The 71350-nt window shown below is 42.0% G+C and overlaps 2 protein-coding genes across 18 annotated transcripts in view; both read left to right on the forward strand.

Moving 5' to 3' along the window:
• The window catches only part of NCMAP (non-compact myelin associated protein), a 17577-nt gene extending 10830 nt beyond the window's left edge, over positions 1 to 6747 (forward strand). For both annotated transcript variants that reach the window (XM_055332128.1, XM_055332129.1), the window contains 2 exons: positions 1241 to 1325; positions 4011 to 6747. In XM_055332128.1, the coding sequence (XP_055188103.1) occupies positions 1241 to 1325; positions 4011 to 4155 (230 nt within the window). In that variant the 3' untranslated portion in view covers positions 4156 to 6747. The remainder of the gene's footprint in view (positions 1 to 1240; positions 1326 to 4010) is intronic.
• A 21607-nt stretch (positions 6748 to 28354) lies between these two features.
• Positions 28355 to 59445, forward strand: SRRM1 (serine and arginine repetitive matrix 1). 16 transcript variants are annotated; one of them, XM_055331665.1, is made up of 18 exons: positions 28355 to 28604; positions 31791 to 31880; positions 32140 to 32262; positions 34369 to 34539; positions 35232 to 35347; positions 36591 to 36794; positions 37605 to 37799; positions 38457 to 38576; positions 40438 to 40712; positions 45673 to 45753; positions 46261 to 46347; positions 48027 to 48171; positions 48553 to 48594; positions 52117 to 52227; positions 54160 to 54624; positions 55197 to 55392; positions 57683 to 57892; positions 58414 to 59444. In XM_055331665.1, exons 3-18 carry the CDS (start codon positions 32146 to 32148, stop codon positions 58516 to 58518), a joined length of 2640 nt encoding a protein of 879 aa, XP_055187640.1. In that variant the 5' UTR covers positions 28355 to 28604; positions 31791 to 31880; positions 32140 to 32145; the 3' UTR covers positions 58519 to 59444. The 16 variants fall into 16 exon arrangements, with proteins under 16 accessions (XP_055187640.1, XP_055187638.1, XP_055187639.1 ...); XM_055331663.1 differs by lacking the exon at positions 28355 to 28604 and adding an exon at positions 28993 to 29091 and having other exon boundaries at positions 36681 to 36794; positions 46264 to 46347; positions 58414 to 59445; XM_055331664.1 differs by lacking the exon at positions 28355 to 28604 and adding an exon at positions 28993 to 29091 and having other exon boundaries at positions 36681 to 36794; positions 40438 to 40706; positions 58414 to 59445.
• The last annotated feature ends 11905 nt before the right edge of the window (positions 59446 to 71350 follow it).

The raw sequence follows: 71350 nt of genomic DNA on the forward strand, positions 1-71350 counted from the left end.
CGTCATTCAAAATTATGATATTTCATGAGATAGGCATACCATACCTTATTGAACCATTCCCATATTTAGAATAAATACCGTTGTAATTAACATCTCCCTTCATACAGCTTTTTCTGTATTTAGGATTATTCCTTAGGATAAACTCCCCAGAATCAAACAGATTAAAGTATAACCCCCTCTTTATAAATTTTTTTTGTGTTTTCAATATCAATTCCAACAAGGATGTTGATCTTGGACATGGAATTAGAGGTGTGAAAATCTAAGATATTAAGCTGCAAGGACATTCATTATACCTTGTTTTTCATAGTATAAAATTGGAGACAACATAAATATCTTCAATACAGAATGGGTCAACAAATTATGGCACATGCAAACAATGGAGAACTGGGTAGCCATCAACAGTCGTGAAAAACAATGTAGTTACATGGAAAGACGATGAGGAGATGGTTGTAAAACTGTGAATGGAACATGGTTCCGTTTTTATCAAGTGCATATTTTTCCACTTTTAAGACTATTTCTTGGGCAGCCCTGGTGGCTCAGTGGTTTAATGCCAGGGCGTGATCCTGTAGTCCTGGGATTGAGTCTCACGTCGGGCTCCCCGCATGGAGCCTACTTCTCCCTCTGCCTGTGTCTCTGCCTCTCTGTGTTTCTCTCATGAATAAATAAATAAAATCTTAAAAAAAAAAAAGACTATTTCTTTAAGGTGGATTTCAGACATAGGATTAATAAATTATCCAAGAGTTTTGGTGGCTAGGTATTTAATGTGCATATGTGCATATACATAATGACGTTGGTGAATGTATATATGTGTAGATGATCAATGGTTCCTGGGGCAATGAGTTCCCTTTCTTGGCTTGTATTTATATTTTCAAAATGAGTTACAAAATCACATATTACTTTTATATGATGAAAAAGAAGGAAGGGTGTTTTGCTTGCCTGTTTCACAAAGGAAGTTAGATTCTGTTCTAGGAGTGATAATAACAGGATGGCCTGAGACAGAACTTTGGCAGGTTATGTGCTGAGGACGCTGCCCTCCATGTCCCCCTGGAGGTAGGGGTGCACTGCTGCTCTAGAAATGTCTCTGTCCCGGGGTCAGCAGTCAGGGTACTAGGATATCCCATAGTCTCCCCGCCTATCTAATGAGGATGCAAGGTGCCGGGTGTAAGTCCCCCTCCCAGTCTCTGAATGCTTTCCTTTGTTTCAGTTTGCACATTTGCCATTTCCACCCCTCTCCTCGTAGGTTCCGGAGCCATCGTTGCTGCCATTGTGGTAGTTGTCATCATCATCTTCGCCGTGGTTCTGATCCTGCTAAAGATGTACAACAGGTATAGGATGCCCTGGGCTCTGATGATCTTGTGCCTTCGGTGATGTCAGAATGAATGGGAACTAACATTTATAGGTGCCAGCAGTGTGCTGCAGAGTACCCATGAGTCCATCATCAAATGCACTAACCTTCTGTGGGTCCTTTTTTGACCTCTGTTCTCCTGTAGAAACTTTATAGTAACCAAATATTTTTATACCTGGAGAAATATTTTTAAATATAATAATCATCATCACAATGCTAATGCCCCTGAGCACTGTGGTAAGCCCTTGTAGGTAAATTATGGTAATAGAGGAATGTTCCAATCCTTTTCTCTCCAGGAACCCTGTGCTAGGGTGTGTTGAGTGGATCACATGAGTATTTGAGGAGACAAATACTGGAATGCCTGTCACCCCAGCTATTATTTGCTGGGGACCAAATAAGAGAAAATAATATCATTTGATTGCATAAAGAATAAATGTGTTATCACCTCACGTGTTAGCATCTCTAAGTCACAACTTTGCTAGAAGGTTATTCTTCTCAGGCAAGAAATCAAAATAAAGAGATTAGGAACACAACCACATCACAGCAGACTTGGAAGACATTTAAAAAAAAAGAGTAGAAGTGTGTTTATTGGTGAGGAAAGCCATTTACAATGTATCGGCAAAGTTTACAAAAATAATATGTACATTATGATTATACATGTGGGTTACACACATAATCAATGAAGATTAAAATATTTTTTAAATATTTTATTTATTCATTAGAGATACAGAGAGAGAGAGAGAGAGAGACAGAGAGACAGAGAGAGTCAGAGACATAGGCAGAGGGAGAAGCAGGCCCCCCTCAGGGAGCCTGACGTGGGACTCAATCCCTGAACTCCAGAATCACGCCCTGAGATGAAAGCAGAGCTTAACTGCTGAGCCACCCAGGCATCTTTTTTAAAATATTTTTTTAAGATTTTATTTATTTAAATCAAGGAAGATTCAAATGATACACAGCAAGATGTTAACAACCAGTGTGTCTGCATGATGGGATTGCTAATTGGTTAGTTGGTTTTGGCAGAGGGAGGGAGTATACTTCTTTATTTCTGAGATGCAAACAGGCATTGTTTTTATAATAATCATGTTTTATATTATGTGTTACATGTATATAATATACATATAAAGATCTCTATGTGCCACGCATAATTCTAAGTTCCTTATGTGTGTATCAACTCATGTAATCCTCACGACAACCCCACCAGGTGGGTATTTTTATATCCCCCAACTTTATAGCTGTGAAACGGGTACCAGGAAATGAGCCAACAAGCCCAAGGTCACTCAGCCCTCAGTGGCAGAGTTGGGATTCAAACCCAGTACATGCAGTTTCCAAGAAAATAGTCCCACCACTATATGTAATAATAATAGCATAAGTTATTTTTAAAATGTTGAGGATATTACAATTTGGATCTGCCCCAGACCAGGAAGTGGGATCCAAATGCAACTTCTGCCCTTCATTCCTGCCTGTTATTGTGGGAGCTCTGAGCCCCTTCCCTAGGGTGTAATTTGGGTGGAGACTCTACCCACCCCACTCTGTTTACAATGATGCCTGGGCTGCAACTTAGAGACCAGAGCTTAGTCTTTGGCCTCTCAAAGGCAGGCAAGTCATTTAACCTCTCTGTGCCTCGATTTGGTCATCTTTAAAATGATCTCTTCAACTGGGACCAGTTACATGGAGAATGTAACCAAGTGTGGGACAGTGATGGTTGCATGGAGAATGCCCTTGTTTTGAGGAGTACTTAGGGGTGAAGTGGCATGATGTCTGCAGCTAACTCAAGTGGTTCAGGATTTAGAAAAACACCCTGTGTAATTGTGTGTGCGTGTGTGTGCATGTGTGTTAATGAAGAGAGAGAGAGAGAAGGCAAATGTGGCAAACTGCTGGCAATCAGTGAATTGTTCTGGGAACGATACTCAGGTAATAGTTGTACTATTTGTGCAACTTTTCTGAGCATTTGAAATTTTTAAAAGTATTAGATCAACAAGATGAGATTTCATGTAGACATTAGAATTAATGATTATTGTCAGTCACTGAATTTTCTGGCATATGATATGAAAGATTGGATGTACATTTTAAGTCCATTCTCTTCTCAACTATGCAAAAAGTTCTTAAATATTTCTAGCAATAAACTTGGCAACATGATGAAACTGCAAAATTTAACTCACACTACCACTTTGAACTGAAAAAAAATCATAGTATCTTCATTTGTCTTTAATGTAGTCACCTCTCTGGGTCAGCCCTGGTGGCACAGCAGTTTGGCGCCGCCTGCAGCCTGGGGCGCGATCCTGGAGACTCAGGATCGAGTCCCACATCGGGCTCCCTGCACGGAGCCTGCTTCTCCCTCTGCCTGTGTCTCTGCCTCTCTGTGTGTGTGTCTATGAATAAATAAATAAAAATCTTTAATAAAAAAAAATGTAGTCACCTATCTGAGTCACTTCACCCATTCATTAATGGGAAAAAAATACAACTAAATATCTCATCTGGGTTACACAAAAAATGGAAGGGTCCGACTAGCTGATTTCTAAGGTTCCCCACCCCCAGTTGTAAAATTCTGTGATTGGCAATCAAGCAGCGTGATTTAATGATGATCTATGTTAATCTCGTTGCCAGAGCCAAAATCATAGGTTAGACAAGGTGGAAGACTCAAGCATGCATGCGTATCTCATTCCAGGAAAATGAGGACGAGGCGGGAGCTGGAGCCCAAGGGGCCCAAGCCAGCCTCGCCTTCTGCCTTGGGCCCAAACAACAACAACAGCAGCCAGCACCCTGCAACTGTGACCTTCAGCCCCGTTGACGTCCACGTGGAGACTCGGTGACTGCCCGCGCATGCTGGTGCTATCTTGGCCACCGTCCAAAGAGCCTTCTTCAGTCAAGATCCAGAAGCACATTTCTCCTCTGGCAGCTTCACTATGAGTTCCTTCCAGGATTGGGTCAACGGGAACATCTCTTATGCAATTCCTGATGCTTCAGGCAACCCCCAACCCTGTCTTGCCCTGCCCCACCCTAGCTATATCCATGTCCCTGGTGCCACCCTTCCAAAAGGCTGTGGAAGATTCTGTTGTGATCTGATGAGGTAGAGCTATGTTAGGAATCCACTGAAGCGGGTGTGGCTCTCTCCCCCAAGCACAACTGCTAGACAGACAGACAGCCCAGGAGTCTTCTGGTCAGGAGTCAGGGGTCAGCACATGCTCCCAAGAGTTATCACAACAGGGTCTGCCACTGGGGTCCTATCAGAATAAGTGCTATAGCCATATCTTTGCAGAGCCAAGTGCTCAATCCCATTAATCAGGCACAGGGGAAATAACTTGGGCTAACTAACCAAAAAACCAACTTGTTAATGTAGGACTTGTTCTGGTACTAGATGACCGCTAGCTAGCTTATGACGACAACCAGTCAGCAGATTTTGGTTGGGGGAGAAACAATTCTCCTCAAAAGTTTTCTATTTCATTAGCAAAGAGAGGTGAAGGAATAGGATGACCTTGAGGAATGATGGCCTCTGGGGTCAAAGCTTATTGCAGTGTCCGTGGTCCTTGAATGAGTCTGGAGCTAGTCAGAGCCCCTCCTCTCCCTTTGGGGCGGGATTAAGCCTGACTCAGTCTCATTTCTTGGCTTCCCTCTGGTTTCTGAGCAATCCTCTCTCTCCAGGTAACATTTCCCTCCAAGGACCAGTATTAGAGACTGATCAGATGACAATCCTGTTTATGTCACCTGGGTCCTTCCTGATAACCTCACAGAGATTCAGGGCACATTCAAAGTATGACATTTGCAAACCATTTCTCTCTTTGACTCCTTAGCCTGGAGAACAATCTACTGAGAGGGGAGCCATTTTGAAATTAAGACTTGCCTTCCAAGCCCTACCTCCTGGTTGTGTGGTCTTGGCAGAGTGATGCGAGCGCTCCATATTGGGTTGGCTAACCACGAAGTGGGGATGATGACCTCTGCCTCACAAGCTTACTTTAACTAGTCAAGGACTTAGTAGAGCAGCTCGGGGAGTGCCTGGCACTCAGCAGATGCTTAATAAATGAGAGCCAGCATTATTGTTACAGTATTTCTTCAATGGCAAGACATATTTATTCACATTTTAAAGATTCTGAAATCAGGATATGTCTTCAAATTGATGGGTCCATTAATGTAGTATTTTTTTTCTCTCTCAAAAAGCTGTTTTTAATCAGTTGCACACCTTACAATTAAAGGCATCTTGGAAACAAGGTCATAAATCTTTACTCTGTTGCAGAAAGTGACACACTCCGACATTTAACCTCAAATTCTAAGAGTCTCTTCCTCTTGGAATCAGAAATCTCTTCTGAGGGGAAACTGAGGGTCAGGAAGGTAAGAAGACTGACCCAGGGTCACAGAGTCATGTCATCCCACTATAAAAATGCTCGCTTGGATACGTCTGGAAAAATACTGGCAAATACTTCCTACCCCAAACATCTTTTCTCCCTACTGTGTTTAAATATCTACCAAGTATCAGGTGCTTGGCAAGATGCTTTCATGCAAATTATCTCATAGGATTTATTTTTCCAATAACCCTGGAAGGAATTATGTTTTCTGTTTGCAGCTGCAAGTTGCAGATTCAGAGAGAAAAGGACTTGTCCACAGCCACACAGCTAGTTAACTTGCAAAGACGAGACTCAAACCCACGGCTCTTTGAACCCAAAGTCCCTCTCTCTGTTGTACCACATTCTTCTTTAACATCCTGGCTCAGAGAACATGAGTTTCTTTTGTGGGCCGAACATGTGTCTGAGCAAAGGCCCCTGTATCTCAGCAGAGGTCAGGAGTCTAGCTTCCAAATTGACAGTATGGGGCAAAGCCACTTTGGTAGCCTCCTCTGGGCTCCCATGACTGGAGCCAAAGGCCCCCTCTCTGAGCCCATCAAAGCTCTAAGGATTCCTCTTTCATTTCCCATAAGTCTAATCCCCAGGGAGCAAAGGGTGAAATGGCATCCAACCAGGAAAAGCTATTTCCTGAAGGACTCAAATCCCAAATAGATATGTTTCCAAAAAATTGTTCTGCTTTAAAAAAAGAAAAAAAAATTTTTTTGGAATGTTCCAGCCCTAAAACCAAACTCTTCTGCCCATACTGGAATCTTCCTGGAATTATTAGAGGAATTATTCTCTGTTATATGTTCTTTTGCTAAATGAAAGCTTGGAAGTGGAGGAGGGGAGAGAGAGAGAGGTGAGGGGAGGCCAAGAAAGGGGTTCTAGTGTTTTATTTTTAACTAATGAAGATAACTCAGTAAACATCCTTTGAGGGCACCTATGTGCTAGGTGAGGTGCTACTAAACACACTGTCACTGTCCCCACTCTCAAGGAGGCTGCAGCTGGTCTCCTGGGACAGGGGCCTTGCAACACGGGAATATTTCATTTCTGACAGGTGCCTTTCCTAACTGAGCAGATGCTGCCTTAATCGGCCACTGAATCAACAAAAGATACTAAATGTCTAAAGAAAATGTCTAAAAAATAAAGAGACTTAAATCAAGCATCCGTTGAGTTGACTTCAATTAAATTTAGAGTTAACAAATACCTTTTCTAAGAACTGCCTTCCCCTAACAATGTAAATAGGGTCCTGCGGGGAAAGCCTCGGCTGTTGCAGACACTGTGCTCTCATTTCTAAAGGGCGGTGGGAAAGGTGGGCTGCTGACAATGGGCCTTACCATGAGTTGGAAAACTTGGTAGCTTGATTAACTCTTACAAAAGGAATCCCATTTCAGAGCCTGCTGTTAAACACCAGGAATGCTGATATGTCGAGATTTGGGGGCCCCACGGAGTGATGTAGACGTTAGAATGCAACCCAAGTCACCAATAACGACATTTACCATTAATTGCTTCTGATGGGTTCTGATGTGTTCCAGGTATGTGATGGGCCTTTTATACGCACCAGCTCCTCTAACCATTACAGCTCCCATGTGTAGGAGCCATCACTATTTCTATTTTGGGGATGAGGAAATAGGCACACCGGAGTAACATGTCCTTCTTTTGGTGGCCCTTCTTGTGTTTGGGGAGTCGGCCTCTTTGAGAAGCAAGACCATCTCCTGCTATAAAAGCTGAAAAGGACAGACACTCATTTTCCTGGAGTCTCTTGCTGCTAGGGTGAGGGCATAGGACCCACGCCCTGCCAATCAGGCACCTCTGCTATGGACTTTGAATCCAGAAGTTGGTAACATCAAAGGAAAGGAAAGGTGCAAATATGCTCTGGTGGCAGGTATGTTGGCTTGCTGCATTTCAAGAGGCAGCAACATTAGGAGTTCTAGCAGCATGGCAGGCCCGTTCTTGAGTCCAGCCCTGTATCGGTGGAGTTGGCTATGTGAGCTTATTTTAATAGCAACAGCCATGGCATCTAGCCAAACTGGTTCTTTAGTTTGATCTGGTCCCCCAGTGAGGAAGTATTTTAAAAGGACCTAGAAGGGGGATGCCTGGGAGGTTGAGCGTCTGCCTTTGGCTCAGGGCATGATCCCAGAGTCCTGGGATTGAGTCCCACATAGGGCTTCATGCATTGGAGCCTGCTTCTCCCTGGGCCTGTGTCTCTGCCTCTGTGTGTGTGTGTCTCTCATGAATAAATAAATGAAGTCTTTAAAAAAATAAATAAATAAAAGGACCTGAAAAAATGGATTAGGATTTTTTTAAGTAAAGCTTTTTACTGAAGTACAACACACACATGTACACACACACACGTGTGTGTGACTCGAAACATGTTCACAAAAACTGAGCTCACTTGTGTAACCAGCATGAAGATGAAGAAACAGAGCATTTCCAGCATCCCAAGAGCTCCTTTCCTCCCCCTACCCCACTTACCTCCCACAAAAAGTAACCAGTGTCCTGACTTCTTCATCCCTAGAACAATTTTGTCTATAAGTAGAATTGTGGTGTAAACTCTTTAGTTTCTGGCTTCTCCTGCCCAACACAGTGTTTATAATATCTGTCCACATTCAGTTGAAGGTCGTTCGTGCTCATTGTGGTCATCTTTGATACGTGATGTGTTTTTATCCACTCTACTGTTTGATGTACATAGAAGTGGTTTGCAGTTTGGGTCTGTAACAAGTAGGACTGCTAAGAACAGTTTGGTGGTCATATACATATTTCTGTGGGGAATATTTCCAGTTGAGTAACACACAGGGTGTAGGCATATTTAGCCTTCGTTGACAGTGCTGAACAGAGCTGCACCAACTAACATCCCCACCAGGAGAGTGGGGGAGTTCCACTTGCTCCACATCCTTCACGGACACTAGGATATTTTCAGAATCTTGAATTTCAGTCATGCTGATGGACTCACAGTGGTTTCTCATGATGGTTTTAATTGAATTCCTTGATGATTAGTGGAACTGGTCTCCTATTTCATGTTTTGTTTTTGTTTTTTTGGGTTTTGCTTTGTTTTTAAAGATTTTATTTATTTGAGAGAGAGAGCCAGAGCAGGGAGAGCAGCAGAGGGAGAGGGAGAAGCAGGGTCCCCGCTGAGCAGGGAGACCAATGGGGGGGTTTGAGCTCAGGACCCCAAGATCACGATCTGAGCTGAAGGCAGATGCTTAACCCACTGAGCCACCGAGGTGCTCCCATTTTTTAATGTTTCTTAGCCCTTTAGATTCATCTTTTGTAAAGCTACTTTTCCATTTGTCCCTTTTTTGATTTTGGTTGTCTTCCTTTTTCATTATTGACTTGTAGGAGTTTTATATACATTCTGGATATAAGTCCTCTGTTATCCTGTGGCTTACCTTTATTTTAATAACAGCTTTATTGAGTTATAATTTACATGCCATCAACTTTACCCTTTAAAACATGCAAGTCAGGGCGTCTGGATGGCTACTTGGTTAAGCATCTGCCTCTGCCTCAGGTCATGATCCTAGGGTCCTGGGATCAAGCCCCACATCGGGCTCCCCACTCAATGGGAAGTCTGCTGGTCTCTCTGCCTCTGCCCCTCACCTTGCTCATCCTTCCTCTCTCTCAAATAAATTAAATAAACTATTTAAAAATATATACAAGTCAGTGGTTGTTAGTCTATTCATGGCGCTGTGCATCCATCACCACTAATCAAATTCCAGAACATCACCCCCAAAAGAAGCTCCATATCCATTAGCAGATAATTCCCATAGCCCTCTCTCCCCAGACCCTGACAACCATTAATTCACATTTTCTATGAATTTTCCTATTCTGGACATTTCATATTAATGCGGTCAGACAATATGTAGCCTTTTATTTTTTTAAAAGATTTTATTTATTTATGAGAGAGAGAGAGAGAGAAATTGAAGGCAGAGACACGGGCAGAGGGAGAAGCAGGCTCCATGCAGGGAGCCTGACGCAGGACTCGATCCCAGGTCTCCAGGATCATGCCCTGGGACCAAGGCAGCGCTAAACCACTGAGCCACCTGGGCTGCCCAATATGTAGCCTTTTATGACTGGTGCCTTTCACTTAGCGTAATGTTTTCAAGGTTCATCTATGTCATAGCATGAAGTAGTACTCCCTTCCTTCTTGTGGATGGATATCATGCCATTATATGGCTATACCACAGTTTGTTTATCCAGTTTCCAGCTGATAGATATTTGGATTGTTCCTACTCTTTTTGCTATTATGAATAATGCTGCAGTAAATATTCATGTACAAGTTTGGTGTAGACATACATTTAAATGTCTTGGGCGTGTACCTTAGTAGGGGAATCACTGCATTGTATGATTAATCTGTCCAATTTTTAAAAATATTTCATTTATTCAGGAGAGACACAGAAAAAGGCAGGGACCCAGGCAGAGGGAGAAGCAGGCTCCCTGTGGGGAGCCCGATGCGGGACTTGATCCCAGGATTCCAGGATCATGCCCTAAGCTGATCATGCTGAGCCACCCAGGTGTCCCTCTCTTTTTTTCTTGACCAACTCAGTTAAAGTTTTGTTAATTTTATTAATTGTTATAAAAAACAATTTTTGGTTTCATTGATTTTCTCTATCATTTCTCTATTGTCTCTGCTTTTCTAAGTCTCTTGATGGTGTGTTTTAATGAAAATAACTTTTTAACCCAAATGGTAATTTACCAATGTTCTCCTTTTTTTTTTTTTATATATTTTTTTTTTTATTTTATTTACGATAGTCACAGAGAGAGAGAGAGAGGCAGAGACACAGGCAGAGGGAGAAGCAGGCTCCATGCACCGGGAGCCCGATGTGGGATTCGATCCCGGGTCTCCAGGATCGCGCCCTGGGCCAAAGGCAGGCGCCAAACCGCTGCGCCACCCAGGGATCCCAATGTTCTCCTTTTTTATGAGTTTTTTTTTAAAGGTTTTATTTATTTATTCATGAGATACAAAGAGAGAGGGAGAGAGAGACAGGCAGAGGGAGAAGCAGGCTCCATTCAGGGAACCCGACGTGGGACTTGATCCCAGGTCTCCAGGATCATGCCCCGGGCTGAAGGCAGGTGCTAAACCGCTGAGCCACCCAGGGATCCCCAATGTTCTCCTTTTTAATTAGTGCTTTTTGTATCCTGTTTAAGGAATCTTTGCCTACCTGAAGATTTTGAAGATTTTTCTCATATGTTTTCTTCCAAAAGTCTTATTATTTTACTTTCCATATTTAAATATACAATCCATCTGAAGTTCATTTTGGTGTGTGTGTGTGTGTGTGAGGTAGGGTCAAGATTCTTTTCTCTTATAGACATCCTATTGACTCAGGAACGTTTCTTCTGAAAAGACTATTCTTTCCTGCAGTGTCAACTTTCTTATGAATCGAGGGAGTGAATATGTGTGGTTTGGGTAGAAATTTCATAGACCAAGAAAGGTGGCAAAGACAGGTCAGGTGGCAGAAAGAAAAGCAAGAAAAAAACTTCAGAGTCAAGGCAGATTGTTCAGCTCATTTTCTCTCTCTTGCTTGCTTATGTTCATGAGCACGTACCAGGCCCTGGAGATACAGTGGCAAGCAAGATGGATATGGTGCCCGACCTCACAGAGCTTACTGTGTAGCAGGGAAGACAAACAATTAAGCAAATTTAGAGCAATTTTGTGATAGGAGGAACTTCAGGTTTTTTTTTTTTTTTTTTAATAAGCCTCTTGCTGGAGTGCCTAGTTCAGCCCAGAGGTTGGTAAGTTGGGGAGAAATCTGCCCGGAAGAAACAACAACTAATAGTGAAAGACTGAATTGGAGTAAGTCAGGGGACGAGTAGAAGGATAGCAAAAGAGATCAAGATGAGCATCCTGCTGGAGAGAGAAGTTTTAGTTTAGCTCACGTCCAAGGGAGCAGTGGGAGATGGAGAGGAGAGGAGAGGGAAGAGAAGAGAGGCTCCAGTATGAAGGATCTTCAGTGCTTGGTTATTTTAAAGGGAGTAGGGAGCCACTGAAGGTGCTTGAGCATAGAAGGGACAGGGTCAGATCTGTGCTTTCAGGAGATTAATCCTGCTGCAGTGTGCAGAGTGGCGTGGCGTGGCGTGGGAGAGACTGGAGGCTGGGAGAACAATTTAGAGTCCATTGCAAGAAGTAACAGGAGCATCTGTGTATCTGTTAGTTTTTAAATGCCTTTTCTAAATAGCCCTCTAATTGTAAAGTTTTGTTCTTTTCCCTTTTTTAAGTAGCTCTTTGTGGGTGTGCAGTAACCCAACAAAAATGTCTCCAGGAATTGCCTCAAGCCCACTGGATGGGAGCACACAGCAGGCTCATTGTGTCAGCTCTGTAGCCTTTTGTCCCGCAACACCCATTCCCTGCACAGAACATTTCCTGGCAAAGGAGCAAACTGCCGCAGTTCAGCAGATACTACTGTCCCGGACTCTGACGGTCAGCCCACGTTCAGGAGAGGCAGGTAGAAACCGGACTGGCCTTCAGGTGTCCGGTGAAGTGAAACCCTCTGTCTGATTACAGCCCGGGCGTTAGCAGAGAGGGTCCCTCCCCTGCTCAACACCTCCTCTTGAATGAATTATACCGGGGCCCCTGTATAAATGCTTTAAAAATGCTGTGATGCCTTAATTGATCTCAAAGAAATGTAACAACCAATTTATTCATTCTTTTCAGCTTTTCAGCTCTTGCCTGGGGAGGCACATGGGAGTAAAAGAGATGAAAAAATGTTCACGTGTGAGCATTCACAACCTGGTGGGGTTTTTGTTTGTTTGTTTGTTGTTTGTTAATGATTTTATTTTTAAGTCATCTCTACAACCCAGCATGGGGCTCTAACTCGCAGCCCTGAGATGGAGAGTGGCAGGCTCCACGGACTGAGACTGTTGGGTGCCTCCAAGTGTTTGTGACCTTGAATCGAGCAGTTTGCTCTGCAAGGTGAAGATCAGAGGGGAGAAGAGGATGATGTTTGTTTTGTTTTGTTCTGTTTGTCTGCTTCTCCCCTCTGCTGGCCCCCTGCAGAAATCCTTCTACCATTATCTTCAATTCATAACATGCTGTCGTCTTTCACCACATTAGACCCCACTCTTTCTCATCTTTTCCACTTTACTCTAAATCCCCACTGCTACTTTTCTTCTCTGCCATAGACACCTCTCTTAATTTACTGAATTTGTCTCTTATTAAAGTCAAGCAAAGGTAAGCTTTCTGTTGACTACATACCACATAGGCCCCTTCGGGCACTGTGCCATCTCTCTGTTTTCCTCAACAGCAAAATTCGTCCAAAGTGCTGTCTCAGGAACAGCCTTGGGAACAATGCGGCTGGGGATAGAATGGAATAGAGGAGCAGCCCATAGACATGGACAGACGGCATGAGTGGAGAGAAGCAGATCCCACACTGGTATAGGGCTAAGTGTTGAATGGAGTCACTGTCTCTGTCCCTCTGGTCAGCTTCATGGCCAGAGGCCTAGGGGGTCCCCACTGGGTGGCTGTGGGACTGCTGACCTGGGTGGCCTTGGGGCTGCTGGTGACCTGCACAAACACTTCCATGGCCACCATTAGAGGCACTCATGAATGGATTTCCACTAAGGGCACAGCAACCCCCATGGCCATGGTCACACTCATAAGAGCATCCAGCATGGACAAACCCAGAGTTGCAACTGTAGACATTCACCTGAGGATTTGTACCATGGCCACTCTCATCACAGCGCTATCACAGAGGACGTGAACATGACCATAAGCACAGCCATAGAGGCCAAGGGGAGTCTGCGGCTCTAGGCATCAAGCAGGACCTGGACACTGGCTCTCTGGACCTGTGCACTGGGGCCACAGCGCTCATGTCTAAAGCTCAGTTTGTCATCCTCTTCCTTGCCCCCGAAGAGCCCAAGCGCCTGGCACCACACTTTCCTCCAGATCTACTTCAGTTTTGCTTAGTGTGGATTCCTGAGAGATGCCTTCTTGCACCTGGTCCCTCCTGCCCTGGAACTCTGTTCTCACCTCATTGTCTCTGGGGCACCGTGTTAGGGCCCCATTCTGTCTGTGGGACTGTGGGTACTCAGAAGAACTGTCACCTCTCTTGTGGTAGAGAAATTTGTGAGATACATAACAGGAGGGTATGCACACACTCAGGGTTGCACTTGGAAGTCATGGGTGGGAAGACAGGAGCATCTTTTAAAGGAGAAGTGGAGCTCAGAGGAAAAAGCAAGAAGTGGTATCTGAGGGAGGTGGAGGAGGACAGGAGGCATCATCCCCACAGTCACTTCTGGAGGTGCTGGGGCTGCTGGGGCAAGTCGTCATGAAGGTGCTGATTGCCACTCAAGTAGTCCCCGCCCCAAACCTCCTGCCTCTGACTCCTGCAGGTCAGGGGTGTGTGGAGGTTGTAGAGGGACATCTGCCTAAAGAAGGAGTTGTAGACTAGGGAAGTGATGACTTTGGCATGAGGACCACTAACATTTGGCAGTCTTACAGGGGCTGTACAGGTGAGAATGAGGGGTCAGAGGGACAATGTGGTTGTATTTGGGGGGCAAGGGACCATGAAGAGGCTGAGAAAGAGAAAGATAATGGAAGCCTACCCTGTGTCCTCACCTCACCTATTCTCAGAGGACTGAGCTGCCTACACTGGCTTCTCCAGGTCTGCCCTGCCCGCCGCCCCCCCATCCCACCTGTTGGTGGCGGCTTCAGGGAAGACCAGAGCCCGGGATAGAGGAGGAGAAGGAGGAGGGAGGATAAACATCAATTAAACACCAGCCATATGTCCTGATTTGGGAGTGATTAGGAGGAGGGTGAGTTGCTAATCTCACAGCCTGATTGTGTTGTTGTTGTTCCTATGTTTTGTACCTCTATTTGAATCAAGGGAGTGGTGAGTGGAAATAAAATACAGATCTTCTGCTCACAAAAATTTAAACAAAACACAAAAGGGTTGTCTCTACTTGCTCTCCCACTTCTCTTCCTGGTCTCTCTAGAGCCTTCTCCAGTGAGGCCTTCAACTCCATCACTGCATGAAATTATCCTTTCCAGATCAACTCAGTCCTCCTTGCATACCTCAGCTGCTTACAGCAGCAGGACCAGGCATGGCCTATCACCTTTTCCTGCTGGAAATTCTTTCTTCTTCTTTCTTTCTTTCTTTCTTTCTTTCTTCTTTCTTTCTTTCTTTCTTTCTTTCTTTCCTTTCTTCTTTCTCTTTCCTTCTTCTTTTTTTTTTTTAAAGATTCTATTTATTTATGAGAGAGAGAGAAAGAGAGGCAGAGACACAGGCAGAGGGAGAAGAAGGCTCCATGCAGGGAGCTTGATGTGGGACTCGATCCCAAGGCTCCAGGATCACACCTTGAGTTGAACGCAGACGCTCAACCACTGATCCACCCAGGGGTCCCTGGAAATACTTTCTTACCTGGTTCTCCTCTGACCTCAGTGACCATTCCTCCTAGGTCTCCTGTGCTGGCTCCTCATCACCTTCCCTACTTGGTCTCAGACTTCATCTAATTCCATGATTCGAGTACTATCCAGATGCTACAACTCCCAAGTGAGTATCACTGGATCTCTCCCCGAATTTTAGACGTAAATGGCCAACAGACCGCTTGATAGTTCCACTTGGGTGTCTAACAGGCATCTCAAACAGCTCTCTTGCTTTTTCCACCAAAAGCTTCTCCTCCCCAGTCTCTCCCACCCAGTGAAAAGCAACTCCCTTCTCCTAGTGGTTCAGGCCCAAACCCTTAGCCATCCTGGATTCTTCTATTTCCCTCACACCCACCCATTTATTAATTGTCTGCTCTATTTTTAAGTTGTGTCTCTTTTCCCACTTTGCAACTTGTCTTTTTCCTCTCTCTGTGGTATCTTTTGATGAACAGGCTATAGCCAGATTTATCAATTTCTTTCTTTTATGGTTAGCACTTTTAAAAATATGTTGTTTAAGGAAGTATTCCCTGTCCCTAGTTCTTAAAGATATTCTCCTGAAGCTTTTCTTTGTTTTTGTTTTTTCTTTTAGCCTTTGACATTTTTTTCCACAATGTGACTCTACATCACCATCATCTCTGTCCTGGATCCCTGTAACAGCCTCTTCTCTGCTCCCCCAGCTTCTAGTCTTGTCTCTGCCACAGTAACCACAGTGATCTTTTAAAAATAAGCCGAACATTTCACTCCCCTTGCTAAAATGCCTGTAATGGATTCTCATTTCATTCCAAGCAAAATCTTGGCCACCATAACCTCTCTCACTTCCTGCGGCTACCTCTCTCACTCCACTCTAGCCACACACTGATCTTCCTAATGTTTCTAAAACATGCCAAACACACGCCCACCTCAGGACCTTTGCACCTACTGTTTTCTTTGCCTGGAATTCTCCTCCTCCACAAAGCCATTGTCTTGCTCCTCCTCTTACAGTAGGCTCAAAGATCACCTTATGAGAGAGACCATGTTTTAGGGAACCATGCAATTATGACCATGGCCACCCTTTGTAAAACAGCACATTTCGCTCATCAACCATCTCCATCTTGCGTTCCTCATTTATGTTTCTTAATTATCTGCCTTCTTCTAATAGCATATAAGTTCCATAAAAAACAGAATTCTGGTTTGTTTGCTGCTGTATTCCCAATGTCAAGAGCAGTACCTCTCATAATAAATAATGAAAAAGTACTTAATGAATACATGATTGAATGAATGAATGGGTCTTGAAAAATACATTATCTTTTAAGAATACATGTTTTAAATTTATACAAGTTTTACATAAATGTGATATATTCTGTTTCTTATTTTTATCATTAAGTGTGTTTTTTGAAGATCTAACTGTATTGCTGAATATAAATCAGTTTATTATTTTTGACCACTGCACAGTGTCCATCATGTGCCATATTTTTCTCACCCATCTCCTTAATGGTGGATACACAGTTTGCTTCCAGCTCCAACTACATACACAAAAGGAAAGAAACTCTAAAATATATATCCTTACTGATCTGTATGTGAGGTCTTTTTTGATATTTGGGCGGAGGTGAGGAAGGTTTATATGCCCTGGGGTAGAATTGCTCAATCATAGGGCATAGATATAGTTAATTTGACAAAGTACAGCCAAAAGGCCTTCCAGGGAAGAAGCACACATAATTTATACCTACGTCAGCAATTAGTGGAAAATCCTGTTTCCTCCATCCCCTTACTGGCCCTTTGAATTACTCTGAGTTTCTAATTTTTGGCAATATTATGGATATTAAGTATTATCTATTGTTGCTTGAGTTTGGAGCTCTCTGATTGCCAAGAAGGAACACTTAGAGTTTTAGTACTAGAACCTGTAATATTATAGGGGTTTGGGGGGACAGTAGTAGATAGCAATTTTTTGGACACTAATACAATTTATTAAGTCATTTTCTCACCTTTACCCTCCATGCTTCATTGCTTTCTTCTGGATTCAGTTCTCTTCTTTAGGAGTGATTTCAAAGAAGGTCTTTATGTGGCAATATTTCTGAGGTCTTGAATAAATATTTACTTCTCTCTAGTATTTAAAGGGCAATATAACTAGAGATTAAATTCTAGTTTCAAAGTTCTTTTCCTCCAACACTTTCGATTGTCTTTTTGCATACCAGCCATTAAATTCTTTTGTCTACAATCTAACCATATTGCCAGGAGTTTTTCTTTCTCCCTATACTGTGTTATATTTGTAAAACACCAAATAAAATATGTAACATTTTAAAAAATAGCTCTGAACATACTCCACTCAAGAGTTGGAGCATTACCAATCCTGTTTAATAATTTACCTCTGGGCTCTTTCATTATCTCAACCTCTATCCTTTTTTTTTTTTTCTCAACCTCTATCCTGATCCCCAAGGGGAACCACTTTCCTGAATGTTCCTTACCTTAAAAATAATAGTCATAAGTGCATGGTTCCCTAAAATAATACATGGTTGAATTTTGCTAGGGTTTTTTTTTCCTTTTTTTTTTTTTTTTTATAAATGAGCTCATACTGTGCATAGCCTTCTGCAACTTGGGTATTTTTTCACTCAGTTTTAAGTTTTTTCTATTTAGTGACATGCAGCTATATTCGATTCTTTTCCTTTAAAATTCCATGTTTAATTTTTTGAAAATATTTTATTTATTTATTTATTTATTTATTTATTTATTTGAGAGAGAGAACACAAAGGAGCAGGGAAGGAGCAGAGGAAGAGAAACAAGCAGACTCCATATTGAGCATGAAGTCCCACATGGAGCCAGTTCCATGCCCCCGAAATCATGCCCCAAGCTGAAATCAGGAGTCAGATGCTCAACCAACTGAGCCACCCAGGGGCCCCTAAAAATTCCATTTTAAAAACATATTGTAATCTATCCATGATCCTGGGGATAGACATTTAGGTTATGTCCAGTTTTTGCCAGTAGGAAGAATATTGTTATGAATATTTCATACATGGCTCTTGGCACACACATACCTTGTTTGGAGTGGAACTGCTGGATCATAAGGTTTACATCTTTAATTTTATTTGATAATGACAAATCATTTTTCCAGAGTGTTGGTACCAATTTATACTCTCCTGTCAGTAGAATATGAGATTCCTAGTTCATCTACACCTTCAGAAACACTTCGAATTACCAGACTTCCTACTTTGCAATAGTCTAGTAGATATAAATTGGTATCTTGTGATCTTAATTTGCATTTCCCAGATCACTGAAGAAGTTGACAGGTTCTTGTATGGAATGCTGGTTTAAGACTTTGCCAGTCTTTCCATTGGGTTGTCCATTTTTTTATTACTTGTATGCGATAGTTTGTGTTTTTTAAAAGATTTTATTTATTTATTCATGAGAAACACAGAGAGAGAGACACAGGCAGAGGGAGAAGCAGGCTCCCTACGGGGAGCCCAATGTCGGACTGAATTCCAGGACCCCAGGATCACGACCTGAGCCAAGGGCAGACACTCAACCACTGAGCCACCCAGGTGTCCCACGATACTTTTGAAAGAATACATGCCAGATATGAATCTGTTCTCAGTTATAGTAACATTGTCACAAATATCTTCTCCCATTTTGTAACTTGTCTCTTTTACTCTCTCTGTGGTATCTTTTTATTAGCAAACATTTTTAATTTAACTTTTTTTCTTTTATGGTTGGCACTTTCTTTATATCCTAAGGAGGTCTTCCTTATCCTTAGGTCTTGAAGATGTTGTCTTGAAGCTTTCTTTCTTTCTCTATTTTTTTTCTTTCTTTTTTGAAGTTTTGCCTCTCACTTTAAGTGTTTCATCATTGGAAATTGACTTTTGTGTGTAGAGTAATGTATGGATCCAATTTCATTTTTTCCCACATGCATAACCAATTTCTCTGTGTCACTCCCCAGTATCTGCAATGCCACCTCTGTTTTATACCAAGCTTTTGTATACATGTGGGTCTTTTTCTATGTGTGGTACTTCTTTGGTGAGTTTGTCAAGCTCTGCACAGACATTACATTTTCTTAACTAATACAGTAGGGCAAGGCCTCCTATCCTAAATTTTTCCTCAGCAGTGTCTTGGCTATTCTTAGACATTTGTCTTCATAAAAATTATGGCATCAGCCTGCAAGTGCCTCAAAATTCTGTTTCGAGATTTTTGAAATTCAATGGAAGATAAAAATAAATCTTGCCATTTGCAACAACCTGCAGCCTGCCCATTGTTGTTGTTGTCTTTACCATCCAACAAAACTTTTATTGGGGCAGCCCTGGTAGCTCAGCGGTTTAGTGCTGCCTTCAGCCCAGGGCGTGATCCTGGAGACCTGGGGTCAAGTCCCACGTCGGGGTTCCTGCATGGAGCCTGCTTCTCCCTCTGCCTGTGTCTCTGCCTCTGTGTGTGTGTGTGTGTCTCTCATGAATAAATAAATAAAATCTTAAAAAAAAAACATTTGAACATTATTAACATTTGAACAACTGTTGAGAAAACCAGCAATTCTGTTATCACTGAAACTGATAATTTTTAAATTTAAATTGGGGGAAATGGCTAGAGTTCAGAGCAATGCCATCATTGGGCACTAGAGAGTATAATGGAAGTGAAAAAAGTAGAGAAAGACAAATACCACATGATTTCACTCATTGGTCGAATTTAAGAAACATAACAAATGGACAAAGAAAAAAGATAATCAGAAAAACAGACTCTTTTTAAAGATCTTATTTATTTGAGGGGGTCTGGGGAAGGGGCAAAGGGCGAGGAAGAGAGAATCTCAAGCCATCTCCTTGCTGAGCACGGAGCTAAGGACTCCAACCCAGGACCTCAAGATCATGACCCTAGCCAAAATCAAAAGTCAGATGCTCAACCAACTGAGCAACCCAGTTGCCCCTGAAAAATAGACTCCTAACTATAGAGAACATACTGGTGGCTACCAGAAGGGAGGCAGGTGGGGAATGGGGGAAACAACTGAAGGGGATGAAGAACACTTACCATGATGAGGGGAAATGTATAGAAATGTCAAATGACTATATAGTACAGCTGAAAATAATATAAGACTGTATGTTGGGACACCTGGGTGGCTCAGCAGTTGAGTGTCTGCCTTTGGCTTAGGGAGTGATCCCAGAGTCTCAAGATTGAGTCCCACATCAGGCTCCCTGCATGGAGCTTGCTTCTCCCTCTGCTTATGTCTCTGCCTCTCTCTGTGTGTCTCTCATGAATAAATAAATAAAATTTAAAAAAAACTCACACCGTATGTTAACATATACACTGGAATTTAAAAAAAATTCAGTTTGGAGAAGATTGATGTGTCTACAAGGGTACAATTCCACTTACACTGCTACTGTCATCCTTTGTGCCATGATTAGCACATATTTTACATCTATATATGTTAAAAAGATCACAAGTTACATTGTCTTTTTTTTTTTTTTTGGTTTGAAGTTGATTGACATCGGGGCACCTGGTGGCTCAGTTGGTTGAGCCTTTGACTCTTGATTTTGGCTCTGGTGTCATGACCTCAGAGTCCTGAGATAAGCCCCACATTATTACTGTCATCAGGCTCCCTGCTCATCAGAGAGTCTGCTTCTCCCTCTGCCCCCTTCCCCTGCTTGTGCTCTCTCTCTCTCTCGAATAAATAAGTAAATCTTAAAAAAAAAAGTCAAATGACATTTAAAGAATTTAAGAACAAAAAGTTGGCTTTTAAAATATTTATCACTTATTCACCATTCCCAGTGTTCTTTTTGTCCTATAAATCTAAATTTCTAAATGCTATCATTTCCTTTCAGCCTACAGAACTTCCTTTAGAATTCCTTGGGATGAGGGTCTGCTGGTGACAAATCACAATTCATATACTCACACACCATACAACTGGCCTAAAGATCTTTGTCTATTGCTCATGGGCTACTGGACAACAAACATCAGTAATTCCATGGGGGCCAAAAGGAAGGTGTGTGGTCCAAATTTATATTTGCTGACTGGTTCCCATCTGGTCTCTAGCCAGCTAGACAATGTCTCTAGCTTTACAAGACAATGTCATAAGGACCTTGCCCAGCTAGGGAATTTGGGTGTGGAAGATAAAGACAAAAAACTATTTAAAAAAAAAAAGGTTATTTAGAGTAACAAGAGTTGTTATTCATTTTAAATGAAGTCAAGAATTATTTCAATCACTAATCACTATTATGGCCACTATTGTCAGAATGGTCCCGGGCCTGAGGTGAAGAAAACTCACCCAAGCCCCTCTGGCTTTTCCTTTCTTTCACCTGGGTTTAGGCACAGACTGGGAGGCATTTGCTGACCAGATTAAGGAAGGCTTATTTGCTCATTCACCAATAGGATAAGATATGTCTACATTCCCTCCTCTAGCTATTTGCTTAACACCTACACAAACGTCAAGCCATTTATGATGTTGTGGTTTCAACCTTCCGCAGATAGACCAAACCCTACAAGTGAGTTCTGCTGTATGCTGGCTGTGTGGTTTTAGGAAATGAACTTCTCCTTCCTGGGCCTCATTTGGTTATTTCTAAAATTGGGATAATAATTATGTATTAATTTTTAAGGGCTGCTGTATAGATTACCACAGATGGGGTGATTTAAATGACATAAATTTGTTTTCCCACAATTCTGGAGGCTAGAAGTACAAGACCAAGGTGTTAGCAGGGTGGGTTTATCCTGAAGCCTCTCTCCTTGACTTGTAGATGGCCATCTTCTCCCTGCATCTTTACATGGTCTTCCTTCTGCGTGTGCATCTGGATCTTCCTAGCTTCTCATAAGGACACAGGCATATTGGATTAAGATCCACCTAATGACCTCACTTTAACTTATTTACCTTTCTAAAGACTCTATCTCTCCAAATACAGTCACATTATGATGTACCGGGGGTGAGGACTTCCACATGTGAACGGGAGAGGAGAGGACACAAGTCAGTCCGTAACATCCTACTAGGTATTATTGTGAGGACTGAATTCTCTAACGTGTTTAAAGCACTAACACAAAGATTGACATAGTATATTCCCTGATGTAAATATTACTATGAGGTCCTACCTAAAAAGATACTGTCACTTGAACACAAGAGAACATAGAGCAGGAAAAGATAATTTTCCCATTTATGGTTCCTTGTTCCCCATGTGATGGGCATTTGTGTTGTTCTTCCAGCTTTTCTTTTAAAAATATACCAACACAATGCCTGACTGTAACATCTGTGGGGGAACTTTCTATAGGATAAAAAGCAAAGCAGGCAGCTATATTTTTCTGTTGCGACATTTGCCTGTTGCTTTTAGCTTCTGGCTACATTATAAACTCCCTGAGGACTGTCTTAAGCATCCCTGGTATTCCTTACTACATCTAAGAACCCCAAGGTGCACATAGTCAGGGCTCAGTAAAAATCCCACCAATCAAACCACAGTACAGTGTCTTTGTCATTGTTTGCTTCCCTCTGAGAGGATAGACTGCCATCTAGTGAATCTGGCTATTAGACTGGGAAAGAGAGATTCAGAAAATCTCAGACTGCTGTTCTGTCTTACATATTTGATATTTATGCATGCAAAAAAAAACTACAACTAGAAATCTGCTTATCGTTTGACAGCTTGATATATTAATGGTAAATTCAACTAAGCTTTTATTTTCTTTTATTGCCAAGAGATTTCTGCCCTTCATATAGTCAACCTCATAGTGAATCTGATTAGTGACAGTAAAATAAATATGGAGAAGGCCATGAGAAACTCAGGAATCATAAAGTGTCTATTTAGTATTAAAAACGTGCAGTATAGTGAATGCAGGAACACTGTAGTGCCAAGAAGCTATTATTCCTGCACTATAATGCCAGACTTAATTTGACTACTAAAAATTTGACTGCTAATTTTTTTAAAATATTATTTATTTATTTGAGAGAGAGAGAGCAGGAACAGCGGGGAGAGGCAGAGGGAGAGACAGAAGCAGTCTCCACCAAACAGGGAACCAGACACAGGGTTCAGATCCCAGGACCCTGAGATTATGACCTGAGCCGAAGGCAGCCGCTTAACAGACTGAGCCACCCAGGTACCCCGACTACCAAAATTTTTAATAATAAAGTTGTAGTTAAACTTGTTAAAATTTCATACTTTTTTGTTTTTAGAGATTTTATTCATCTATTTGAGAGAGAGTGCATGTGCACACACATACACACAAAAGCCTTGGGATGGTGGGGAGTGGGAAGGAGGAGCAGAGGGAGAGGGAGAAGCAGACCCCTCACTGAGCAGGGAACCTGATACAGGCTTGATCTAAGGCCCCGCGACCATGACCTGAGTAGAAAGCAGATGCTCAACCAACTGAGCCACTCAGGTACCCCCAAATTTCATACTTTCTTGATAAAAGTTTATTCTTGTATCCAAAAGTATATTCTATGATGGAAGACTTTAGCTTTGGCAGAACATTGTTTTTAACACGCAGCTATTGTGCATTTGGCAAAAGTGTGTGTTTGTTGCCCATATACTTGGAACTTCTCATTTGCCAAACAGGTTTGGGTGCTGATAATGAAGAGAGGAGACAGTTCCTGCTTTCAAAGAGTTTTTTGTGTGCTGGGGCAGGAGGGGGTACACAGGAGTGGAGATGAGCATGTACATGATTAGAATATAGTAGAGGGATCCCTGGGTGGCGCAGCGGTTTGGCACCTGCCTTTGGCCCAGGGTGCGATCCTGGAGACCCGAGATCGAATCCCACGTCGGGCTCCCGGTGCATGGAGCCTGCTTCTCCCTCTGCCTATGTCTCTGCCTCTCTCTCTCTCTCTGTGTGACTATCATAAATAAATAAAAAAAATTTTTTTAAAAAAGAACTGTTTAGAATATAGTAGAAAATATGTTAATAAGTAGAATATGAAGAACCTGTTTGCAAAGATCTGGGCCTAGGGGTTTGGGGGCTGAGCAATCCCCTAAAAGATATTCAGATGGTAAGTACTAAGTTCCACTCACTAGAAATGCTTCCTGGAAGAGGTAACACCTAAACTAAATCCTAGCAGAAGAACCAGAGCTAGTTAAAAGGAGAAAGTAGAAAAACAAGGTGGGGAGGGCAAAGCAAAGCCTGGAAAGGAGGGAACAGTAGTTCTAGATCAAAGGGACAGAATATGTACAAAGGTTCTGAGGGGAGAGAAAGAATATACAGTCCCTCCTAAATCTGAAAGTATACAAACTCTTATGCTTATGTATTTTTTCTTTGTTTTAAATTTTATTTAAGTAATCTGTACACTCAACGTGGGGCCCAAATTTACAATCCCGAGATTAAGAGTCGCATATTCTTCTGACTGAGCCATCCAGGTGCCCCTACATTTTCAACTTTCCAACACTTGCATTGGTAGCCAGCCTCCAAGATGGCCCCTAATGGTTCACACCCTTGCGCTGTCCCCTCCATCACTGAATATAGGTAACCTGTGTAATCAAAGGGATAATGTGGAAACTATGGTGTATGACTTCTGAAGTTAGGTCATAAAAGACACCATGGCTTATGTCTTGCTCTCTTTTGGATCATTTGCTCTGAGGGGAGCCAGCTGCCATGCCATGAAGATATCCAAACAGCCAAAGGAGGAGGTCAATGTGGCAAAGACCTGAAGCCTCATGCCAACAGCCATGTGAGTGGAACTTCTTGGAAACACATCTTCCAGGCCCAACTGACTGTAATATAGGCCAATATCCTGACTACATTTTCTTGAAAGACCCTGAGCCAGAACCATTCAAAGAAGCTTCTCCAGATTCCTGATCCACAGAAACAGTGCATGATAGATAACAAACATTTATTCTTTCAAGTTACTAAAAATTTGGGGGGTTATTCAACAATAAATAATGAATACGCTCCCTGACGTGCTCAAAGACACCTTCCAAAGCAAAATGCATCAGCTTTTATCCATCCTACATTTTCATTTTGATTATGGGATTATTTTAGTCCATAGCTTGTCTGGTAAATTTGTGCTGGGATTTTGAGATATTTTTTGAAGATGGTTATTCCATTTTACCTAGGAAACACAAAAGCAGAGCTGAAAGAAAGAAAAGACAGGGATGGAAGCGTGGATGAAAACACAAGCTGAAAGAGGTGAGAAATTACAAAAAGTGCACATGCCTAAGGGACAGTTATGTTCAGTCATCGTGGCTCTAAAGGACAAAGGGTAGTGGCAGCAGATAGAACAGGTCCATTATCCACAGCAATCAACAAACAGTGGAGGAAAGCATTTGATGAAATAGAGAATCTTTGAATCTGTGCCCAGAAGATTGACAAGGTTGGCTGCCCCTTAGCTTTTTGAGGCTCAGGGCTTATTTGGGGACTTAAAGACCGACTTAGCAAAGAGCCATCAGTGGCTCACTGGGATGGCATCTTGGGTTTAAGAGCCATTTTGATCTCCACAACATCAAAGTGAGCAGGAGATGGCATCTGCAAATACCTTCACTGCCAAGGACTTCACTGCAGGGAGTAGGCTTATCCTTCTCCCCTGTAGGGAGTTTTATCTCCCTTGGCAGAGTTTTCAATGTGGACACTTCCTGATAGAATAAATGTTTATACTACTACAAAGACTCCTCATTAGTAGAAATGGCCTTTGGTGACTGATCCAGTCTTATCCACATTCATTCAACAAATATTTATTGAGCTCCAAGAATGTGCTAGATACTGTTCTAGACACTAATGAACAAGAAACTAATAAACTTTATTTTTTTAATTGGGGGCATGTAAACAGTAAGCATGTAAACAAAATAGTTAACAATGGGGGGCATGTAAACCGTAAGCATGTAAACAAAATAGTTAACAATGTCAACTACTATTAGGCACTATGAAGAAGAAAATAAAGCAAGGTATGATAGAGTGAATGGGGAGAGGGTTCTGCTATTTTCGGAAGGCTGGTCATAAAAGGCTTGTTTGAGGAAGCGATATTTGAGTCACTTAGTAACTTTAGGTTTACCAACACACAGACAAGAAACTGATTTTTGACACCTGTTTATTACTAGACCGTATCTGTAGTTCATTGTAGCTGCAGCTTAGAAGGGAAGGATGTGCAAATGGAGAGGGGTCCTTGTGATGAGTCTGAAAAAGGGAACAGTAAATGAATCATAAGGGGTCTTATAAGCTACAGTAACTAGCTTAGACTTTATCTAGAGGATTGGGGAGCCACGGAAAGGTTTAATTTGGGGAGTGAAAGGATTAAGATTATCATCTTAGAAAATCACTCTTGAGGGGCACCCTGAGTGGCTCAATCAGTTAAGCGTCTGACTTCAGCTCAGGCCATGATCTTAGGGTCCTGGGATGGAGCCCTAAGTCCAATTCCATGCTCAGCAGGGAGTCTGCTTCTCTTTCTCCCTCTGCTTCTTCCCCTGCTTGTGCTCTCTCTCGTTCAAACAAATCAAACCTTAAAAAAAGAAAGGAAGAAAGAAAGAAAGAAGAAAGAAAGAAAGAAAGAAAGAAAGAAAGAAAGAAAGAAAGAAAGAAAAAGGAAGGAAGGAAAGGAAAGGAAGGAAGGAAGGAAGGAAGGAAATCACTTTCAATATAGGGTAGAGACATCAACCCTGAAGGGAGGGGAAATGGTTAATAGGTTGTTGCTGCGATGACCCAGAGAGTAATCCAAATTAAAAAGAGGCAATCGGGCTAGAAGGAAGGCAACAGAAATGAAAAGGCAAGATCTAGTTACAGTAGAGTATGAAAAAGAGAATGATGATGGGGAGAAAGGTAGACTCATTCACTGAGAATGGGAAAACAAAGTTGAGGCAAGTAAAAGAAGATGACTTCAGTTTGGGACATGTTGAGTGTGAGGTGTTTACAGGACATCCCAAGTTCAATGTAATAAGAAGTTGCATATATAGGTGGGGCAAAAGTACGTATGAGATAAATTGATTTAGCAGATGAAATGGTCATTGAAGCCAAGGGAGGACAGGTAAGTCATCTTTGTTGAGTGAAAAGTAAAAAGGGTCAATGGCGGAACCGCAAGGAAAATCAACATTTATGGGATTTGCAGCAAAAAAGAGTAAAGAAAAGATAAACAACACAATGATCAGAACCAGTGAGAATAGTCAGTGAGATGTGGGACATTGTGATTTCATAATTCCATCTGGTCTGTTCTGTGGAAGCCAGTCAGTCACCTTCCCATCTTTGATTCTCTTACAAAGCTGTTGTTCATTTAACAAATTTTATTGAGCCTCTTGGCACGTTTTTTTTTAAGATCTTTGAAATTTATTCATGAGAAACACAGAGAAGAGAGAGGCAGGGACACAGGCAGAGGGAGAAGCAGGCTCCATGCAGGGAGCCCATGCCCAGGAGTCCGGGATCACGTCCTGGGCTACAGGCAGATGCTCAGGCAGTTGGGCAGCTGGGCCACCCAGGTGTCCTTCTTGACACTGTTCTTGATGCTAGGGACAATGAGCAAAAAAGACAAATGCCCTGACTTTAAGGAGTTTACATTCTAGTGTGGTGAACGGATTAAGAAACAAACATCTTAAAAAGGTAAAGAAGTATAAGGTGGTAAATGCTGTGGGGGAAAAAAGTGTATTAAGAAGCATGGGGAGCATAGAGAGGGTGTGTAAGCAGTTTCCAGGGGGTAACTAGGAGGGTAGACCTCCTTGACTAGGTGATACTTGAGCAAAACCTTGGAATTTGCCAAGGGGGTAGCGCATTTTAGGCAGAAGTCACAACCGATGCAGGGGTCTTGAGACAAGAGCGAGCTTAGGAAGTCCAAGCAGTGTCAGGGTACCAGGGAGGAATTCAAAGAAGAAATCGGGGGACATCGGGTAGGATTTTAGCCTGTTCTGAGGAAAATGAGGGACTTTGGGAAAGTTCTGCGCTTCAGACTGACGTGTCTAAGGTTTCCTAAAAGGGTCACTCTGCTCCACTTAGAATAGATGCCGAGTGGCGAGGGTGGAAGCAGAAACTGAGGCAGAAGGTGCCGGCGCCCTGAGCCGGGATTGCAGCTGAGCGGGTTTCCTGATAGCCTGGAAGTGGGCTGAAGGCGAAAGAAAAGTCGAGACCACCACCGAGGCTCGCGTCCTCAACAAAGGAGAGCTGCGGCCGCGGACGGAGGCAGGAGGCTCCGGGGGGAGCGAGGGGCGGGTGGGGTTTCCGGGGTGTGTGGGGGGGGGAGGGGGGCAGGGAGGGAGGGAGGGGATGGGGAGCTCAGTCCCGGGCCACGAGCCGTCCGTGAGGCGTATCCAAGCGGAAATGTCAGGCAGGAAGCTGCCGGGACGGGCTCAGGGACGGGGACACGCGCCTGAGCTGGAGGCCCAAGCCGTCGTCAGCACCGAGGCGGCCTTCGAGGCACCCACAGCCCGGAGCGGCCAGCGCCGCCCCCGCCGCCGCCGCCCCCGCCGCGGAGCAGGGAAGGGGGGGAGGGAGCGGCCGTGCGTGCGCGTCCGGGAGGGAACTTGAGGAGACCCGGCCAGAGGGGCTCTCCCGCCCGCTTCCCGCCCAAACGGGCGAGCCGTGTGAAGACGGCGGCGGGGGCGAGCGAGGAGCCGGCTCTTCACCCGTTACCAACAGCTCGACTGCTTGAGAGTCGGTCTTAGTCACCGGTAAACGCGTGACAGCGACACAACCACAACTTCTACGGTGACACGAGAGGCCGGCAGGCCTCGCTCCAGCGCGCGGGCCGCGTCGCCCGCGTCACTCTGAGGTAACAGCCTTCCTCTTCAATCGCTCCCTGGAACACACACACACGCACACACACGCACACGCACCCCTCCCCCCAGGGCGGGAGGCCTCCTCCACTACGGGTCGAAGGATGGGTCAAGTCACGCTGAGCGAACAAGGCGGATCCAGCGCCACAAAAGGATTCGCAGGGCGGGGCGGCCCGACGGCTCCCTCTCCTGTCTTCATTGGCTGCGATCGCGAGACCCTCCTCCCGGACTGGCTGCTGGGGAGCCTCGGAGACGGCAGCGGCCCCTCCCCCGGGCGCGCGTGCGCACGCGCGCCCGGGGGGCTCAGCGCACTGAGCAGGCGCGGCCTCGTGTCGGCGGGAGGGGCGGGTGGAGCGGCGCGCGCTGCGTCCCGGCGCTCGGCTTTCCTCGCCGGTCCCGCCCTCCGTCGCGGCGGCGCGGTGTATCTTGGGATAGGGAGCGATCTCCGAGCGAGGCAGCAAGATGGACGCGGGATTCTTCCGCGTAAGTAGAAGCGCGGGGATCTGCGGTGAGGCGAGGGGCTCCTCGAGAAGGCCCGGTAAGGGGCCTAAACTCGGGTCGGCTGTGGCCAGCGAGGGAGGCTTCGAAGATCCTGATGATCTTCCGCGCCGGCGGACGCTCCCCCCTGCCCTGCGGCGGAGAGACCGGTGCGCCCCTGCGCAGTCTCCTCCTCCGGGATCGTCCCCCCTACGCGGCAGCGACGGTCGCCGGAAAATGGCGGCGGGAATGGGCCGGAGCGGTACCTCGCCGCCCGCCTGCCTGGTGGGGCCTGCAGGCCGGGCCGCGCGCGCCGCCGGGTCCTGGGGCCTAGTCGGGCCGCGAGGAGGAAGTCCCTGGGGGGAGGCCGGAGGGAAGCCCTGAGGTGACTGGCGGCGGGAGGATCCTGGAGAGTACGGTTTTGGGGTACCGCCCCGGGGGAGCGTGTTAGGGCAGGAAACGGCGTTCAGCGGCTTCTCTCTCTCTCTCTCTCTCTCTCTCTCTCTCTCTGAGAGCGAGCGGCGCCGACCCCCCCCCCCCCGTTCTCCCTCCTGGTCCTAAGTCTTCGCGGAGGCGCGGGGTCAGAGTTCGCGGGAACTCCCGCCCAATTTGATATTCCTTTAGGGAGGGGAACTCCGATAATAGGTAGTTGGAACGTTTGAACCTGAGACTCTAAGGGCAGCGGGTGCAACACAAAGTGTGCACGTGTATGGAGGCAGGGGCGCGGGGGGGGGGAGGATCCTCTCTCCTTCTCGCACACCGCCCCCCCACCCCCCCACCCCGTTTGTTTTAACTCTTCTGAAGTCCGCTGGAGAAAGCGGGGGCCCCTTTACCTAGGTTCTCCCGGGGCCGCGCGCCCAACACCTGCAGGCGGGGGAGCGGTCTCGTCGAAGTTGGTGCTCGGGGCCCAGACTTTTACCAGGCTGGTAGTGCTGGAGCCTGTTAGTCCCAAATTGCACTCCGGTAGGAAACGCGTACCTAGAAGAGACGTAGATGGGTGGGAAGTGACACTCCTGGGACTAGTTTGCACATGCTTTTAGTGCAGGACCACCGTATTAGAGACCTGTGGGTTTTGGTCGAACTCTGTATGTAATGTACGTTGGCTCTTTCCGCTCCCTGGAGCGTATAATGCGCGGTTTGCGTGTTTTAAAGGAAGAGGTTGGAAGAAGGGAAGACCAAGACTTCAAAGAACACAACTCTTGGCACTTTAAACCCGACACTGAAATTCTTCAATTGGCTTTAAATGTGCCTACTAGTTTTTCATCAAAAGTTGCGGTATTATTCCAAGCACTTACCTAAAAGAGACAGTTACTTGTTTTACCTTGTGCAAACAATACTGTAGTTATTTCTGTAATGATAGTTTCGGTTGAGAGCTTATTATTAACATTTCCATGCTGTTGATGAACTCTGTTTTCTAATTACCATCAAAGTATTTTGAAGTAGTCCATATTCTTGTAATCCAAATGTAGTATTTTGTGGACACAAAAGCCTATTCTTTTGATTTTGTTGTTGTTGTTACTTCCAAGGGAAAGGAGTTCCAAGAGAAAAAGAACAACGTGGTTGATAAATTTTAAAATGAATTTTTGCTTTGGTGTTAGTAAAAAATCTAAAAGAAAAGGGTGTGGGTTTTTATATACTACCTATAATTCCTTAGAGGAGTTGACTGGATTTAAACTGCGTTAAAAGAATTTAGGGCAGTTTGGTTTTTTAGTGCACTGCCAGCCAGATAGTAAACTGAATTTTTCAGTTCAAATAGAAATGATCGCTTTCATTTGCTGAACAACCACCACATGCCAATTGCTTTACATACATTATTTTGGAGATACACAGCCCTTGCAAAGTAGATTTTAGCAAATAAAGAAACATTCTCAAAGAGGTTAAGGAACTTCTTTGAGTCATGTGGCTTAAGCAGTGGCAGAATTGGGGTTCTAATCCAGGTTCTTTAGATTCCTAAACAGAATTTTCTTGATCACTTTTCAGGGAACAGTGGCCAGCTTAGTAAACCAATCAGTAGATCTCAGGTCATAACAGCCAGTTACTTTGATTATGTTGTTCAGTTGGAATGACAAAATGCAGCCTAATTAGTGATCACTTAATCGTCTCAGGTAGTATTTGTAAGCTCTCATTTTTCCAAAGTCAGTGCTGAAATTGAGCTAATTAAAGTAAACCCGTATTTTTCCTGCATTCCAAGTTTTTAAAGTTGTGAATAGAGTCCTAGGGTGTTGTTTTTCCTTTTTTGCCCTGCATATATGCATTGCCACAGTAATTTTGCAAGCCTGCTACTGGTTGTCACAAGAGGATGAAATTTAATGGTCTTGTTTGGAATTGTGTATTTAAGTATAGTAAATATTTCAATGTGTTCTCATTTATAAAAAGCCTTAAACGTCTTTTAACATAGAAAAAGGTGTAAAAAGATACACTTCAAACTTAAGTTGGTTGTGGGGGAGGTGCTTAGCTTTATGCTCTATACTGCTATATTGTTTGACTTGTTGCAATGAGCTTATATTTTGTAATTTTTAAATATAGTCAAGTTTTTTAAATGCTTCATTGGGAAAGGAGTATACATTTTACTCTTATGAATATTAGCTGTGAGGTGATTTCTTGATTATCCTATTTCTACTGTAAAGGTCATAGCCATCATTAGCTGATAAAAAGTAGGAATTTAACTTTGAGCTCTTAATTAAAATGTGTTTCTCTTCCTGCAGGGAACAAGTGCAGAACAGGATAATCGGTTCAGCAACAAACAGAAGAAGCTACTGAAGCAGCTGAAATTTGCAGAATGCCTAGAAAAAAAGGTATTCTTCTGGATAAAACTATGCACCTCCATAGCATAGTTGATTCAAACATTTTGGGGCTGTTTTAATGAAACATTTTCCACCTTTTAGCAACAACACACACAAGATATCACAACCACACAAGAATGAACCAAATTGTACCTTGCTACACCAAAAAATTTCATAAGCTAAAAGGAATTTGGTTGGACAAAACTCTTAAATGAGCTTTCTTTTAGGATTATAAACCTAGTACTCAAGAATTTCTTGCATGTTTTATCAGGTGGACATGAGCAAAGTAAATTTGGAGGTTATAAAGCCTTGGATAACAAAACGAGTAACGGAAATCCTTGGGTTTGAAGATGATGTTGTGATTGAGTTTATATTCAACCAGCTGGAAGTGAAGGTAATAATACACAAATGACTCTTATTTCTGAATATATGACATAATTTTGTGAATCTATGGAGACTGAATTTTTCTATGGAATACAAATATAGGAGGGTTATTTTACAATGTTTGTTGTGAACACTTTGTAAACAACTATTAAGCCTGGAAGTTTAGTGAAGGTACATAGTTTTGAAAGCTACACAGGTGAAAAATCAAACTTACTGTTTGTAATTTTGCTGTTACATGTTAAGTTACTTTGACAGCAATTTTCTAATGATAATGTGATTTATGATTTAAAAGGCCTGAACCAAAATGGAAGTTATTCCTTGCGTCTGAAGTATAGCACCATCACCTTATTAGGTCACAGCAGAGTGAGTGTCCCAATGTCGCTCTGACCCAACTCCCTTGATGATGCAGTGTGTGTTTGGAGGTGAGTTGTGTAAAGTGGCCGAACATCAACAACAACAACAAAAAAAACACAAACAGGAAAGAGCAATTGGGTAAATCTAGACACTGCTCTTTAAAAATACTATTATGAGATGGACGTTTATGTGAAGCATGAGGGGCAATTCTGATTTGATTGGATATTGTTTTTAAAATAATCAAGTAACTGAAGTCTTTAGTTGTAGCTGCATGTCAGCTAGTCATCAGTTAACATTTTAGGCAGACTTTTTGTTTACGTTATGCTTAAACTTCAGACTGAAATAAGTTGGCAGCATTGTTAGAACCAGTTAATGTGTTTATTCCTTTCTTCATTCATGAGATGACGATACAATTGATGTATAAAAAAACAATTTTATTATAAGATAGTTTGTTGTTTTGCCACAACAACCCAAAGGATAATCGTAAGATGTACCATATGACCTTTTTGGCAAATATACCAATGTGAATTTACCTTTACATTAATCCTTTTCCCAAAGAGTTCGCCCTTGTGTTTTGACAGAACAGTTGGCATTTCAACTGATAAGGTATTTCTATTTTTAAAATAATTTGGTAATTACATTTTGGTTTGAATATTTTTAAAGATTAATTTTAAGAAAGCACTTCCTTAAAAATGTATACATTTTACTTAGAAAACCAGGAACGTGGGAAACCATTTTTAAAATGATGATTAAAGATAGATTTTATTGGAGAAATGCTTTACTGATTTGTATTTTAGTGCTTTTTTAAAACCTAAGTATCTGGTAGTATTCCCCTTGTAGTGAGCATGAGATTAAAGTTTAGAACTTTTTTAAACAATCTTTTCTTTTTTTGTGGTTGTGTACTCATTATTGCTTGTTCGTCTTTTGCAATTTAGATAAATGATATAACATTAAACTCAAGGTGGTTGAGTTGCAGTAGGGAGTCGGAAGCAAGCCAAGGGAACATCTTTCTCTACAGGGGACTTGGCGATTCCAAACCCCCAAGGTTCCAAGAAGAAACTGAAGACACCTGGAATCTGTACTTGCTTTGTGCTATTGAGCTGTGCTTGTTATATGGACCTTGTTGCTTGACCAACAGATTTAGCATTAAAAACCCAGTTATTTTTGAGAAAACTTGACCTCTTAGCCCTTTGTGGACAGTTGAGAATTTGAGGCATTGTTATAATAGATTTTCTTTATATAGTATTCAGGCTTTCAGCTTAGTCTTCAAAAGTTACAGAGTGCATGCATAACTTGTTAGTTTTCATAACTGGATGGTAGATATTTTATAGAAAGCTATCTTAATAATGTTAGAGAAGTGAACAGTTTATGTACTTTTTCAATTTCTCATTGGGGGAAAATTCCCAAGCAAGCAAACATTTTCCTTGTTAGTAAATGCAGGAATTTGTGGATGTTCATGATGGTTTTTAAAGTTAATAAATGTAAGGCCCACTAACAGCCACGTAGTCTAAAAATACTTACGAAATCCACAAAGGATTAACAGGCTGCTCTGATGCTTTGGTAGAGTGAGAGAGAATTTGGTAATCTGTGCTAGAGATTATATTGCTGAGAAACTTAGGGAAAACTATTTAAGTAGTAAAGAATATATATGTATTTAAGCCCCTATGGTAGACTTAAAAAATACTAATTTAATGAGTTTTAGGTTGGTTGGTTGGCTTGTTTTGAAATAACCTGTTTCTCTTCCTGTCATGTCTTTTTGCAGAATCCAGACTCCAAAATGATGCAAATCAACCTGACTGGGTTTTTGAATGGAAAAAATGCTAGAGAATTTATGGGAGAACTGTGGCCCCTGCTCTTAAGTGCACAAGAAAACATCGCTGGAATCCCTTCTGCTTTTCTAGAACTGAAGAAAGAAGAAATAAAACAAAGACAGGTAATAAGACTTTTCTCTTTTGTGTAATGTTGATTTGAGAGCGTGGTATCCAGATTGCTAAGACCTTTGAATTTTACATGACCTGGCTAGGATCAGCATGTTTTTTTGCTTTGTTGTAATATATTGACCATTCAGTTTTTATTCTCCACTCCTTCCCCCCAAACCCAACCCCAAACATTGTGAGTTTAAAGTATCATTTTCCAGGGCACCTGCATGGCTCAGTTGGTTGAGTGTCCAGACTCCTGGTTTCAGCTCAGGTCATGATTTTCAGGGTTGTGGAATCGGGCCCCTGAGGGCTCTGTGCCCAGCAGGGTGTCTGCTGCTCTCCCTCTCTATCCCCCCCCCCCCATGTGCACACATGGACCCACTCTCTTTCTTCCTAAAATAAAATATTTTCATAAAATGTCATTTTTGTAGAGTCCCATAATTTGATACATACTTTATTTAAAAATGGTGTGAGTACTTTAAGTTGAAAAGAAAATTGAACTTCAGTAACAATGTAAAAGGTAAGCGCAGGTTCTTCATATGGGCAATGTATGTTAAATCACAATTTTAAGTAGACTTGAGAGTAGTCTTGTTGAAAAGCAGAGGCCGATGATTTACAGCATTGATGTTTATGAGAGGTGCAAAGTCTTCAGTTTGTTGATCTCAAATGTTCAGCTGTGTTTACTTTGAAAACTTGATCTTTGCAGATTGAACAAGAAAAGTTGGCATCTATGAAAAAGCAAGATGAAGACAAGGATAAGAGGGATAAGGAAGAAAAAGAAAGCAGCAGAGAAAAAAGGGAGAGGTCTCGAAGCCCAAGAAGGTATAATGCAGTGCATGCATACCTGATGTTTTGCAAGTATTCTGTGTGTAGAAAATTGCACAGAATAAAAAGGAAGCTAACAGCACTATTCAGAGAACTTCTTCCATCGTTCAGTTTTCACAATGGACTGAATAAGGCTTGTCTGTAGCCTGAAATACATCAGTTTTGTTTGAGACCGAACATTTGACTAGAATAATTGTCTCTAAAATCTTGGTGAATAATAGAACTGTTAATTCCTATATCAAAATCTAGATTTTTATTTTTTACCATATTGCTTTTGTTTAAATATAGCATTGAATTATTTTACTCTTTTTCTTTCCTTTTTATTAGAAGTCTGTGCCCATTAGCTAGTTGTGTTATACTTACCTAATTCCCTGTTCTGCTTTTCTTAGATGGTTGTACTGAACCCAAAACAGATCACTTATTTTTCTTCTTCCTTCCAATGAGACTATGGTTAGGTTCCCATTTTTAAACCCACGACTCAGCTTCTACTGTATTTGTGGTGAAAGGTGAGAATTCTCCTAGGCTTTCATTTTTAGAGTTCTAAGTTTTTCATAAATCTGCTGGAATTAGTAAAGGGAGGAGGAGATTTCTTTGTCCATTTTTATTTATATATTTGGTATTAAAACCTTATCAGGGAAGCAGTCTTCTAGAGTTAAGCACATCATGGTGGTTAACTATTGATGAACCAGGTCTGCTGTTTTACTTCAAGTTAGAGAAACTGTAATTGTAAAGGAAAGTGGTCTTTTTCAAAGACTATGCAAGTTTGACTTTTTTTTTTCTCTTTTGAAGAGCATATTACTTTAATTGCACTAGTCATTTTTCTAAAATATATAGACTACCTAACAAACTCTGTGGTGGGATCTCTGCATTTAAATTGTTTTGTTGGACTTGAGTTACTATTAGGGAATATCATTTTACCTCTCAAGCATTCTTTTCCTCTGAAAAGTTAGTCTTTGGTCTCCTCATCCCTAGGAATGATTAAAAATCTAATCTAGAGTCCTGGGTCAGTGCTTTCCTCTTATAACTGGTATACCGGAAAATATTGTTACCCTTTGTTTGCTTGCCTTTCTGGTTTTCTTTTGACCCTTCCCCTGTTAAGGAAATATGACAGGATATCTTATTTTCACAAGGAATTTCTCAGGTATAACAAACAGTGGTGTAATTAAAAAGATTAATTTGCCCTTTGATCTCTCCCAATCCACATTATTCAAAAACCTGAAAAAAATTACTTTCATCCTAGACGCAAATCCAGATCTCCTTCCCCTAGAAGACGATCTTCCCCTGTCAGGAGAGAGAGAAAGCGCAGTCATTCTCGATCTCCCCGTCACAGAACCAAGAGCCGGAGTCCTTCCCCTGCTCCAGAAAAGAAGGAAAAAACTCCAGAGCTCCCAGAACCATCAGTGAAAGTAAAAGAACCTTCAGTACAAGAGGCCACTTCTACTAGGCAAGTATATAAAAATTCATTTATAAATATCATAGTTTAGGCTGTTAATAACTGGCTGCCAATATAATTGAATTACAAACGTAAAATTACTTACTTCCCTTTTATATATATGTATATATATATATATATATATTTTTTTTTTTTTCATGAGAGAGAGGTGGGGGGGTGCAAAGACATAGGCAGAGGGAGAAGCAGGCTCCATGCAGGGAGCCCGATGTGGGACTCGATCCCGGGACTCCAGGATCACGCCCTGAGCCGAAGACAGGCGCCAAACTGCTGAGCCACCCAGGGATCCCCCCCTTTTATATTTTTTAAATCATAAAATCAGCTTGTTGAAAAGATTCCAATTCTACAGAAGAGTTTTAAGTAAATGCCCTGAAGGTGACCACTGCTATCAGGTGGTTGTATTATTTCAGATATTTTATATATTGTAATTTGCTTTTTTCTCCAATATTGTGGACAGCTTTGTACTTTTAAAAATGTATGTGGTTAGGATCATTACTTCCTCTTTAAGTTTCAGTGATGTGTATATATCTAGGGCTAAGGAGAAGTCTTCCATGGATTTTGAAAACATTTAATTTTGTTTATTTATTTTCTTAAGATTTTATTTATTTGACAGAGCCAGGGAGCCTGAGGATTCCAGGATCCTGGGATCATGACCTGATCAGAAGGCAGACACTTAACTGACTGAGCCACCCTGTTTTCAGGCACCCCTGAGAACATTTTAAAAAGAAAAATCATACTATGTCATTATGTTATGACTTAGGAGTCAGCTGAAAAAGGAAAAAAATAAGTTTTCTGTTTATACAGTGACATCCTGAAAGTTCCCAAACCCGAACCTGTACCAGAGCCTAAAGAACCTACTCCGGAGAAAAATTCCAAAAAGGAAAAGGAGAAGGAGAAGACCCGACCAAGATCTCGGTCACGTTCCAAATCAAGATCCCGGACACGGTCTCGCTCTCCTTCTCATACTCGACCTAGACGGCGTCATAGATCCCGATCAAGGTGAGCTATGGCTTCAAGATCGACATAGATCTTGGGTTTTGCATGCTATTCTCTGGATAGAATTTTTTTTTTTTCTAAGATTTTATTCATGAGAGAGACAGAGAAGCAGAGACATAGACAGAGGGAGAAGCAACCTCCCTGTGGGACTCAGTCCCAGGACCCCGGGATCACAACCCGAGCCAAAGACAGATGCTCAACCACTGAGCCACCTAGGCATCCCTCTGGGTAGAATTAGATAAATAATTTCAGAGCAGTAGAAAGCATTTAGTACAAGTGTTATTCTTTGGACTTAAAGAGAGAATCTGAGGACACTTTCTGTGTACCATAAAAATCTCTACGTAAATGGAAAATGGTATGCCTTGAAGTCCATTTTTAAAATCTAGTTGTTGGGCAGCCCAGGTGGCTCAGCGGTGTAGCACCACCTTCAGCCCAGGGTGTGATCTTGGAGACCTGGGATTGAGTCCCATGTCAGGCTCCTTGCAAAGAACCTCTTTCTTCCTCTGCCTGTGCCTCTCTCTCTTTATGTCTCTCATGAATAAATAAATCAAATCTTTTAAAAAAAATTATATATATATATATAGTTGTTGAGAAAGCTGCATCAAGGAATTCGTCCCTTGCTCTTGTTTATTCAGGTCCTAATTCTGTTTGTTCTGGCAGATCATACTCCCCTAGAAGGAGGCCAAGTCCGAGAAGGCGGCCATCTCCTCGCAGAAGAACCCCACCAAGACGAATGCCACCTCCACCCAGGCATAGAAGGAGTAGATCTCCAGTGAGACGGTGAGGGCTTTCTTTATTTCTTGTTCTTTATCTATCCCTTTCCTTTCCTTTTTTTCTTTATCTTTTTCTGTTTTTCCTTTTTTTTTTTTTTTTTAATTTGGAAGTGTCAGTACATGAAAGGACACCACGTTTGCTTTAGGCAATGTTTGAATTAGTGTCTCCCTAGAATAAAGAGCTCATGAGTGATATTATTAAGTGATGCTTTCTAAAGAGCCTCTTCTTTGAGGTTTAATTGTGCAATGCTAGTGCAGTATTGGGGGGGGGCAAATTTACCATTTTACTGATGTTTTGTATTAAGTTACCCTTTGACCCCAAGATGTCCTAGGAACAAGGGAATTTGCCACACACCCTATTCCTTTGGATCTTAATTATCACTGGCTTCTGAAAAGCAGATGATCACAGAGCCAATAAGCTACTTTTACCAATATTAAAATAATCTATGTAATCAAATTTTTGTTTAGAATGTTTTTTTCTCGTTAATAGAGATGTGTTTATAAAATTTCAAACAAATAACAAAGTTACCCTTAATCCCATTCTATGGATATAGCCATTTTCAGCAGTTTGGTATCTAGGTATTTTTTAACAGATTAAACATAAAAGTAAACCTGTCAGTACCAGTGTTCTTTTTTAAAAAATTATTTTAAAATTGGCATGGGGTAAAATGTTTGGGTCTGTCCCTTTTATAACAAAAAGACTGTTGGCTAAATCTTCCCAAAGTAAAGGCCTGGTGCACTGGTTGCAGAGTTTTGTACCTTCTTGACTTCTTGGAAAGAGCCATGATGATTGTGCTTCAGATTATACTGAGCACAGAAGTTTTTGTGTTTGAATCTTTTAAGTTTTTTTGCAGGAAAATGAATCTACTTGGTAATCGAGAGGGCAAATAAGTTCCTTGATTTTTTTTTTTTTTTTTTGTTTCTGTAAGCCTTTTCAGAGTCCCATATTTTTTCAAAAGGAAATATTTGGGGAGGGGATTGTCGTGATACACTCAACCATTTTTATGACTACTGCTGAAAATGATAGATTTGATGTTACTACTGACAAATGAGACAAATGGTGTCAGTGGTCAGTCAATTTAGACATCACACTTTTCTAAAATTAGTTATTCGTTTTTAGGAGAAAAATAATGCTGGTGCTTTCTCTAGTACAAGATTAGTGGAAACAGCTATTTCTTATATTGGAGTTTTGCAAACAGCGTGTTTTAATTGTGCTTACTGAGCCATTTAGCAGTCAAAATATTTTGCAGATTGTGTAAGATTCCCTTTCAGCCAGTTTTTATCTCACACTTAAGGTAGGGTTTCTTTTTTTCAGGTTCTCAGGAATTCTTCCGCCAAAGGTGAATTCTGCAGGTACACATAATTGCAACAGAACTTACACAAATTTTGCCGCAGAATTCGAGAGGCCCCTGCTTCTAAGTTTATGTAGCTAAATGAATTCCTAATCCTGCTGCACATTTTTTTTTAAATGCAACCTAAAGGTTGTTCGACATTGTGCTATTAAATGGAAAATATTTTTGTCACCCAAATTTTGTATGCAAACTCCAAACAGTGATCATATTCCTAAGGAAAAAAGAGACTGGTTAGTTACTGTATGCACTCAACGTGACATGTTTTATAACTGAAAAGACAACTCAAACAGAAGCATTTATCAGAATAAGTTACTCATATTTAGTCTCAGAACTAGCTGTTTCCTGTCCTAGGTTGTGTGGTTTTGTTTCCCATTTTTTAAAAATTTATTTATGTGCTTAGCTACATAAACTCAAAAGTTGGATAAAAATAGCTGTATTTTTGTGTAAACTGTACATACCTGTAAGGTGGTTCTTGACAAGAATACAGGTAATGAATGTGAATACTTTATTCCACAGAAGACGACGTTCATCAGCATCCTTGTCTGGAAGTAGCTCATCATCCTCTTCATCTCGTTCCCGGTCACCGCCAAAGAAGCCTCCTAAGAGGACATCCAGTCCCCCTCGAAAAACTCGTAGGTTATCTCCTTCAGCAAGTCCTCCGAGGCGAAGGCATAGGCCATCACCTCCAGCAACTCCACCGCCAAAAACTCGTCATTCCCCAACACCCCAGCAGTCAAATCGTACAAGAAAAAGTCGTGTTTCTGTCTCTCCAGGGAGAACTTCAGGTAAAGGTAAAAATCAGACACATAAAAACAGTATGTTTGTTCTTCATTTGGCTGTGAAGGGCACAGTCATTTGTTGCTGCCTTTTCCCCCTTTAGAGTGTAAAAGTAGCTGGGTATTATTTGTGTATGTGATATTCTTTGTAAATTTCCTTACCACCTTTTCTTTCCTGCTTTAAGTTCTTGGGGATTGTTGAAATAGAGTTTACATGTAAACGTGTTTTGTCTTCAGCAGGTGCCTCTGGCATCAAGTAGGTGGAGAAATACATTAGCAGCTGTGGGCTGAGTTGCGGTAACTGATTGTCAAAGTTTGTGTTGTCATGATAAGGGATCATTTTATTACTATGAGACCAGTTAACTTTTTTCCCCTGAAGATTTTTTTGTTTGATACCTCATCTGAGGACTTCATATTCTGTTTTGATTCTTTCTTGGCCCCATTGTGCTCCCTAGGGAGGAACATGGTGTCCTCTTAAAAGCTGATTTGTTTTTTAATTTAGGCTCTAGGCAGGGTTCTTCTGAGTGTTGTTGTCCGTGCTTTATTCTGCAGATTGATTTCTGAGGAATTTATGATCTGTGATCCTGCCAGGCAAGTAGAATGCCATATTAGTCTGAGTGAAGGTTGTGGTGTATTGGGATTTGTTCCTTTAACATCAAATACACAAGGAGAAAAGCAGTAGGATCTATTTGCATTGGGCTTCTGGTGCTTAGGGCTGAGATGATAGCCTGAAGGGTGAGTAGTGGGGGAGGAGAAATCCTAAAAGCTACTATAGTAATTGTTTTTTGAGAAGCAGTGTGTAGCTTGATATTTATGGGGCTTGTTCTGATCACATCTGAATTTTCAGTTTAGAAAAAGAAAATGGAGATGAGCAAAATTTTGACTGTCATTGAGGTATAGACAAGCCATAAGAGTGACAGGAGACTGGCAGATAATGCTAATATGTAGAGAGTAGTGTATAGATTTTCTGAATTTTAAAGGATTAATTTGGTGATTATTATAATTAAATGTTATGTGGTCATTTTTGTTTCATTAGCTCCTTATACCCGGACAGACAGCTGGATGAGAATAGAGAGACATTCGTGTCTTCTAGGTTCAGACTTCATTTAAGTATGGGAGTGGGCCTAGGGGTCACTTATTTTTATAACTTCATGTCCCGTATTACCTTTGTTCAAAATTAGGAATGTTTAAGTAATTTCCAGCCACCATGTCCAAATCTGATGCCCATTGTCCTAACCGGTTTTTTTTTTCCTTTTCTATGAAGTGTTTGTATTTCTGAATACTTTTTTTTCCTTTGTCTGGAGTCAGAAAGCTCACTAATAAAAAAATGTTATAAAAGTTCTCACCTATTACTTTGTAAAAACACATCAAGTTGGGATTTTTCTATTTACATGACAGCTAAAGAATGAAAGTATCTGAACAGGAGGACTAAATCTTTGTTAAAATAGGTTGTTAAGAATTCCCCTTTTTCAGTCTACACAGGCACCAACTTCTTGTGTTCTTTTTTTTTTAACTTCTTGTGTTCTTATACATTGTTAAGGGGAGTGGGCTACTGCTTTCAAAAAAAGAAAAAGTCACAGTGGATATGCAAATAGAGAAATAAGTCATGGTGGAAGACAAAGAACTATTTATATTCCTATGGATTCTGGGACAGGTCTTCCACATCCAAAAAAAACATAGCCAAAGAGACTGCCTTGTGTCTCCTGAAGCTGAATTTGGCTCTCACTACTTGGAAATAACTTTTTATAGTAAAATGATCCCAGGCCTCTGTGATGAAATTTCAGAGGTAGAACAGACTTTAGAGATTGTCATCAAGAAACCGGTTCTCAGGTTAAGTGATTTGGTCAAGGTCAACCAGTCAGGACTAAAATTTGGGTTCTCACTTCTCAGTTGAAAAAAATGTATACTTCGCCAACTTTCCTACCCCAAAATGCTTGTTTTGATGGCTAGAGGAGGGAGATGCAGGGTAGGGTGAAATTCTTCAGTTTCTGTACGTGGTGGTGTGATTTCAGGAATTCCTTTTTTACGATACTCCATGGCTAGTAAGATCAGTGATGCCATTAAAGTGTAATAGATTTTACTTGTATATTTATGTAGTAGTTAACCAGTCAGGACTTTGAATATTGGGCAAATGGAGTAGGAAGGAGGCAGAGAAAGTATTGGGAGGAATTTAGAGGTAAATAAATAGTTTGAGGTATATTGTATATCCTCATCTGAAAAGATCTTCAGGGAGCATTTTGTAATAAGTGTCATTTTGGTTAAATTGGCATTATCTTAGTACATGAAATAGTGCTTTGAAATCATGGGATATTTAATGAAATAGTTTACAGAGGATCTATACCTATTATTTTTAGGATAAGCTCAATTTAACCCTATAAATTGTACTCTGTAGACAATGATTATTTCACCAATTCTGGTAACAGTGACTTATCTTTACAAGTGATCTTTTGGACAAGTCTGGGAGATTAATAATTAATAGGACTACTGAAGTAAATTTAAAATTCTGGTTTTTCATTTAACTTAGAAGATTTCTGACTTTACGCTAGAATGATTTTGCCCCTTGAATACTAAAAATAAAACATTACCATAATAAACTATAAAATCTTCTCTAGATAACATATTCAGATGAAACATAAACTATGTTAATACTATTCAGTCAGTCCTATTAAACCAGAATAGGGGTATTTAATAGATATTTGTAATGGTATGAATATTTTGACTGTAGACCTTAGCGAAGCCTCATGAGAGATTGGATCTAGATAAAATTGTAAAAGCGTATTTCTGTGGAGGAAAATGTATATATGTTCTAGTTTAGTTGTGTTTATTCAGTTGGCATATGTCAACTGTCTTGCAAACATAGCTGTATTTTTAATGTATCTTAGAGAGAAATGCATTCTGACATTCAGAAGGCTTCCAAACATTTTGGAACCTAGTTCTTTTAGGTCATAATTTGGACATGTGGGGCTTATAGATAACTGGATGCCTCTAATAATTTTTCAAGAATTGAAGATGAACTAACACTTTATTTTTTTTTTTTTGAAGATTAACTGACACTTTAGAGAAAACTGACCAAGAAAATAGCCTCAAATCCTTAAAAGTTAAAAAGCATTTGTATCTTACTTCTTTGAATTTGTTAAAATACAAGTAGTAAATGCACTTTTGGTGCTGTATTTCACTGTAACTGATTAGGTATTAACCATTTTTTACCCAATCCAATGGTTTGTCCAAAACTCCTGTTGGGTAGAATCATTAATAAAATACAGGCCACTTAAAAAGTATTGTAGTTTTAAAAAGAGGGGGGCGCCTTGGTGGCTCGGTCAGTTAAATATCTGACTCTTGATTTTGGCTCAGGTCATGATCTCAGGATTGTGAAATCAAACTCTTCATTGCGCTTTATGCTCAGTGGGGAGTCGGCTTGTGATACTCCCTCTGCCCCTTCCCCCACCCCTCTGTGCTCACAGTCATACATGCACGCCCCTGTCTTTCTCTCTCTCATATCTTTTTAAAAAGGATTGTAAACTCCTCAGTTCAATTACTTCAGCAAAGGTGAGATTTCTGTTTTAGATCACTAGCTCTCTAAGTTACTGCTTAGAATAAGCCTTTGCAGAATTCTGAGTATGAGCATGTTAAAAGAAATGTATCTACATTCAGGGTCAACATCCCATGGTAATTGCTTTTAATCAAACAAAAACAGATAAAAGGATTCTTAGGGGATCATATTGTCTTCAGATTTAGTTTTTAGCAGGATGTTCTCAGGTGATGTTTCAGGATAATCTGTAGTAAGATTGATGGTTTTATCTTCATATACTTTTGATTTTAGTTGAAACAGTGGATGGATATTATACATAGAGCTGCTAAATGGTGGAAATTAAAGCCTATGCTCTAGAAAGTTTGAAGTTACTTCTTTTTAAGCCTCAGTTTTCTCCTGTAAACTGGGAGGGGTAACACTAGCATCTGTGCCTTAGCACTGCTTAATAATACAGCAAGCATCCAAAAGACTATTGCCATAATAATTTTCCATGCAACCTGGAAGAAGAATTTGGATAATTCATAAGGTGCTTCTAGCTTTCCTACTACCTTAGGTGTATTTTAGAGCTGCTGCTCCTCCTCAGTTTTTAAGCTTTGGAAAGAATCTTTCAGCCTCAGTAGTTAATTATCTTTACTATTATGAGAGTTTACTTTTTAATGGATAGTTTAAATTTGTCATGTTATGAAGGTTGTATTGGTACATAAAATTTTTTTAGTCTCTTGGTGGCTAACCCATTCTCCTTGAACAGATCTCTTTCTCTGAAGGATTTCATCAGATCTTATTTCATAACCATTTACCAGTTCTATTACTTTTCTGAACCCACCTATAGTTGGGTGCTTGGAAGCTCCTGTGCTGATGAGGCTTCTGTAGTTGAGTGTCTATGTTTAAGATTGGGTAGCACAGAGGTTTTTTTATTTTTGTTGTTTTTAAAGATTTTATTTATTTATATGAGAGAGACCCCCACAAGCCGGGGAGGATGCAGAGGGAAAGGGAGAAGCAGACTCCCCACTGAGAAGGGAGCTTGATGCAGGGATTGAGCCCAGGACCCTGGGGTCATGACTTGAGCCAAAGACATAAGCTTACCGACTGAGCCATCCAGGTACCTCACACCAAGAGGTTTATGGAGTTGAAAGTTGACACATACCTTTCACACAGAGCTGCTGCTGCAGAACAACTCCCAGTTCCTTTTACCTGGCATTTCTCTTGGGAGAATCTTCAGATTCAAATATGATCATAGAACCTTTTAAGGTTTTTCATCAAACATTTAATTTATTAAGTTATTGATTCATTACTTAATTATGGAATTACTTAATTATCAGTACTTTAAAGAAAGTCACACTGTTGTACCATTAAGAAGTGAGTGTCTCGTGTGGCTTTTTTTGTTTTTTGTTTTTTTTGCTTTCCCTTGTATGTAAGTTTTTTTTTTTTTCTTATTATTATTTTTAGTGACAAAACATAAAGGTACTGAGAAAAGAGAGTCCCCTTCACCAGCACCTAAGCCTAGAAAAGTAGAGTTATCTGAATCGGGTAAGTTTTTGTGCTTTTTTTTTTTTTTTTTGGTTAAGATTTTTTTGCACATTTCCTCACCCCCTCTGGTTAAAGATTAATTATAGGATATGACTTAGTGGTTAAGAGGTATGACTCTGAAGTGAAGGTTTGAATCCCCAGCTTCCTTACTTAACTGCTTTTTTAATTATTTAATTTATCTGAGCCTCACTTTTCATCTGAAATGCAGATAACAAGTATTGTCCTGTAGATTTTTTATGATTAACTGGGATAATGCTTATAAAGTCCCTAGTGCTTAGCCTGACCTATAGTAAATAAATTTTGATTACATTTGGTGAACATAGTTAAAATCAACATTTAAAAATTTGGCATTTTTAAGCTCTTTTTTTGTAAGAAAAAAATATGTCTATAGTTGTATTGCTTGATCCAGTGAGAGAAAGGCTTAAGAGACCATTTTCCAATTCAAGTGTGTTACATTTTCTGTATGCACAACTAAAGAAAGGCTTTCTAAATGCATCCATCTTTCAGAAGAAGATAAAGGTGGCAAAATGGCTGCAGCAGATTCTGTGCAGCAGAGACGTCAATACAGACGACAGAACCAGCAATCTTCATCTGGTATGGACATGGATTCAGCTGTTTCCTACCTATATTTCCTAATGAAAAATAACTTCAGATACAAATCTCCATCCATGTAGTGAGTGTACTTAGGAAAAATATATGCCTGCATAGAAATCTGTTCAAAGGGAGGAAGTTCCTACTTTTGGTTTTTGTTTTTAAGTCCTTTCTTAACTTTCTTTTAAATTGTTATAAACATAGTAGATCTTTACAGTATGACAGTAAAACAGAACAGGGGTATTAAATTTGGAAAAATCTAATTCTTTTCCCAATCCCTAGTCTTATTCCCAAAAGCTTTTCTTCAGAAATTTTCTGTGCTATGTATAGGGATCTATGGTTTTAAAAAGGCTGCCAAACCCCCCCCCCAAAAAAAAACTCCAAAACTGCATAAGCTCAAAATTTAGATGGTTTTTGTCTCCTTTTTTAGCTTAATATATATATATATATATCTAGATAGCTTTCCTGTTCTTAGATCTAATTTTTTAAATAGCCAAAACTTATTGGCTCTACTGTAATAATTAATATTGCTATATTGTCTAATATTATAATTATATAATTTATTGAGCCAGTCACCTACTTGGGCATGTAGGTTGTTTTTGTGTACTTTGTAAGTATATTTGTGAAATAGTAAAGTAAATAATATTTATTATTTAAACAATAATTAATTGGCTCTGTGGATATTTGTGACTGAGTCTAGGTATGCTAGCTTTACTGTTCATTTATAAAACAGATACCAAAGCACTCAGTGGCATTAAGTGCATGAAAAGCCGTAGAGCTTTTGCAGCTCTTTAAAAATGAAGTTAATCATAGAAAGGCTTAAAAAAGCATATAGGTTTTGAGTGGTTTTGGTACTTGGGACTTTGTTTTGTTTTCTTTTTTTAGGGAGAGAGAAAGGAGCACATGAGGGGAGGGGCAGAGGCAGAGGGGGAGAGAATCTTAAGCAGGCTCCATGCCCAACACAGAGCCTGACATGGGACTCAATCTCAAGACTCTGAGATAATGACTTGAGCTGAAATCAAGAGTCAGATGCTTAACCAGCTGAGCCACACAGATGCCCCAGGACTTTATTTTTAAGTATAAGTTTTGATATTTGGGAACAATTATTTTGGGTTAAGGAAACCATATAGAAACAGTTGAAGGTTTGGGGGGTTTTCGTGTTTTTGTTTTTGCTCTTTTGGTTTTTTGTTTTGTGTTTTGTTTTGTTTTCGCAGTCCCAGACATTTGCTACCAGGCCTGTAGGAAAAGCTTGTCACATAAATTTTTTTGTTTGTGTGATAAATGCTAGGAATGTGGAAAGAAGTTATTCAGACCTTAATAGGACTTTCAGCAGTTTTAAAAGTGCTTAGAGTAACAAGCATCAAGTAATTGCTTGAGATGATTTTTAAGCTTAGTTATTTGGAAAATCGCTAGCTTCTTAAAGGACATTTATGTTTTGTTGGAATGTGCCATGGAGTGACTTATATAAATTATATAATAATGATGTATATTTATGGTCGACTTTTAAGTCATTGCCCATATATTGATAATAACATTTGTTTAGAACTGCTTGCTTGTATACTTGCTTGCTTTCATAAGTGGACTTGCTAACTTAAACATTCCCATCTGCTTAGATTGAGAAAATGTGGGTAGACTCTTAAGCACAGACATAATTTAATTTTTTGTTTGTTGTGTAATTATAGATTCTGGCTCCTCTTCTTCCTCAGAAGATGAGCGACCCAAGAGGTCCCATGTGAAGAATGGTGAGGTAGGCAGGCGGCGGAGACATTCCCCTTCCCGGAGTGCCTCTCCATCACCTCGAAAGCGCCAGAAAGAGACTTCACCTCGGTAATGTCTTTTTAGTAGTCTACACTGGTGTTCTGTAGTCTTGAGGAAGCTTCTAATTTAAGGGGTGGGCTACAGATTTATTTTAAAAATTGGTTAACTCCTTCATGTCAGGGATTCACAGAAAGAGATGGTCAGATTTGGGAGTGGGGTGGGGACATTTTTTTGGCTTTATTTGGTGGTTATCACTATTAATGAGATCTTGGTTAGTTTTATACCACCATGTCTTGTCTGCATGACTAGATCAGTGAAACTATAGCATTAACTTCTGCACATCTTTGAACATTTAAAACAGAAATATACCCCCATTAGTAATGCTTAACTCCATTAAAGTAAATTTGGTGAATGGAATTCTTGACCTTTGTTTTTCTCCACTGCTCTCAGGATGCAAATGGGAAAGCGATGGCAATCGCCAGTGACTAAAAGGTTGGTTAGCCACTATTTTGTACATGAGGCTACATGTCAGAGTTTAGGGATGGGATATGCTGTTTAGGTAACCTGCTCCTATCCCTAGGTATATGGTGGGGATGACTGTGGAGAAGTTCCCCCATTTCAGGTGGTTGTGTTTCTTTGCACATCAAATGAACGATAGACTTCTACGCAGTGTTCATTTTAGAGTACCATTTGAGCTTAGATTTTCGTGCAGTTACAGTACCTGGATATTTTCCAAGAGATACGATATTAATAGCTCCTTTACTTAGTGGGGAGGAAATTAGTGCTGGCTTTTGGGAAAGTCTTTTAAAAAGATGAATGTGAGGATCTGGCCCTCTTCAGTGTTCTCTATAATAGGAAGGTAGGCTGCAGATCTTCATTGAACCTTTTTGATCGAGTGTCTTTGTGACTATAAAACTGTAACATTTCAGAGCTTAATCATAAATAGAAATCTCTAATTTAGGCCTATCTCATAAGTGAGAAAACAGAGGCCCAGAAGTAGTAAAATGAGTTTCCTAGGGTATAAAGTGAAAAAGCTTGATCCCATACCTATGCTGTTGGCATTATACCCTTATACTGTCTTTGTTAGTCTTCTGCTTTTGGGGGTTCTCAGCTGCTGCTAAATTTGAGTATCCTTCCTGAAACTATCACATTGTCCTCTTTATAGCTCACTTTTTGAAGCTGTCTTAGGTAGTCTCACTTAGAGTTCTTTTGGAAAGATTGTTTGGAACTAGTCAGCAGTGTTCATGGTGGAGCAAAGTTGTGTATTTGTTGTGGAATATTTAACAATAAAAAATAAAAACCTTTAAGAAAAAATAAATTCAGATGCTGAGGTATTCTGTTTCCCACTATAGTAACCCCTAGTTTAGCTGCTAATATAGCAGCTAAAAAGTTGGTTTACAAAATCAGGTTAGTGATGAGACCCCCTTTTCCCCCATTATGGAACTACTTTTCTTTTTGGAAAGTGATTCCTCAACAGGGAAATCAACACTGATGTTCACTACCCTGCTCCAGGATGGTTTTGTTTATCCTCTTTAAAAAGGCTTCCAGTTTTAATGAAGTAGGAATTTGTATCAGGTATCTAGGATTTATAGATGAAGAAAGAATTACTGGAATTGTGCTTCAGTATTCTATTTATAATATTTTTCATGTTTTGAGACACTTGTCTTTGGGTATCGAACACTCTAACTTAAAGGATAAAAGGTATGTTAATCATAGTGTAAAAAGGAAATAGTAACACACAAAAAAGATAGTTGTCACATCTGTAACTTCTTGTCTTCATTACCATCAGGGGTAGCAAAGTGGTTGTTCTGAGAGCTCACTGCAGAGTTAGCAAGCTGGCTCCTTCTGATAAAACTTGCCTTTTCTGCATACTTGAGGGCTATATCACAATATCACATATTGAGACTTACTGCAACTGGTTCTCACACAATTTGATAGGGAACTTTACTACTCAATTTCTACACATAGTTGAAAGCTTAGCTTGGCGTTATTATTCAGAGTAACTAGAAAATGCTTAGCTTGTTGTTAGATTAAGCAGATGAAATATATTAAGCATTCAGAATTTTGAATAATATAGTTATGACCTCTTAGAAAATATTGAACTTGGTTTTATGTCACTTTTTTTTTTTAAGCACATATAGAAACATTGAAATAGATTGATCTCAAAGAAATTAGCTTTTTGTTTTAACCCTTGAAATGTGTACCCTCTCAGTTCAGGTAGAAATTCTGTAGGCTTCAGATCATAGAGCCATGTGGTATCAAGACTCCAGTTTTAAGTGATTATCCCATTTTTCTGGAAGTTCCTTAAGTTGATGCTAGTTGGTTATGGTTTTATATATTCTTTTTGATCATTTGCTCACATAGAAACAGCACATTGAAGGTCATTATTAGAAGGGACTTTTTGGGTGCTCTGAGCATTTGGTCTTACGAATGAAGATGAGACCATAAATATCTCCGATCATTAGCGTATTGTAATAGATTCTAATCTCGGTTCAGTTTTTTAGTGAGAATTTCTGATTTGGTTTTGCAAACGGAAATTAGAATATTTTTAAAGAGAAGCCACATAATCAACAGTAATATTTCTTATGCGATTGTATTTACTGATAACATTGGGAGTTATACTTTATATCACTTAATCCTCTAAGTTTGCACCTATAAACTTTCTCTTTTTTTTCTTTTTAAGTCAAAACCCAAATATCTTTCCCTATTTGAAATCTTAAATCAATACTGTGCTTATGCTGTCTCTCCAGATCTTATAATTCTGAGATTAACCCTGCTAGTAAAGTGGGTTTTCCTGTATTTTCTTAAATTAGTAGTTCAAATACATTTCATTTTGTCCAAAGCTTATCTGTCTTCATAGATTCCCTCTTGTAGTTTACTATTTTAAATATATTACAAGTGATGTCTTAGGCCCCACAAGGCATAAACAATTTGAAATTGAAAATTAAATAATGAAAAAAAAATTAAATAATGAAAATAAGTATTAAGTTAAATAGCAAATTTCAGAATTTTCTTTGTTCTGTTAGTAACAGCTCTCCTTAGTTTTAAAGGGGAATCAAGACTAGTAAACTTTAGAAAATATTTCCAGATTTATAGGAACCCTCCATCCTGTGCTGGTCAAGAAATTATAGTATGTGATTACTTTATACATGCAAACTTAGCCAAAAGGTAGCAAACTGGCTTGGTGTATATTTTTAATATATCCCTTTGGAGATGCTATGAGTTAGTCCAGTTGATATAATTGTATTTTTCATGTTTGTGTTTGTATTGGTTAAGTGTGTAACAGAGCTCAGAATTACGGTTTATCTGTGATTGTCTATATTTCAACCATGTTGCTCCCAGTGATAGCTTTAGTGTTCCAGCTTTTAATCTTTTGTCTTTGAGAGAGTGTTTTTTGTTAGTAGTAGGCAACTCTTGAGTAGCGGAAACATTTTTAAAAATTGAGGACTTGGAACAGTTGACACCCAGATTTAGGGCCTTAAGCCATTGGTAACCATTAAAATTTTAAATTTCTGCATTAGAACATGAGTTTTAAAGCAGTTTTTCCTAATAAGGAATCAATCACTTAGAGAGCCTTTTCAGCATACACCAGCTAGACCATAGTCCAGACCTGGTGAACAAACTCAGATAAGCTTCTTAGATAATTGTGATGTGCATTCCAGTTAAAGAACAATGCCATAGGCAGTGTTTTCAAACTTGTTTCACCTTGTGTCATGCTATGTCTATCTCATGACCCAGACTCTGCATATTTATATACTGAAACAAAAATTTAACAAAACAAAATTTGCCTTTCCCAAAAGTAATATACTGATTTTCTAAAATGCTGGTTCTCAGCCAGAGTCTTGACTAATGGTCTTGAAAGATAGTTGTAAAAACATTGTTCTAAGGGATAGAGGAACAGTTGGCTGCACTTTGGGTTAAAAATGATTGAAACTATATCATCTGGATCACTTACTTATAAATGGTACTAACTCCAAATCACCTGTATTTTTTGTGTGTGTGTGTGTGATTTAGTGGTAGACGGAGGAGGAGTCCTTCCCCACCACCCACCAGAAGGCGACGTTCCCCTTCTCCTGCCCCCCCTCCTCGTAGGCGCAGGTCTCCCACGCCACCACCACGACGAAGGTATTTTATCAGATAAGTGCTAGTTGGAACTAATTGAAGCAACTTTCTTTATGATTAGAATATCTTAGAGTGGCATTGTTCAGCCATTTACAGAATACCACATATTATGTGATTCTGTTAATATGTAAAGTTAGACCACCTAAATCAAAAAGTTAAAAGCAGATTAGTAGTGCCTAGGGTCAGGTGGGAATAGGGAGAGTTATCATAGTTACGTGACTGAAAATACTTAAAATCATTGAAATGTACACTTTAAAATGGGTAAATTTTATGGTATGTGAATCACATGTCAACAAAGATGTTAAATTAAAAGGTGAAGTCATTCTATTTAGTGATTATAAAGGGAAAAATACTAACTTTACAGTGGAGAATTCCAGCAGATACCTCCTTAACTAAGGAATCATTTAACAGTCAAGAGTACATATTAGCATTATGTAATTCTTGATACCTCCATAGTATTCTTACCAATTATACAGAACCCCAGTCTGATTTTTTAGGAAATACCAGACAAACCCAAATTGAAGGTTATTCTACAAGGTAACTGACTAGTACTCTTTAAAAATGACAATCCTGAAAGACAAAGGAATAGTCATGTATTGGCAGGAACTAAGGACACATGATAACTAAATATAATTCTGATTTTTGGAATGTGGATCAGAAGAGAAACATTAGTGCAAAACCAGGCTTGTATTTTAGTTAATACTAAATTAGTGCTGTGGCTAATTTCATAGTTTTGATTTTTGTTAATGGCTATTGAAGCTGTTAAGTGGCAGATCTCTTCTATTTTTGTAGCTCTTCTGTAAATCAAAAGTGATTTCAAAATAAAAGGGAAAAAGATTGTACATTGTTCAAGTACATTACTAAGCAATATGCTGTTGGTGCTCTACATACTTAATCTGTAGTCCTTTAGATGATCTTGCTCAGTAGGTGATGGTATTCCCATTTTTCAGGTGAGGAAATAGAGGTCCACACTACCACATTGACCAAAAAGTAGCCTGTTGTAAAGCTGATTCTAGGCAGTAAAATATTTTGAGCTCAAGGTTTGAACATTTCAGGAACAAATTAGGCAGTTGGAACTGAATGTCATATTCAGGTCTAGTTTCTAAAGGCACATTAGGATTACACAAGAATCAAGCATTAAGTAAATCGAAGGTCAGCTTGGACTTCTGTCGGGATGCATTCTGCCTAGAAGATAGACTTCCACTGAAAAGTGGTTTTCTTTGAGACACAAAATCCAAGTCTCTCCTTGGCAGGGTGGGGTAGGTATAGATAGATCTTTTAAAATGTTGCAAGTGAACTTATAGTCCAAATGCCAGTTCAAGAGAGCACCACATAGGAGAGCTCTTTTTTTAAAAAAAGATTTTTCTTACTTGAGAGAGCACGAGTGGGGGTAGAGGAGAGAAGCAGACTCCCCACTGAGCAGGGAGCCCCACATTGGGCTCAATCCAAGACCCCAAGATCATGACCTGAGCTAAAGGCAGAATGCTTATTAACCAACTAAGCACCCAGGTGCCCCCAGGAGAGCTCTTTAAAGCACAGACTTCCTAAGTTTCCTGTAATAGAGTCCTGCTAATGTAGCCACCTAGCTCTTACATAATAATGGATGTTCACAGTTTATGCAAGATTCTCTTCTCAAAAAAACTCATTAAATTGGTTCCATATGGATTATATTAAGTGACCTTTGACAACTAGAATTCAGTCTGGAAACTTCAGATTTCTCCATTATGCAGAATGTCCTGTTTCTTAGTCATCTAGGATAAACAAATCCACTAAGTGATTTCTTTTCCTTTACATGAGGATAAAGGCATAGCATTTCCAGTTAAAATTCCGCTGTCTTTGCCTGGTGCTTAACACAGTGTTGCCATAACTGCTGGTTAGGTTTCTGTGCATTCTGTTGCCTTATTCTTTTGGACCTTAATGGTGTTTTTTTCCTAGAACTCCTTCTCCTCCCCCCCGCCGGCGCTCACCGTCCCCAAGAAGATACTCTCCTCCAATACAGAGGAGATACTCTCCTTCTCCACCTCCAAAGAGAAGAACGGCTTCTCCCCCTCCCCCTCCTAAACGAAGGGCATCACCATCTCCACCACCAAAGCGTCGGGTCTCCCATTCTCCACCTCCCAAACAAAGAAGCTCCCCAGTCACCAAGAGACGTTCGCCTTCATTATCATCAAAGCATAGGAAAGGGTCTTCCCCGAGCCGGTCTACCCGGGAGCCCCGGTCACCACAACCAAACAAAAGGCATTCGCCCTCACCACGGCCTCGAGCTCCTCAGACCTCCTCAAGTCCTCCACCTGTTCGAAGAGGAGCATCATCATCACCCCAAAGAAGGCAGTCCCCTTCTCCAAGTACTAGGCCCATTAGGAGAGTCTCCAGGACTCCGGAACCCAAAAAGACAAAAAAGTAAAAATATTTTATGCTTTTTTTGGTTAGGAACACTAACTTGCATAGCTCTTTATGTTTGGAAGCTTTTTTCCCCCCTTTACTGAGAAATTACAGAAAAGAATAAGCTGGGAATACAGGCTTTTAAGGCAGCTTAAAGGTACTATACACAGATCCATTTTCTCTTTTCAGGATAGTTCCTCATGGGACAAACTAAATGCCATAGGACTCCATATTTGGTTCCTAGGGGTATCAGGGGAATGTGCTTCCAAAACTAAACTGAAATAATGCATAGAACATTTCTTGGATGTCTGTGTAAGACTGGTAAAAGTTGTCTTAAGTACAAGGAACTGGCATTATTAATTTCATCTAGGAAAAATTGTTAACAGAATGGACAGAGGATTATGGGGCTTAAACTGCTAAGAGATTTAGACCATACAAATTTGATATGTGTGTTAGTAGAATCAGCTAGCAAACTAATAGTAAAATGTAAAGTTTGTGACTTGGTTATATAATGGTGGTTGGTTATTTTCTCTTAGGAAAGACCTTTGTTCTTGCATACTAAATGTTTTGTTCTTTCCCTCTGTTTCTAGGGCTGCCTCACCAAGCCCTCAGTCTGTAAGGAGGGTTTCGTCCTCTCGATCTGTCTCAGGATCTCCTGAGCCAGCAGCTAAAAAACCCCCAGCACCTCAATCCCCTGTCCAGTCTCAGTCCCCCTCTACCAACTGGTCACCAGCGGTACCGGTCAAAAAGGCTAAAAGCCCAACACCGAGCCCATCTCCGGCAAGGGTATGTGTTTGCCCTTTTTTGGACACCCTTTATAATTGTATGTGGTCACTGGGAAGCAAAGACAAGTTAAAGTTATTACTTTTTTGCGACGCAGGGCAGCATTATTTTCTGTAGTTCAGCTGGACTTCAGGGAAGTATGAAATTAAGTGGTGGTGGTTACACCACAGTCCATGCTTCATATTCCACCCACCCACTAATTGACATCATGTCTGATACTTTTAAATTCTGTCATCTTGGTGGTTAAAATTGGGCTATATTGAAAATCTAGAATAACAAAAGAGTTACCCATGAATCTATTATATAGGGGAAAATAGCTTATTATTTTTTGTTGTTTCTATAGCATTTGACATACTGGATACTGAAGATCACAAAATCAATAAAACTTTCAAAATTAGATCATGTGTGTTAGTATGATTCCATGTTTATGAAGGAAAAAAATATTACAAAAGAAGTACCAAATGTTCGTAGTGATTATATGTGAGAAGGGGAAGTGATGAGTAATCTTAATTTTTCTTTACGTGTAGTGCCCTTTTTCTATTTCTAATATCTTAGAAATAATATATTTCTACAAAAAATGAACCTGGCAACCTGTAAAATACTAGCTGAAGTGGAAAGTACAGTATTGTCTGGTTTAGTCTTAACCTCTGGCAAGTTGCATAAATAAGGGACACCTGGGTGGCTCAGCGGTTGAGCGCCTGCCTTCGGCCCAGGGTGTGCTTCTAGAGTCCAGGGATCGAGTCCCACATCGGGCTCCCGGCATGGAGAACTCTGCCTGTGTCTCTGCCTCTCTCTGTGTGTGTCTCTCATGAATAAATAAATAAAATCTTTAATTAAAAAAAAAGTTGCATAAATAAGAATAACACTTGTTTTTACTTGTGAAGTTTAAATGTCATTGGGATATTAAAGTATTGGAGTTTAAACTATATCTTCCCCTCTATGAATCATTAATCTGATCTTGAATAGGTTTCTTTATTGAATGAAGTCAGTAGTTAGATGTCCATGTCATCAGTCGGGTTGCCTGAATTACTTTACAAAGTAATTGAATGGATTGAGGAATTTTAAGTAACTGCTTAGAAATGTGAAATTTGAGAATTACAGATGGAATTCAATTACAGCAGAATTCCCCTTTGCATAATTTTGGCATTAACAGTTGGACCCTTGAATAGCATTGAGCGGGGCCACTTACACATGGAAGTTTTTGGTGAATACAGTACAGCACTGTAAATGTCTTTTTTCTTCCTTATACTTTTCTTTTTTTTTTTCCCTTATACTTTTCCTAATGTTTTTTTCTGCAGTTTATTTTATTGTAAGAATATGGCATAAAATGTACATAACGCACAAAATATGTGTTCAGTGACTGTTTATGTTATCCATAAGGCTTCTGGTCTATGTACAGACTGAGGGCTTGTTACATACAGGTTTTCAGCTGCATGGAGAGTTGTTGCCTCTAATCCCCCATGTTGTTCAACGGTCAATGGTTATGCATTAAGGAACAAACACTTTCCATTCTAGAGCCAGGAGAAGCCGTAACAGTGGCTGGAGATGGGGCATTCACATGAGTGTGTGTTTAGAATAATAACTGTACTTACTAAAAGCCTGCCACCTGTTAGGCTAGTATTGTGGGCAGTTTACAGATAGACCCCGACAGCTTTATTGGGGACTGCTGTACCCATTTAGGTTTATAGAGGGAGCTTAGAAAAATATTTGTCTGAGGTCAAATGGTGAACAGGCTCAGGAGCCAGAATTCACCTGAGGTCTAGCTGAGTTCAGAGACTTCTCTTTTGCACATGTTGCTTTCCCTATATTTGGAGGTAGCTTGGGATCCTGGACACCTGACTGGCCTCTCATGGTTGGGAAATTTTTTAATGTGGGGGAGATCAGAAAGGTCCTTCAGGGTCCATTCTGACCTTTTTTTTTTTTTTTGACTTTTATTTATTTATGAGAGAGAGGCAGAGACATAGGCAGAGGGAGAAGCAGGCTCCATGCAAGGAGCCCAATGTGGGACTTGATCCTAGATCCCAGCATCACACCCTGAGCCAAAGGCAGACGCTCGACCACTGAGCCACCCAGGCATCCCCATTCTGACTCTTAAAATCTGTGAAGAGCATCTTTACTTGCAGTGTGGTTTTCATACTTTTCTTGGCAGGGATTGCCCTTGGGCTCCCTCTCCCCCAAAGCCTTGGGGACTCCTGAGATTTGTCCATTTAGTTACTCCCTTAAGAAAGTAAAATGTTTAGTTGGACATTTTAATCTAATTGATGTTATTGTTGGGATTTTTCTGGATTTCTAGAACTCAGACCCAGAAGGAGGTGGAAAGAAAAAGAAGAAAAAGAAGGACAAGAAACACAAAAAGGATAAGAAGCACAAGAAGCACAAAAAACACAAGAAGGAAAAGGCCATGGCAGCAGCCGCTGCAGCAGCTGTCACTCCCACGGCCCCTGCGGCCCCCACGACCACATCAGCACAGGAGGAACCGGAGGCAGAGCCTGAGCCTAAGAAGGTACGTGTGTGTCTTAGACTTCTACAGATCGCTTGGTCAACTTGTTGAGGAGAAAAGAATTTTTTTACAATAATGGCTACTCAGCTGTTAGCTAACTCTTCTGATCTATCCTCATTCTTGATTTACCAAGACGAAGGAGAAGAATATGAATGGCTGCCAAATGCTTATTGTATATTTTTAAAAAATAACTTAAGATATAATTAACGTGCCATTCACATATTAAAAGGCACTCAAGGGTGCCTGGCTGGCTCAGTAGAGCACACAGCTCTTAATCTCAGGGTTTCAGGGTTGTGAGTTCAAGCCCTGTGTTGGGTATAGAGATTACTTAAATAAAAGTGAAATTTAAAAAGAAAGTATATGATTTAGGGGTTTTTAGTATATTCATAGAGTTGTGCAGCTGATTGAGGGGGTTTTAGCGTATTAGAGTTGTGCAGTCACTGCCATGATGTGGTTCTGCCCTTGCACCCTGCACCTCTCTGCCAGTGTGTCAGGACTCACCAGTGTGACCCGTCTGGTTTTAGGAGACGGAGAGTGAGCCTGAAGACAACCTCGACGACTTAGAGAAGCACCTGCGTGAAAAGGCGCTGAGGTCGATGCGGAAGGCTCAAGTGTCCCCACAGTCTTAGGCGGGAATGTGTGTCACGATGTACATTTTATTTGGTTTGTACGCAATTCAATTTCAAAATTGCTAAAATGTGTTTGAGCTTTAGACTATAACATTTGTTGTAATAATTGCTAGGTTGAAGTTCACCATGTAAAAAAAAAAAGGGGCATGGATTTACATTGCAAAAGGTGTCCACAGTGTATTAGTGACATTCTTTCATTGACAGCTGACATAAATTCATTTAGAGTGAAATATTTTAAGCCAAAAAAAATCCTCTTTTTAAAAAAGGGGGTTTCAATATTGTTGGCATTTTTATGGTTTCTTTAAAGGCCTTGGCTATTCCCAGAGGTTTTCCTTTCTTGTCATTTTTTTTCTTTATTTTTTTCTCATTTGAGTCTTAGCACCCATTTAAGTTATGATGCTTTCAACCTTGTATGGTTTGCAAGCTTGCCCAGAAATAAGACCACTGTTGAACTACCACAAAGTATAAATGAATATTTTAATGCCACAATCTTTCCTGTTGCCTGTGGAGTCTCTGCTGAAATGAATCAGGATTCGAGCTCTAGGACGAGATGGAAAATGAAAGCATGTTGTTTGCCAGGACACTGTGGGTTTATATTGATGTGTAACAAGTTGATTTGGAACACTGGAATTCATTCTATTCTGTTGTGTTTTTTTGTAAAGGCAATTAACTAGTCCCAGGAAGGATCCTTCAGTTATATAAAAGTTTGTTTTATGAAATGTCATGGCTCCATTCATAATTTTGTCTTGTTCTTCCAATTGGTATATACAACTTTCAGAGCTCTCGTATTTGGAAGGCTGGAAGGGCCCAGACTTTGAAATAGTGTCTTGTTTTCACTGTTTTTGTTTTTTTGTTTTTTTTTTTTTTAAACTAAAGCTATATAAAGCTTGTGGATTAAACAGAATAAATTTCTAAATTTAAAAATGTTGGCCACTCACTTTTACTTAACCGTCTCAATACTGCAGGAACCCACTTTTTTTTTTTAAATAGAAATCTTAGTTAAGCCTATGTTTTTACCCCCTTGGCACCTTTGGCACACTGAGGATTGGGCAAGGGAAATAAATGGTGAAATTATTTTTCCGTCTTTATTTTAGTAATGAGTGCAGTAAGTGCTGTGAAGGCAAAGTGTGTGGTGAGATGGGAACACCTATGCTAGACAGGGCAAAGTCAGGGAGGCGCTCCAACAGAGTAGTATCTGCGTATAGCCGGAGAGGCAGAAGGAGCCTGGCACATTCCAGGAAGTGCAGAAAGGCCAAAGGAGTGACTGGAGCAACCTCCCTCTTGGGGTCTGTGTATTTAGTGACAAGTGAGTCATTTTTGCACTTCAGATTTAGCAGAGCAAAGTGACTTGAAACTTGGAGTTGGTTTGTAGAAGGTAAACTAGCAACATAACGAAGTTAGAAGGGAATTTTTGACACCGTGGATCTAAGCTGAGTGACACATGGGCAGTTAATGTGATTAATTTCTGGTAGTCGAAACTAAAAGAAAATGTCTACACATCTTAACTACAGGAAGACTTAGTGGGACAGTGTTTACCTGAAGGACATGGACATAGAAGGGGCTCTTTTTACAGGTGGGTTTTTAGGATGATTTGTAAGGCGGCAAAACTTAAATGAAGCTGCTCTGTAGTGAACTAAGGTAGTCTGTGATTGGTAACAGCACCTTACCTGTGTGCTGCAACCAAGTCTTCAAGATCTTACACGTGACTTCCTTTTGATTGCATAATTCTGTGATTCAAGAAAAGCACAGAATATCCAGTTTCTAAAATGGTGGTTGATGACTTTCCGCTTCTAGGGTGAACGAACCAGTGAACATCACTCGGGCCCTTGTACTTATCTAGCCAGCCGTTCATTCATGCTCACTGATCCTGTTTATGCAGTGTGCTTCCTCTCCTCCACCTGACAGTACAGCAGTAGCTCCTGTTCTGCTAATCTGCAGGAGCAGTTCTTGATCTATACTTGACTGGTCCTTGGCTGGATTTGGCATTTGGCTCAGTGGATCACTCCTTTGTTGAAACACTTTGAGAGGGTTCTAGGAGATGATACTTGTTTACCTTCCAGATGCAACACTAGTTTTCCAATTCTCTCTAGCTGGTCCTTTTGTGTCTCCTGGCTCCTTTCATTTTTTTTTCCCCCCTGGCTCCTTTCAAACATAAAAAGAGTTTGTATTTGCCCTTGGTAGCTTTCCCTACGTTTAACCCTTGCTCCCTCGACTTTAAATGTCATGATTTTGTTGATTTGTCAAGTTGCTCAGCCGTCTAAACTTAACCCCTGACCTGGACCCTATCCAGCCACCTACCCAATAACTCTGTTTGGATGTCTAAAAAAGATACTGAATTGAACATATCCAAAAGATAAATTTTTAAATGCCATCCTCTATAATCTTAATCCCTGTCTTACTTCAGTCTCTATAATCCTCATTTACTCAAAATTGAGTTAGTACTGTCAGTAGTGTTGTCTGCTTCCCAACACTTAGGCACACCAAGGCCATTCCATTTGCCAGATCAATGCCCTAAGCCAGATGATGGTACCACTTAAAGCCCTCCGATAGCTTTCCGCCTCAGAGTAAAAACCAAGTTACTTACTATGGCCCAAGAGACCGGTCAGCGCAGGGTTGAATCTGCTTTGGCAACCTCATTATCACCCTACGATCTGCTCGTGCCATACCTGCTGCCTTGCTCTGCCTTTGACCCACCAAAATTGATATTCAGGACCTTTGTTCCCACTGTCCCCTCATCCAGAGAGACCCTGCCTCCTGATCTTGTGGCTTGTTTCCTTACTTGATTTTTCTCAGGCAGTCTTCCCAAACTTCCTCTTCTCTTAGAACCATTGTGGATACCTCAAAGGAGACATTTTTGTTCCATAGGAACTTGCTCTTGTTCATAGCTGTTGTCAGCACCTGGTACATAGTAGAAGCGCAAGTATTTGATGAACAGATGACTAAATTTAATTGACTTGTTTTTATATTTGCCAAGTGCTAGTAGGTAGGGTCTGAGGTAAAGAAAATGAAGAGAGGCACCTGGAAGGCTCAGTCTGTTGAGCATCTGACTCTTGGTTTTGGTTCAGGTCATGATCTTAGAGTCATGGGATTGAGGCCCGAGGCGGCCACTGGGTGTGGAGCCTGGTTGGGATTCTCTCTCTGATCTGTGTCTCTTAAAAAGAAAGAAAAGGAAAAAAATGATTGTTGCCCTCAAGGAGTATTTACCTACTAGGGATATAAACATATAAACAACAACTTGGAGGGGCAGAGCATTGTGTAGACTGGGGTTTCTAACCATAGCTTCTGTGTCACCTTGGTCAGGTTACACTGGAGCCAAAGTGCTGCCATTTCCTCTTCTGAATGAGGGAAATAATGATGCAATCTACTTCAGTGGCTTCAAGGTTTTTTTCTAATGTATTAGTTGATACGTAGCATGCAATAACAGCACAAAGAGAGGTTCCCATTTTCTCAGCTGTGTGACTTGCATCCATTCTGGTAATGGCTAATTTTAGCATATGTGTCTGTAAAAGATTTTTAACCGATGCGATCACAGCCGTATCTGATGGAATTTTCTTCCCTTTTGGTTTTTAGATCTAACTCAAAATTTCCTAAAGTGTGCAACTCAGTAGTACTTAATACATCCACACAGTGTGCAACTACCACCATCTATTCCAGAACATTTTCATTGCCCCAAGAAGAAACTCCATGCCCATTAGTAGTCCCTTCCTATTCTGACAGTCCCCTCAGCCCCAGCCCTTTGGCAACTATTTCCTGTCTATAGATCCATCTGTTCTGGACAGGTCACTGGAATCATACAAGATGTGGCCTTTCATATCTGGCTTCTTTGATCTAGCATAATGTTTCAAGGTTCAAACATGGTACCTCATTTTTTTAAATTGCCCAATAATACTCCTTTGTATGGATATATCACATTTCATTTATCCATGCATCGGTTGGGCATTGGGCTGTTCTACTTTCAGGCTAATATGAATAGAATATTTGCATATAAGTTTTTGTAGACAGGTGTTCTCTTGGATATATATATATATATACCTAGGAGTGGAATTGCTGGGTCATAACGGCAACTTAATTTTTTAAGAAAGTGTCAGACCATTCCAAAGCAGCTGCACCATCTTCCATTCCCACTAGCAGTGCATGACAGTTCCATTTTTCCACATCCTTACCAGCCCTTGTTTCAGCGGGGCCATTTGATTATATATACCCCATCTGGTGGGTGTGAAGTGGTATCTCATGGTCTGATTTGCATTTCCCTGATGGCTAATGATGTGGACCACCTCTTCATCTGCTGATACACCACAGTACCCTTGTAAGCTGATTTGTAACTGCATGAAAATTTTTCTAAATTTCTGTAGGTTTCAATCCACACCCTGTCAGGGTCTGTAGGGTAGAGCTAATAACTCATTCGTCAAGTGCTTTGTAGCGCTCTCATACCGCCAGCAGGGGTTGGAGCTGGAGGGCTGTGTCCAAACAAAATTTGTTCCTGTTTTATAAAGATCAGATTAGGGAGACTGTGTCCCACTAAAAGTAAGGGGTAGATGCAAGTCTAATTAATATATTATCCCTCCTACCATCTGATAACCCAGTTATCTGTCTCTTTGAGAGCATGTGAACATTGGAGAGGGAGAGAGTCCTGAAGCAGACTTCCCACTGAGCACAGAGCCTGATGCAGGGCTTGGTCCCATGACCCTGAGATCATGACCCGAGCTGAAGTTGGCCACCCAGGCACCCCAAACCTGGTATTTTTCTGAATAAATCTATCTAGTATATCATAAAGGGTTTTTGCCAAGATGCCCTTTTATTTCAGGTGTATCAGACAGGAGGAGGAGCGGACATGTTCCCAATATTCCCAAGAGTGGCAGCATATGTGCAGAGGGCTGTGGGTTCCTCTAACCAGATGGAACAATCATAAACTCTTCAGGTGTAAATGACCTTAGGAAAGTGTTTGGGGAGACTGCAGGCCGAGAGCCAATAAGGGATTGTAAAATGTACTGGATCACAGCCAGCATTAAAGGGGGAAAAAATGGGGACGCCTGGGTGGCTCAGCGGTTGAGCGTCTGCCTTCGGCTCAGGTTGTGATCCCCAGGTCTGGGATTGAGTCCCATGTCGGGCTCCCTGCATGGAACCTGCTTCTCCCTCTGCCTGTGTCTCTGCCTTTCGCTCTCTCTTTCTCTCTGAGTCTCTTACGAATAAATAAAATCTTCAAAGAAAAAAATGAAAACATGAAATAGTAATGTGAGTATGAACTGTAGTAGGTTAAGTGTTGTTTTAGGACACGTGTGTGTGTTTGTGGCCATGCGTGCATGTGTATGTTTGTGTACTGGGCCGCAAACTGGAAAGCCACTACCTCACAGATCATCTGGGCCCACCACCAGTTTTTAAACCGTAGCACTTTTAAGTGAGGCGAGTGACAGTGGAGATTTTCTCTGTGAGAAGAAGGTAGTTGGGTAGCTGGGCTTGGACGTGAAGGAGAGACGATCAATATCAACCTTTAAGGGCTCGACTCCACTTTGATGTGAGCATCTAGAGATACAGATACATATTTTTTTTCTTTTAACTCTGGGCTTTTCCTGTTGTGTTCTGTTTGAATAAAGGGATCCACAACCCAAACCATGTGAAAACCACCGATCCGCCTAGCCCTTGTCTACAGAAAAAGTCCAAAGGCAAACAGACTTCCCCAAGGTCCCATGCACTGGGGATAATGCTCCCCCGGGTACTTTCCCACTTCATCTCACTGCCTCGGCCAGGGGCTGTCAGTGTCTCCCAACTTGCATTATGCTGCGGTGAGAGGAAGCCGACCCAGTGAAACTAGCCAGGTGCCTCAAGCAAGGAGGGGGCGGGTGGGTGGGGGTAGCTTTCAGCGGGTATTGGTAACGTGGAAGGAAAAACCCCATCTAGGCACATAAGCAGGAATGGCCTCTGGGGATCCAAGAGTCTGACATCTGTTCTTTTAAGAACCTCCCTAGGACACAACCAGGCAGGGACCCTTCTGGTATTTTAAGCATGGAGGCTTTGGTCTACATAACCAACATGACCAGTGGGAGGTGAGTCTGACTGGTCTCGGCTCCACCTGGAGGGTGAAGTCCAACCAGACCAGCGGTATCTCCCCAAGCAGCCAGGATATGTTGAGCACCTGCCAGGTGCTCAAGGCTGGGTCAAGGCTCATCCTGTGATCCCCCCACTTCCATTCTGTTGTTTTTCTCTTGCTGTTCTCTGCCTGGAATGTCCTTTCTTTGCCTCCTAATGTCCAAATCCTTTTTGGACTTCACGAATGTATATTTTAAGATGATGTTTTCCAGTTATAAAGAAAATACATGCTGACTTTTAGAGAATTTGGGAGACAAAAATATATAGAAAAAAAATTGGCAATCCCACCATCCAAATATAACCAAAGCCACCTGTCTCAGGTCAAGTTCTCTACCCGACTATACCCAAACTCACTCAGCTCCCCGCTAATATATGGAACAAACCAGGTTTTCTTCTTACCTGCTTACGATTTTATATATCAGGGTCATGACATACATACGTAATGCTTTATTTATATTCTTTTATCCATTGGGCATATTGTGAACTAACATTGGAGAATACAGTTTATATGTTTTCTAAAACCAAGACATTTGGAAATTAGATAAATCACTCCATGCCAAGAGCAAAACACAGCTACAGTTCTCCCTTTTAAAATGACTAGGTAAGGGCAGCCCCGGTGGCTCAGCGGTTTAGCACCTGCCTTCAGCCCAGCTGAAGTCCTGGAGTCCCAGGATTGAGTCCCACGTCAGGCTCCCTGCATGGAGTTTGCTTCTCCCTCTGCCTGTGTCTCTGCCTCTCTCTGTATCTCTCATTAAAAAATAAATTAAAAAAATAAGAAAATAAAATGGGTAAGAAGTAGACCAAATGGTAGACCATCTACCATTTTTAGATGTCTCCACTGAACTTTAGCTCTGTAGGTGTACTGGTAGCAATGGTACGCCTCTCCTAGGGCTTGGGAGAGGATTAACAGTGAACACCCAGTCCTTACCCCAGTGGATCTCACACATCTGGTGGTGAAGGGGGGATGGGAACAGAGGGGCCATCAGTGGTGATAAAGCCATATGACTGGGGACAGAACATCAGGGCAATGGGTCAGTGGACAAGATAGTGTTGTGCAGCCAGTTCTCAACTATAGACCTACTGTGAGCCCAAGCAGGTAACTTCACTTCCCTCAGCCTCCGTTTCCTCTTCTAGAACTTAGGCATGGATTCTAGAAGGCCATCATGTGAAGGGCTTGGCTTGTGCGTGGCACATCAGGACGGCTCCACCAGTGGGAGTTAGGACCATGTTTCATCAAATCTGGGCTGCTGGCAATCGGAAGATGCGCTGCCACCTGTTAGGCTGCATCCCGTTTCAGGGGATTTACAATGTGGAGGAGAAGAAGAGGTCTTTCATTCTGTCTTACAACGTGTACGTCTCACCTTCCATGCAGTATTATGCACAGAAAGGCCCGCAACGCTGAGGAAAGGGCTCCTAGCGACGGGCTCATCCATCAGTATAAGCCTCTCCACCTGCTTCCAGCTCCTTCCTTGGGCCCTAACGCTCTCCGGCGTCAGCGGTGTTCTCAGACTCCTCCACTAGGTGGCGCTCCGGCCTTGGGTGCCTGCAGCGGGGGCTGACGCCCTGACAGTGAACCCTCCTGCTCCGCTTTTCCTCTTTCCTACCCCCCCACCCCATCCCTTTCTGCTCAGAGGCTCCCTGCGGGGGTTCCGGAGCTTGACAGTCGCGGAGCCCTCGCAGTCCCCTGGCTCCAGGACGTGCCAAACTGGAATTCCTTCACAGCCAGCCCCCAGCTCGCTCCAGTTTCTTGCACACCTTGGGTGGCTGGAAACTCACCACTTTGTAAGGATCCTCTTCTGGAAGGAATCCATGTAAGGGTCATGCACTTGGGCTCTGACGACTCCCCGGCTGGGGTGTCAAGGCCCCGCTGGCTCCAGCCCCTGTCTACTTTGTTGACGGCTGAATCCCCAGGGCCTGGTGCAGGCAAGGCCCTCATTTGGTGAACGAGTTAGTGAACGCGCTCAGTTGTTCTGTGCATCAGTTCCCTCACCTGTGAAATGGGGCTAATGATGGTATTTACCCCAATGTTTCGAGGATTCAAGGAGACAGGACTTGGCACATAGCAAGTCTTCAACAACAAATAATTCATTTATTTTCCATTTACTCCTATAAGTGGCTCTACTCTTACTATGTGAAAGTTCTCCTTTAGAGCAAATTGTGTTCTGATTCCTAAAATTTCCACAACACTGGCCTTGGGCTTTGCTCTGTCCCTTGGAGCCACAAAGAACATTTACTCCCTCTTCCAAATGACTCTGCTCGGCTCCGCATACACGTACCACCTGTGTGCCAAGCACTGGGGTTACCAAGACAGACACACGACCACAGTTTCTTCCTTTGGGTGCCTCTTGGCCTAGCTAGGGCAAGAGACAGTTGAGCAGCAGTGAGTTGCCCCGTGAATATTGTGGATTAAAAATAGGACTTACATATCGAACCTTTACTGCACCTCATTTCATTCTTCCATCTGTGTTCCTGGGCTTCGTAACCCCATTTTATAGATGAAAGAACTGAAGCACAGAAAGATCACCCAAGCTGGTGAGCAGTAGAACCAGGATTTGGATCCTGACTGCGGAGCCCACACCTTAACTTTTTTTTTTTTAATAAATTTTATTTATTTATTCATGATAGAGAGACAGAGAGGCAGAGACACAGGAGGAGGGAGAAGCAGGCTCCATCCCAGGAGCCCGACTTGGGACTCGATCCCAGGACTCCAGGATCACGCCCTGGGCCAAAGGCAGGTGCCAAACCCCTGAGCCACCCAGGGATCCCCCACACCTTAACTTTTTTTTTTTTTTTTAACTTCTAAGCCATGTTATCACCATACCCTGGAGGATGCTCTGGGCCTGTGGGGAATTTCCTGTTCCTGAGCATGCCCCCCCCCACTACCTTGATGTCACTGCTATTATGCAGCTTCCCAGCATCGGTTCCCCATCTCTCCCACCATCAGAGCCATATTTGGCTCTATTGGAATCCCATCTGATGGGGTGAGGGTGGTGGCGCCTCCAGCTCCAGGGTGGGCTCAGGCGGCTTAGGCCAAGCCACACATCCTCCCACTCCCCACTCACAACAGACACTTCTTCAGTCAGAGCCAGTGGTGTGTCAGGAGAAGCAGCAGAGCTTGCAGGGGAGAGAATGTCCCCAGACAACACGTGGAGGGGATGTGGGATCTAGAGGCAGCTCTTCATGCCGAAAGAGGGTTCCTTTTGAGGATGAGGCCAACATGCAGAGGAAGGCGGAGCCCAGAGACTTCCCAGAGAAATGGAAGCCAGGCCAGGACTTTATTAGTTACCTCCAGTTGTGGAACAAATCACTCCAAACATAACAGCTTAAGACCCAAGCGCTATTTCACATGGTTGAGGGTCGACTTAGCAGAGGCCTGGGAGAGTGGTTCTGGCTCAGGCTCTCATGGGTTTATAGGGAGATGTTGCTTAGGGCTGCACTCACCTGAAGTCACCTGATGGGCCAGGGGCTCCACTTCCAGGATGGCGCACACCTGGCTACAGGCAGGAGGCCTCTGTTCCTCACCAAGGGGGCGTCTCCATGGCAGAAGGCTTCCACCAGAGTGATGGGGAAGAAAGAGGGAAGGAACCAGCAGTGCCTTCCATGGTCTAGTCTCTGAAGTTGTGTCCCGTCATTTCTACTTTCTTTTCTAAGCCCTTGTGACTAAGACCAATCCACAGTTCAAGGGGAGGATAATTAGGCTTCCTTTTTTTCCTTTTTAAGATTTATTTATTTATTGGGTGGGGAGGGCAGGGGGAGAGAGAGAGAGAATCTTAAGCAGACCCCCTGCAGAGCACAGAGCACGATGCAGGACTCAATCTCATGCCCAGGGGTCGTGAAGGACCTTCCTTTGAAGGAAGTGGGAAAGAATCTGGACTAGTTTTATTTTTTAAAAAAATATTTTATTTATTGATTGATGAGAGACACAGAGAAAGAGGCAGAGACACAGGCAGAGGGAAAGCAGGCTCCCTGCAGGGAACCCGATGTGGGATTTGATCCCAGGACCCCAGGATCCCGACCTGAGCTGAAGGCAGCCGCTCAACTCAGGCGTCCCTGTGGACTAGTTTTATTTATTTATTTATTTTTTTAAAGATTTTTATTTATTTATTCATGAAAAAGAAAGAGAGAGGCAGAGACACGGGCAGAGGGAGAAGCAGGCTCCATGTAGGGAGCCGGACATGGGACTTGATCCCGGGACTCCAGGATCAGGTCCTGGGCCGAAGGCAGGTGCTAAACCAAACCACTGCGCCACCCAGGGATCCTGTGGACTAGTTTTATTTTATTTTTTTTAAGATTTTATTTATTTATTCATGAGAGACATGGAGAGAGAGAAAGAGGCAGAGGCACAGGCAGAGGGAGAAGCAGGCCCCATGCAGAGAGCCTGACGTGGGACTCGATCCCTGGACTCCAGGATCACGCCCTGGGCCAAAGGCAGGCACCAAACCGCTGAGCCACCAGGGATCCTGTGGACTAGTTTTAAATCATCGTTGTGGTAAGATCACTTGAGCTGCTGGATCGGCTCATACCTGAAGGTCCATCTCTTTGATACACGATTCGTTATTTCATTAGTCGTTAGTGTTAGTTAATTCCCCTGATTGTTTAAACCACTTTGAGCTGGGTGTCCCGATCCATGCAGAACACAGAGCCCTAGTGACCACCCCCGGTGCCCCCTGGGAAGTGCTCTCGTCTTCCTCACCTCATTCTCAGACCTGCCTTGTCTGACCGTGTCCCTCTGAAGAGCCGAGGTAAGAGCTGGGCCCAGGCTCCAGGAGGGGAAGGACAGGCCCAGGCCCTCCATGCCTTCGCCCCTTCATCCGGCGACTGTGTGCCACGGCTCCACCACTGGTGAAGATGGCCTTGGGAGAACCATCGTCCTCTGGACTCATGACACGTCATATTCCTCTTTCCCTTCTGCCCCTGCTGAGATGTGACTTTCACGTCCTGGTCTTGCCCTTAAACATGTGGCAACAATTTCTAGGCTTCTCCTGGCCTGTCCTCTTTAGGGGAGGGGGGACGGGGGAACCCCAAGGCCCAGTGGGAAGAACTCGAGGTCGGTCTCCACCCTGCCTCGCTGTGTGACCTTGGGCACGTCCCCGCTCCTCTGTGGGCCTCGGTGCTTTCCCTTCCAAGAAAGCAGAAGTTTGGACCGTGCGTCTGGGATGTTGGACGTTTTTAGCTCCCTTCTGTCCAAAGGAGGCAGAAAACGAGAAGCCTCACGTCAGACAGCCAGGGCTTGCGTGGTCGTTCGTATGACAGCAGAGAGACATCCCCACATGGTGCACCTTTGCCATCTGCCTTCTCATTCGATCTCTGGGCAGCCAGTGAGGAGCCAGGACAAGGCAGGGCTGCAGGGCGACACGGTGTCACTGCCGGGGCCCGTGATAAAACAGCCACTGTCATTTACTGAGTGCTTTCTGCCCACCGGGTGCCAAGTAGTTCATGTGTGACCGTCGTGTTCCTTCGCACGCCAACCCTGATGGGTGGTTACTATTATTACCCCCTTTTACAGATAAGGAAACTGAAACCCGGAGGGTCGAGTCAGTTCAGAAAAGGGAGCAACAAGCTCAGACGCACCTTGGGTGTCTCCGAGCCCATTGGCACTTTCCATCACACGCATCAAGCCCGCGAACATCCCTCTGGTCTTTACAGGAGGCCAGGGTAGGTGGCAACAGGCTGGCCGAAGCGGGGGGCCAGAGCCTCGGGTTCTTTTTTTTCTTTTAAAGATTTTATTTATTTATTCATGAGAGACACGGGGTGGGGGGGAGCAGACACAGGCAGAGGGAGAAGGAGGCTCCATGCAGGGATCCTGACGCGGGACTCGATCCCGGGTCTCCAGGATCACGCCCTGGGCTGAAGGCGGCCCTAAACCGCTAAGCCACCCGGGCTGCCCGAGCCTTGGGTTCTTGAGCAAACTCTGAGCACTCAGGGCAGCCCGGGTGGCTCAGCGGTTAAGCGTCTGCCTTCAGCCCAGGGCGTGATCCTGGAGACCCAGGATCCAGTCCCACGTCGGGCTCCCTGCATGGGGCCTGCTTCTCCCTCTGCCTGTGTCTCTGCCTCTCTCTGCCTTTGTGTCTCTCATGAATAAACAAATAAAATCTTAAAAAAAAAAAAAAAAAACTCTGAACACTCATTCTGCAGCCAGGGCGACCCACACATCTCTCTGGGCCTCTGTTTCTGTATCTGTAAAATGGGGCCAGCGAGTCTCGCCTGCATCCTGAGGACTGGGGAGAAACACTTCCAGTGAAGACACGTGTGAGCATTCCTTGCAGATTGCGAAGAGCTGCCTAAATGTCATGGATCGTTGCTTTACTGAGGCCCCACACAGGCGCTGGGGCAGGAAGTGGGCAGGCCCACAGGGGCGGGCCAGTGACCCAGAGTGGCTGATTCCACCCCTGCACACAAGAAGGCCCCGGGACAGGAGGCAGGGCAGGACGAAAGGCCAAAGCCCTGGGTGCTTATCTAGAACTTTCCCTCCATTCCAGGGCCCTCCAGGGGAAGGGAAACTTCTGGACTGTCACCACTGAGTTCCAAGCATTCCAGAGGGCTCACTGGCGGGGTAAGTCTGTCGTCGCCTGACCCAGCATCAGCCGTGGAAAGGCCTGGATGGTTGGCTGTACCCCCCCTCCCCTCTCTGCCCCTATCTTCGCGGTGCCCTGGTCTCGCTGACCAGCCCCCACAGCCTGTCCTTCCAGGAGGAGCACAGCCTCCAGCAGGGAGGACCCACTTCCCAGCCCTACAGGGGGCCCAGTAA

This window comes from Nyctereutes procyonoides, unplaced genomic scaffold (assembly GCF_905146905.1).
Source record: "Nyctereutes procyonoides isolate TBG_1078 unplaced genomic scaffold, NYPRO_anot_genome, whole genome shotgun sequence".
NCBI classification, from domain to species: domain Eukaryota; kingdom Metazoa; phylum Chordata; class Mammalia; order Carnivora; family Canidae; genus Nyctereutes; species Nyctereutes procyonoides.

Coding starts and splice junctions, on each gene's coding strand:
- SRRM1 (XM_055331654.1), top strand. CDS start 29,071: ATGGACGCGGGATTCTTCCGC. Junction 35,348..36,590: donor AGGTCTCGAAGCCCAAGAAG/GTATAATGCAGT, acceptor CTTTCATCCTAG/ACGCAAATCCAGATCTCCTT. Junction 57,893..58,413: donor CAGAGCCTGAGCCTAAGAAG/GTACGTGTGTGT, acceptor GTCTGGTTTTAG/GAGACGGAGAGTGAGCCTGA.